Below are 51,751 nucleotides of genomic sequence, written 5' to 3'. Positions count from 1 at the left end.
GATATATATACTGATATGGACTGGGTAATGTGTTAGGAATGAAAGGATGGCACATTTGATGGAAATGAAAATTATCCACCTACAGTGGACTGAATTCAAAGACACCCAGAAAATCAAAGTGAAATAATTATGCAGCAAGGTAGTCCATTTTGCTGAAATTTCATTGCAACAACTCAAAATGGTCCTCAGTAGTTTGTATGGCCCCCAAGTGCTTGTATGCATGCCTGACAACATCAGGGCATGCTCCTAATGAGACGACGGATGGTGTGCTGGGGTATTTCCTTCCAGATCTGGACCAGATCATCACTGAGCTCCTGAGCAGACTGAAGTGCAACCTGGCAGCACCGGATGGACCGAAACATAATGTCTCATGGGTGTTCTTTTGGATTTCGGTCAGCACTGGGGAGCGTGGGGGCCATTCAATGGTATCAATTTCTTCATCCTCCAGGAACTGGCTGCATGCTCTCGCCACATGAGGCCGGGCATTGTCATGCACCAGGAGGAACCCAGGACCCACTGCACCAGCGTAGGGTCTGACAATGGGTCCAAGGATTTCATCCTGATACCTAATGGCAGTCAGGGTGCCATTGTGTAGCCTGTAGAGGTCTGTGTGTCCCTCCATGGATATGCCTCCCCAGACCATCACTGACCCACCACCAAACCGGTCATGCTGAACAATGTTACAGGCAGCATAAAGTTCTCTGCGGCTTCTCCAGACCCTTTTCACATCTGTCACATATGCTCAGGATGAACCTGCTCTCATCTGTGAAAAGCATGAGGCACCAGTGGAGGACCTGCTAATTCTGGTGTTCAATGGAAAATGCCAATCGAGCTCCACAGTGTCCGGCAGTGAGCACAGAGCACACTAGAGGACGTCGGGCCCTCAGGCCACCCCCATGAAGTCTGTTTCTGATTGTTTGGTCAGAGACATTCACACCAGTGGCCTGCTGGAGGTCATTTTGTAGGACTCTGGCAGTGCTCATCCTGTTCCTCCTTGCACAAACCTGCAGATACCGGTCCAGCTGATGTATTAAGGACCTTCTACGGCTCTGTTCAGCTCTCCTAGAGTAACTGCTTGTCTCCTGGAATCTCCTCCATGCTCTTGAGACTGTGCTGGGAGACACGGCAAACCTTCTGGCAATGACACGTATTGATGTGCCATCCTGGAGGAGTTGGACTGCCTGTGCAACCTTTATAGGGTCCAAGTATCGCCTTGTGCTACCAGTAGTGACACTGACCCTAGCCAGATGCAAAACTAGTGAAAAACAGTCAAAGATGAGTAGGGAAAAAAAATGTCAGACACCTCAACCTGAAAAAACATTCCTGTTTTAGAGGTCGTCTCATTGTTGCCCATCTAGTGCACCTGTTGTTAATTTCAATTAACAGCAAAGCAGCTGAAACTGATTGATTAACAACCCCCTCTGTATACACCCCTCCCCCTCTGCTACTTAACTGACCAGATCGATATCCCAGGAGTTCTGATTCAAAAGTGTTCCTTTATTTTTTTTTGAGCAGTATGCAGTATATATATATATATATATATATATATATATATGTGATTCTGCATTTCCAGGTAAGAGGCGCTCGTGCCCAGCTGTGCTGTCACTGGCTTTAGCACATGCTGATCACCAGTTCCAGGCCAATAATTTATGGCTGTAAACCGCCAATCATCGGAGCGTATGTAACACAAAGCTCTCTTCTGTTAGCAGCGATGTACTGTTTTTTGTTCTCCTGAAAAGTAGGGAGTAAAAACCAGCACATTCCTTAGTAGCACCACACTGCACACACTTTAATCCTTTGTTTGCATTAGATGTTAACCACTTCCCAGCCAGTGTCTTTAATACAGTGACAGTGTATAGTATTAGCACTGATCACTGTGTTAGTGTCACTTGAGATGTCAGTGACAGTTAGACAATTCCCACAAAGTGTCAGATTGCCCGCCGTCCCGCTATAAGTCGCTGATCACCACCACTACTAGTAAAGAGAAATAAATAAATAAAAATTTCAGTATACTTTGTATCTCATAGTTTGTAGATGACATAATTTTTCATGCAAATCAATCAATATACACTTGGGATTTTTTATTTTTTCCAAAGACATGTTGCAGAATACATTTTGGCCTAAATGAAGACATTTGATTTTTAACATTTTTTTTTATTGGATATGTTTTTTAACACAAAATAGTAGAAAACTAATTTTGTTTTTGTTTTTTCAAAATGTGTGCTCTTTTTTCATTTATATCGCAAAAAATTAAAATACCAGTGGTGATCAAATACCAAAAGAAAGCTCAATTTCAATTGCATGACCATTGCATCGCCAATTAAAATAGCGTAGTGCCGAATAGCACAAAATGGTCTGGTCGTGAAGGGGGTAAAACCTTCAGGAGCTAAAGTGGTTAAATATTTGACAACAAAGCAAATTAAAGCAATCTTTTGGGCATCAAAAATAGTAAACGGCTACCAGTACTGCATAGGCATACCATTCAAAAGCTTTAGAGAGACACTAAACTCTGGGTAAAAAAAGTGATTCAAGTAGGTCTTCTTAATTCAAAAAGGTACCTTCTATTGCTCCCAGCCTCTTCCAAATTTCCAAATTAATTTTTATTGTTGGTGTGTTCTGACTTTTTGTTAGAAGGTGGCAAAGTTTGTTCTTCATGGTCCCTCTGTATGTAGAAATACGTCCAAAATGGACTAATGACTATGGGTTATGAACAGTCCTCTTTACACCTCCCACGCCTTGCTCTTTAGGCAAAGACACCTTAACCAGCAATGGGCCAATTTTGAGGCACTTTACCCTGGAGGGGGTGGTTCTGAGCAAAGAATGTATTAACAATGATATTTCAATATTCTTTCTTGGCAAGTTTAGCAGTTAGGCTTCATTCAATTTCAAACCTAACATCGTGCTTGTGGTGCCATTCATTGGTAATGGCGCCTCAAACATGGCCAGCAGACACGCAATTTTGCGCATGTCAAAATGCTCAGTAAAAAAAACACGAGAAGTTTAACCCCCAAAAAGGTACATGAGCTTCTTTAGTGTGTTTGTAGTATCTAGGCAGTGCGAAGGTACATTTTGGTGGCAGAAAGTGATAGCCCATGAATAGTTTTCCGGTCTTCCAGTCCTCTTTGTAGAACCAGCAGACCTCCTCCGGCTCTGCTCTGTGCCAATCTCATAGCAGGACCCCTAGGTGCTGAACTGGTTCCTCCTCCAGCTGGGGACAGGTAATCTGTCCAAGTTATCCTCCTCCAGTTATCCAGGCTCCAGGGAGACGGCATTCAGCTCCAGGCTCACCGGCAGTAGGAGCGCCATCTCCAGGCAACAGGAGCACCGGCTTCCGCTCCTTGTCCTCCTCCTCCCGCCACCCTCCTCCTCCCCTTCACAATGCAACCCCCCAAGACAAGTATTTTCCTGCACCTCCCATCCTGGTGCCCTAAGGTGGCTGCCTAGTGTGCCTTGTGCTGGCACTGGCCCTGCATGTATGGCAACTCATTCAAACTTATGGGCTGCCCTATGTGTGTAGTGCCAAAATGTGCAAAACAAAAAACAGGTTCACGCGATACTTATATGTGAATGCAGCCTTTTGGACATGGCAAATACTCTAGATTAAGGGTGTCAAACTCGATTTCATTGTGGGCCGCATCAGCATTATGATTGTCCTTTAAAAGTGCCAGTTGTATCTGTAAGATTAGATGTCCAGCGCATCCCCTCCCCTTTACATTAGATGTCAAGAGCCACCCCACCATCAGAAGTTGAGTCCCCTACTCTCCCTTACATCACAGTGCACCCCCCCCTTTCCTTATGCTGCTGCTGGGAAGAATATAGATGCATTGCTTGAAAACAGAAAGTAGGGGTCTAGAAGAGGACCAGAGGAGGGGTGGAGCTCTCCTGCAGCTGCAGAAGAGGTGCAAGGGCCACATGAAATAGCCTGGAGGGCCGGATTCGGCCCGCGGGCCTTGTGTTTGACACCTGTGCTCTAGATTCTCTTTTAAAGTAAAACTTACACCCTTAAAGTGGAGGTTCACCCTAAAACCTTTTTTCATGTGGCCTTCGCACCTCTTCTGCAGCTGCAGGAGAGCTCCAGCCCTCCTCTGGTCCTCTTCTAGACCCCTACTTTCAAGCAATTTTTTTGGGTGAACTCCCGCTTTAATGACATCTACTCACTATTAATAACACCTACAGCCCCCATTAATGCCCCCAGAATGTAACACCGTGATCCTAAAGATATCTTCTACTTGATCATTGCTTCTGGCTGCAATGATGGGAACGAGAACTTTAAGAACTTTAAGAGAAGAATAGTGAAGAATGGTGTCTTTTCTCAATTATGTAATTACTTTGTCACTGACAGCAGCTGTCATTTGTCTGGGCGTATTGAGAAATTGAGGTGTGATGTTTTTACATTTTGGGTTCCAGACAAAAGCAGAGCTGCTTTTCCCTCATATTTCAGAAACTTGTCACATTTTGTTTTGGTAGCTGATAAATGGAACATTGTTTTCTGCAGGCGTGGTCATACAGATAGAACGTTCGTGGAAAGAAGCTAATCGGCAGCGTGTGATGACAATATACTATGAGCAATCATTGATTACTTTGAACAGTGATTAATAGGAAAAAGTCGAAGATTGTGTTTTGCTGCAATTACCAATGTGTGATGTGTATGAATGCCATAGACACTTACGAGGTACAAGTGCCAGGAAGTATGGGCATTGTTCCCAGACAAATAATACAGTAATGCGTCTTGCTCATGTGATGATTGCCCTTTAGGCTATGGCGGCACGTGGGTTGCTTGACAGCCTCTTTACCTTTAACTATTCTTTGAAATACTTTACCTAGTTTACCCTTTGTTTACAAACAGGATGGGTAATTAGCTATGGAATCAGTAATACATTCATAATTTAAGATTAGGAAATAAAGTACAATTTGCTTACTTAGGGCATTGGATTCTTGTTCGGGGCCCCGTTGTGCCCTGTGAACTAGTAAGTGGTTCTTTGGGCTGTTCAATCAGTTCAATGAGTGAGGCATAACAGTTGGCAAAGGGAATTTGCCCTTTCTGGCAAACTTGGAATGAACACTGAATTTGCTGTCAATATTAATTGCATTGAGAGCCAGACTTTACAAGGAAACTTGGAGACGACTTGAGCGCGACTTCAGCGCTACTTGGAGTGACTTACAACGCGACTTCAAGTCGCCTCCAGGACAGGCGACTTTGCCAGTGGCCAATCACATAATAATCTGCTCTGTGGGAGGGAGGGGTTTGCATTAGAAAACTATTTTAACTTCCTTTAAAGTTGCTTCAGTTAAGACAGGGGATCTGACTTGGAGGCGACTTCCATTGAAATCAATGGCCCGGATTCACATACATTGGCGCATATTTATGCCGGCGTAGCGTATCTTTTTTACGCTACGCCGAACCAGCGCAGAGAGGCAAGCACAGTATTCACAAAGCACTCGCTCCCAAATCTACGCTGGGTTCCCTCGGCGTAAGCCGGCGTAGGTGGAAGTGGGCGTGAGCCATGCTAATGAGGCGTGACCCCATGTAAATGAAGGACTGAGCGTCATAAAGTTACGAATAACGTACGGCGCATGCGCCGTCCCGTGGACGCTTCCCAGTGCGCATGCTCAGAATCACGTCAAAACAACTGCCTAAGGCCTTGTACTCACGGCAGGACATGTCCGATGAAAACGGTCTGCAGACATGTCTGGCCGGGGACTGCCCGGGGACTTCTGTTCGATGGCTATACACACCATCGAACAGAAGCCCGCGCGTAAACATTACGCACGGCGTGTCCGCGGTGTCGCCGCGTCGATGACGCGGTGTCGCCGCGACAATGACGCGGCGACGTGGGCGGGCCGCCTTAAATATGCTTCCACGCATGCGTCGAAGTCATTCGACGCATGCGAGGGATGCGGGCGGCAGGACATGTACGGTAGGTCTGTACAGACGACCGTACATGTCCGGGCGGACAGGTTTCCAGCGGACTGTTTTAAAACAAGTCCGGGAAACAGTTGTCCGCTGGAAACCTGTCCGATCCGTCCCAAAATGGTCCGCTCGGGCCAACACACGGCCAAACATGTCTGCTGAAACTGGTCTGCGGACCAGTTTCAGCAGACATGTTTGGTCGTGAGTACGGGGCCTAAGATACGTTGAATCACTGCCTACGACGTGAACGTAACCTACGCCTAGCCCTATTCACGTACTACGTAAACGACGTAAAATACGACGGCTGTGTTCCCTGGTCCATACCTTTGCATGTCTTGCGCCTCCTATATGGGGAATAACTTTACGCCGGACGTACGACTTACGCAAAACGCGTATATTATGCGCCGGGCACAAGTACGTTCGCGAATCGACGTATCTCCCTCATTTACATATTCAAATCGGAAATCAATGGGAGCGCCCCTTGCGGCCACCGTAAATATGCGCCTAAGATACAACGGCGTAGGAAAGTTACGTCGGTCGGATGAAGCCTATTTTCAGGCGTATCTAGTTCTGTGGGCACGGCGCACAGATACAACGGCGCATATTTACACTTACGCGGCGTATCTCGAGATACGTCGGCGTGAGTGCTTCGTGAATCCGGGCCAATGGGTACAAGTTGCCTAGAAGTCGCTTGAAGTAGTACAAGAACCCTTTCTGAAGTCGGAGCAACTTCAGTAGTGTGCATTAAGACGGATCTCATTCACTTCCATGTAATTTGTCATGTCGTGCGACTTGGTGCGACACCAGTCGCCCCCCAGGTCGCAGTAGTGTGAACCGGCTCTAACTGATTTGTTTATCTTCAACAATTCACATTTTTCTTTCTTTAAGAACTTATCTACCATTTAAACACCAGCCTGTAATACTCTTTTAATACATGCCATTTTTCAGTGTTGCGATAGTTTGAGTGGCAATTACTCTGTCATGCAACACTGTACTAAAATTAACTTTATGGATTTTTTTTGTCAGATAAAGCTATTTTTTGATGGTATTTATTAACTATTTGGGGTTTTATTTTTTTATAAAGAAAAAAAAGAGCAAAAAATAAATAGTTTTTCTTACATTTGCCTTCATATTTACCTTAAAAAACACTCTCACAATCATTGGTGGTTTGTGGAGCTTTAAAAAAAAATACAAAAATCATTAATAGGCAGTGGGCCGGTAGAAACCCCACCATAAGAAAAACTATCCTGCAATTATTGGTGGTCAAGGTCGCTTGAGCCCCTTCCTCCCCAATCCCCTGTGCCTCTGATCACCAATGATTGTGAAATCACTTTTGTTTAGCAATCCCACAATCATTGGTGGTCAGTTTCACTTTAAAACATTCCTACCCGCCCCCTTCACCTTCGATTGCTTCCTGCATTTTTTTTGCCCCCCTGCTTCCCCTTCCTCTGTTGTGAATGGACTGAATGTTTATAAACAATGGTTCACAGCAATCACAAGGTACAGAGCCACTCTAAATTGCTCTGTACATTGTGACAGTGATCTGAGCTGCCCAATGGTTAAAACCCAACTGAAATTTTATTTTACAAAGTCAAAGGGCCAAATCACACTTTTGCGTTGTGGGTCCAAACAAAAGTAAAAGGGCCTTAAAAGGTTGCTTTCTTTATAAAGCAGTCAAGAGATCTAGTTCTACAATGAAGTGGGTCACCCCTTGGGGGGACCAGAAACAGGATTGCTAATGAACTACAAGTTGATGGAAACTTACATACAATAAGTGAAAATGTATGAGACACTAGAGCACAGCCTCAAAGATACAGCCCTAATGCCCCGACGGAATTCCTCTCAAGCCTGCCTTGCATACACACGGTTATACAAAAGTTCGGTGAACTTTTGACTGCCAAGAACGCGGTGACATACAACACTACGACAAGCCAAGAATATTAAGTTCAATGCTTCTGAGCATGCGTCGACTTGATTCTGAGCATGCACGTTTTTTTTTCCTGTCTGAAAAGCATACAGACGAACTGTTTTCCCGCTAGGATTTTTTCCAGTAGAGAAGATATCCAGATGTCTGTGTCCCTCCCTCATGTCACACCATTGGTTCTCCTTCTGACTCCCTACATCTCTACTGAGTCCTGTAGTGGAGGTTGTAACCAAAGCAATTGACGCTCCTAGAAGTGCTGAATGCCGTAATGTTGTATGAATGCTGCAAAGCGGGCACCAAGGGAAAGTAGGAGACATGTCCTGCCGGAAAATAAAATAAAAAACCTCTTCTATTACCTGAATCTTTTATCTGAATTTTTTTTTAACTTCTTCCAACCATATACTGTATGCAACGGCAAGAAGGTTCTCCAAAACATTGTGATAACACTGGTGCGTGGCTTATCGCTGTTTTATGCCCCCCCCCCCCCCGAGCCCCGAATCTCTGTGGGCACGATCCCGCGTCCCACTCTCTGCTTCTCGGCTCTTCATTGAATAGATTGATAGCAGCGCAGCCATTGGCTCCCATCAGTGCCGGTTGGTGGGGCCGAGTCATACACTCTGCGTCCATGGATCAACTGTTCAACTGGATCAACTGTTTTTTTTGTACTTCTTGAACAGATATAACACAACATGTTCAGCCCTGGTTCACACTGACTGCAGGAATGAAATTTCATTCCCGCATGTCAGTCCCGACTTCGGGGGCGATATAAGAGACATCTGTGCGATGTCAATGGAAATCGGACCCTGAAATTGGCGAAAGTAGTACAGAAACTACTTTGGCGCCGCACAGATGCCATTGCTGGCAATTGCCGCCGATTTGGCATACAATTTGACACATCAAATTGCATGCCAAATCGCATCAATGTGAACCAGAGCTTAATTTTATATTTAACAGACCAAAGGGGATCAAATAATAGTTGATTGAATGGGTTTACAGAGGCACGGGTTTGCAATATGCTGGTGCTTCCTCGTTTCTGCTTAGTAGATTGCATAGTGCGCCGGTCCTTCCTTACAGAATATTTTTGAAATACAAATATCATATGAATCGGCAGTGTCCCTGTACGCCCAGTGAGGTGTGTTTTACGGTTGTTAGAGATGGGCTTGTTGACTGATAAATGTTTACACATCCTTTTTTTTACAACAGTCATATATTTTACAAGTTACATTAGAGCCCATAGTCATTCTTCATCAATCTTTCAACCCTTGGCTATAATTCTAGCTTGTTACTGCAACTAAACCTTTCATGGGAGTAACTTGCCATTGCTGCGATCTCATTCTGCAGATACTAGTTGACTGGTTCTCATACCAATCCTCCTGATTCAATACCTATTTGCCCATTCATCTTTGTAAAAACACTCCAAATCTGTCAGATTGCGATGACATCTCCTGTGCACAGCCCTCTTCAGTTCACCCCACAGTTTTTCAATTGGATTCAGGTCTGGGCTCTGGCTGGGCCATTCCAAAACTTTAATCTTCTTCTGGTGAAGCCATTCCTTTGTTGATTTGGATATATGCTTTGGGTCGTTGTCATGCTGAAAGATGAAGGTCCTCTTTATGTTCAGCTTTCTAGCAGAAGCCTGAAGGTTTTGTGCCAATATTGACTGGTATTCGGAACTGTTCGTAATTCTCTCTACCTTGACTAAGGCCCCTGTTCCAGCTGAAGAAAAACAACCCCAAAGCATGATGCTGCCACCACCATGCTTCACGGTGGGTATGGTGTTCTTTTGGTGATGTGCAGTGTTGTTTTTGCTCCAAACTAGGGTTGCCAACTCATCCCTTTAAAACAGAACACATATTAATTACACAGGTTCTGAGGCTAATTTAATGCAAATAAGGCACCAAGTGAGTTTAATTACCTCCTTAATCAGCCACAGAACCTGTGTAATTAATATGTGTTCTGTTTTAAAGGGATGAGTTGGCAACCCTACTCCAAACCTATCTTTCGGAATTATGGCCAAAAAGTTAAACCTTGGTTTCATCAGACCATAGCACATTTTCCCACATGCTTTTAGGAGACTTCAGATGTGTTTTTGCAAAATCGAGCCGGGCTTGGATGTTTTCCTTTATAAGAAAAGGCTTCCGCCTTGCCACTCTACCACAAAGCCCAGACATATGAAGAATACGGGAGATTTTTGGCACATGTACCACACAGCCAGTACTTGCCAGATATTCCTGTAGTTCCTTTAATGTTGCTGTAGTCCTCTTGGCAGCCTCCCTATCCGGTTTTCTACTTGTCTTTTCATCAATTTTGGAGAGATGTCCAGTTCTTGGTAATGTCACTGTTGTGCCATATTTTCTCCACTTGATGATGACTGTCTTCACTGTGTTCTATGGTATATCTAATGCCTTGGAAATTCTTTTGTACCCTTCTCCTGACTGATACCTTTTAACAATGAGATCCCTCTGATGCTTTGGAAGCTCTCTGCGGACCATGGCTTTTGCTGTAGGATGCAACTAAGAAAATGTCTGGAAAGACCTACTAGAACAGCTGAACTTTATTTGGGATTAATCAGAGGCACTTAAAATGATGACAGGTGTGTACTGACTCCTATTTAACATGAGTTTAAATGTGATTGCTTGAGGCTGGGTTCACACTTGTCCGACAAACGGTCCTACATTGGGAGCTCATGTAGCATGACGTGCGAAAATCAATGTTTCCCTATGAGAGCTGTCTTAACTGGTCCTACACAAGTCGGTCCGACTTTGAAAATGCTACCTGTACTACTTTGGTCCTACATTGATCCTACTTCAGCCCATTGAATATCATTGAAGTCGGACCAAAGTAGGAGCCTTGTCCTAACCATCCGACTTTTGAAATCTGACATGTGATTACAGCAGCAGTAAAAGGAATTTATCTCACTCTGGGATTGTTTTGATTGGTCAAAGAACAAGTCAGACTATCACAAAGTCGGATCAAAGTAGTATCCTGTTCATGAAAGTAGGATGGATGTAGGACCAATGTAGGATCAATGTAGGACCGATGTAGCAGCGCAAAGTAGGATGAAAGCCTTAGGCTGGGTTCACACTAGTCCGACAAACGGTCCTACATTAGGAGCTCATGTCGCATGACGTGTGAAAATCAATGTTTCCCTATGAGAGCCATCTTAACTGGTCCAACACAAGTCGGTCCGACTTTGAAAATGCTCCCTGTACTACGACATTAATCCTACTTCAGCCCTGTTCATGAAAGTCGGATGGATGTAGGACCAATGTAGGATCAATGTAGGACCAATGTAGCACCGATGTCGCAGAGCAAAGTAGGATGTAGTCGTACTGCTGTCATGTAGTATAGTGTGAACCCAGCCTAATTCTGAACACGGCTACAACCCCAGATATAAGAGTGTGTGCATACTTATGCAACCGCATTATTTTAGTTTTTTACTTTTACATCCCCCCTCCAAAAGATTTCAGTTTGTTTTTCAATTGAGTTGTACAGTTTATCAGTCACATTAAAGGTGGAAAAAGTTTTGAAATTATTTATCTGTCTCATTTTTTTTGCATCACAGAAACTTGACATTTTAACAGGTGTGGGTAGACTTTTTATATCCATTGTATACTTGCAAAAGAGGCCAGCCTGAAGTCATCTAGCAGGGTTTAATTTTCTGGCCTAGTTCCACTTTATGCCCTCATTCATCTTGAATGCGACTTTGAAATTGTGCGACTTCATCTGAAATCGGACAATTTCAAAGTCGCATGTCAGCATGACCTTAGGTGTGAGTTTGAAGATATCTGAGCTGCTTCATACATAGATGTCTATGCAAGTTGCACCCGAAATTGCCAAAAGCAGTGCAGAAAGTCGCTCCAATGTTAACAAGGGCTAAAGGATATGTATACTAAAGTATAATTATCCTACAAAGTAATAAATCTAATATAATCCTGTGTATAGGGAAGTGCAGTAATGTAACACTGACCCATATACGTGTCTGTATTTAGATGAATTGTAATATCTGCATTGATAAGTGTGTAGTTCATGCAATCTTATCAATTCTTACCTGTACTGGACTTTGTCAGACATTGATAATTCACATTATTGATCAGTGCACTAGGGAGTTGTTGTCGGCATTCTCTCTGCGAGTGGCCTATCTTTCTCCCAATGTGAACAGACTCGTGCCGCAGAGGTACAGAAGACTTAAGTGAAGTGAACCCAAGGAGTCAGTGCTAGGTGCATGGCGTAACCCAATACCGTTATTGGGAGTGTGGTAGTGAAAAAAGACCAAGAGAAAAAAAAAAGGTAAATAAAGCAGACGTAGAAGGAGAAGAGGGTCAACCAAAGCCTCGTTAGGGGACAGAAAAGGATTGAATCCATGGGTCCCAGGTTTCATCAAATTTCCACGTGTTTTTATTAAGGATGCTGGTAAGTTTGTCAATAAGCATGATCCAGTTTAACTGATTTTTAATGCAGTCGAGTGGCACCACCAGTCGCTTCCAGTGTTTAGCAACAGTGATCCTCGCTGCCAGGTGCATATCGAGAAATACAACTTTGTTGATTTTTTTGGACCCTCAGTAGACCAAATAGGAGTTTATATAACACTTTAATATGTAAAAGCTTAGATGAGATTTTAGCCATTAAATTTAGATCTTTATTGGTCTATCCCTATTTTAGAAAAGCATTTAGAGCTGTACAGTACAGGTGTGATGTACAGGAGATAAAGTCATTCTGGGAGGAGCAGCATTGCTGAAGGTTAGATCACCTGCCGTCATGTGGGAGGACCTGTTGTATTTAACCTGCTGTCAAGGAATTCCTACTATACCTATAGGAAAGTTATCAGCTGGCTAACACAAAAGAGGAACAGCCCAGGTACCAGGCTCAGCTGTCACCAAGCAGTGAGTATACAGAGCCTACTGGCTTAAATATTATTATCATGGATTTTACTGATGCTTTCCATCTGTCTTTATTATATATGTATTAATGCAAAGGACCAAAGTTTATCTTTATAATCTTAAAAATGAATTTGAGGATAATTGATTACACATAATGACCAACGAAAACAATTTAGAACATTTGCTGTTGATCTCGTTGACAACTATCTACTTTTATCTATTAAATGTTCATGTAGACACAGCATTACATTGTGTCTGAAGTTCCCATACAATAAGAAAAACTGGTAAATTTCCAATTGGGTACAAAAAAAGGCAAAATATTAATTTACAAAGAAGATCGTTTTGATGCCCTCACTTTAATGATTATCACCATTGTCAGAAAAAGGGAGTGATACCCTTTAAGCAGTATTGTCTTTATATATATATATATATATATATATATATATATATATATATATATATATATATATTTAGAGATCTTTCTAATAGGCTAAATTAAAACCAAAATACTGTATTTTTTTTAAATTAGTTAAGATGCTCAGAGGATAATAAAAAATAATAAACAACTTAATTAAACATGTAAAATTTTGCATTTGGTCTGTGTTGAGAAATCAGGCACATCTCCAGGGATAGAAATTTCAAGGGATTGTCCCCGGAAATCCGGGACAGCTGGTCGTTATATATGTGTACTTTGGCTTGGTGCCTGCTGCATGACAAATATTTTTAATGGTTATTTTATTTTCACTGTCATACCCTCTATTATTACCAGTAATAACCATAGGTGTGCACAGCCTATTGTATTAGGGTGTGCACCCCAAAGCTCAACACACATTTGCGTGTATACAGTATATACTGACGGAGTCAGCAGAGCAATGGTCAGTGTCAGTAGAGCAGAGACTGTTGTCGGTAGGGCAGTGGGCAGTGTCAGTCGTATTTATTTTTATTATTTTATGTTTTTATTCTTTTTTTACAATATGATTTTGTGGGAGCCCCATTAGGTGGCTTTGGTGAAATATCAGGGGGAATTTGCACCACACTGGGTGATTAGGGTGTGCCAAGGCACACCTGGCACACCCTGTGCGCACGCCTATGATAATAAAAATGTTGCTGCTGTAGTTAAAATTAAACTAAATTCAAAGATTTTTCGTTTTGGATATAATACAGAAGATCACTTTGGCCAGGTTTTTATTGCTGATTGTTGTGTCCCCATTAAAGATATGTCCCTTTTTCTTCCTATGCCTAGAATTCCATTATATAAAATGAGGGTGGGGGTGTCAACAGGGCAGGAGACAAAATTGAAAAAGCTGTAGGGAACACTCAACTCCACATAGAAGTGTCTAACCTCAAAATAAAATGGTGAACAAATTGGTCTAGGTCATAGTTGCTGTATTTACTGTATATGTGGGAATATATAGTCAATGGGGCAGATCCACAAAAAAAGTACGCCGGCGTACTTTCAAATTTCCCGCGTCGTATCATTGTTTTGAATCCTCAAAACAAGATACAACGGCATCTGGGTTAGATCCGACAGGCGTACGTCTTTGTACGCCTTCGGATCTTAGATGCAATTCTTCGGCGTCCGCTGGGTGGCGTTCCCGTCGTATTCCGCGTCGAGTATGCAAATTAGCTATTTCCGACGATCCACGAACATACGAGCGGCCGTCGCATTCTTTTACGTCGTTTCCGTTCAGCTTTTTTCGGCGTATAGTTAAAGCTGCTATTTGGTGGCGTACGCAATGTTAAGTATGGCCGTCGTTCCCGCGTCGAATTTGAAAATATTTTAATTTGTTTGCGTAAGTCGTCCGTGAATGGGGCTGGACGTAATTTACGTCCACGTCAAAACAATGACATCCTTGCGACGTCATTCAGCGCAATGCACAGTGGGAAATTTAGGGTCGGGGCATGCGCAGTTCGTTAGGCGCGGGGACGCGCTTCATTTAAATGAAACACGCCTCCTACTCGCTTATTTGAATTACACGCCGTTACGCCGCGAGAGATACACTACGCCGCCGTACCTTACAGCGCAAATTCTTTGTGGATTCAAAGCTTGGAAAAGTAGGTTACAGCGGCGTAGCGTATCTCACATACGCTGCGCCCATGCAATTGTACGAGGATCTGCCCCAATGCGTTTTGGAGCAATAATAGTGTCCCCTTTATCACAGCTGTTTGCATAGTGAAGGGTCACAACTGTGCCTCATTTGGAGGACTGTCCCTAGTTTGGAACTTTGTCAATCTCTTCTCTCATTTCTGATATAATGCACTGTATAGTGATGGGCAAATGAGCCCAGTTTTGATTTGCTAAGCGTTTGGTGAATCTTGTTGGATAGTTGGCAAACCCAAACTTAGAGGCGAATCCTATTGAAGTCTATGGGGGTGAATTTTGATGTTAAATTCTGGCCATTTTGTTTTACATTCTTTATTTATATATAGCATTGATATAATTAAAAATTTGCATCAAATAATAGGGGTCATATACCTCAAAACAAATTGCCAATTTAATCAACTGCTTATGGCAGGAGTATTTTGCAATTTATAAACAAACTAATAAGAAAATCAACCTCTTGGTGACGGCACCCGTGACATAGTTTGTTCAGAATACAGATATTACAATTGTTACTATTGAGGTAAAGAAGGGTGAAGAGAAAGAGAGAGGATCAATAGGAATTCACTTGGGTAAACCTCCTTGGAGTAATTAATGTGAAGAAAATAATTTAAGTGCATTGATATGAAATTAGATGATGGGAAGGAGGACCTGGGGTTATTCACCAGACAGGGGTGGCTGGATTACCCCCTTTATAGTATAGGGGCCATTGGAAAGGGCAGAGAGCTGTTGGAAGTGAGAAATATTTTGGCCAGGTGGGTACACGACTACCAGTGGCAGTGCGTCCATAAGGGCACACGGCGCCGCCCCGTCTCTCCAGCCACCCCCCTCTATGACCAATGGATAGGTTCATGCATAGCAGTGGCGGCATTCGATTGGCACAGTGGCAGGATTTGATGGGCACAGTGGCTGCGTTTGAGGGGCACAGTGGCTGAGTTTGTTGAGCACAGTGTTGGCATTTGATGGGCACAGTGGCGGCATTTGATGGGCACAGTGGCTGCAATTGATGGGCACAGTGGCTGTGTTTGATGGCACAGTGGCTGCAATTGATGGGCACAGTGGCTGTGTTTGATGGCACAGTGGCTGCGTTTTATGGGCACAGTGGCTGCATTTGATGGGCACAGTGGCTGCGTTTGATGGCACAGTGGCTGCCTTTGATGGGCACAGTAGCTGCGTTTGATGGGCATAGTGGCTGCGTTTGATGGCACCATGGCTGCCTTTGATGGGCACAGTAGCTGCGTTTGATGGGCACAGTGGCTGCGTTTGATGGCACAGTGGCTGCGTTTGATGGACACAGTGGCTGCGTTTGATGGGCACAGTGGCTGCTATTGATGAGCACAGTGGCTGCGTTTGATGCGCACAGTGGCGGCGTTTGATGGGCACAGTGTCGGCGTTTGATGGGCACAGTGGCTGCAATGGATGGGCACAGTGGCTGCTATATTGATGGGCACAGTGGCTGCGTTTATTGGGCACAGTGGCTCCGTTTGATGGCACAGTGGCGGCGTTTGATGGGCACAGTGGCTGCAATTGATGGGCACTGTGGCTGCAATTGATGGGCACAGTGGCTGCGTTTGATAAGCACAGTGGCTGCGTTTGATGGGCACAGTGGCTGCGTTTGATGGGCACAGTGGCTGCGTTTGATAGGCACAGTGGCGGCTTTTGATGGGCACAGTGGCTGCAATTGATGGGAACAGTGACTGCATTTGATGGGCACAGAGGCTGCGTTTGATGGACACAGTGGCAGCGTTTGATGGACACAGTGGCAGCGTTTGATGGGCACAGTGGCGGCGTTCGATGGGCACAGTGGCAGCTTTCGATGGGCACAGTGGCTGCGTTTAAACAGTGGCTGCGTTTGATGGCACAGTGGCTGTGTTTGAACAGTGGCTACGTTTGATGGACACAGTGGCTACGTTTGATGGCACAGTGGCTGCATTTGATGGAACAGTGGCTGCGTTTGATGAACACAGTGAGGCTGCAATTGATGGGGTTTTTTTCTGAATTTTTCAGTTTGTTTGCCCCCCCCTAAAAATTTTGAGCACCAGCCGGAACTGACGACTACACAAGCAGAAGGATGAGTTAGTAGAAATCTTGGTGGTCGTAGGTCTAGTGTGGCATTTCATGTAGCTGTTCACTCAATATTGAAGGCAGAAAACTCCTGGTAGGGATTAACATGGGCTAATCCCAAAAGCAGTTGTTTATATTCTCTGTAAAGATGTACAATTCTGGATATTTTTTATAGATAATAGGCAAACTACTGTCCAAAAAATGGGAAATTGGGTGCTGCCATAGGGGACATCACATGTCTCAATGCATGTACAAATCAATTGAAAAAAAAAACTACTTAAAGCGGGGAAAGGGTCTTTTCATACATGTTCAAGGGAAGCATTGAAGATAAAGCAAACCTTTAAATAACATGCTTGGGAATGCCTTATAGCTGTACAGAGTTTTAAGGAACAGTATGATTTTTACCAACAGTCACATCCATAGGCGTGCCCACGGGGTGTGCCAGGTGTGCCCAGGCACACCCTAATCATCCATGTGTGCTCTCACTGCTAGTTGTGATTGCTGCAATGTCTGTGTAGCTCATGTCACCACTGGTGTCGGGTCCGGGCAAGGAAAAACAGCTGTGTGCTGCGAGTGGGGACTAGGGAGTCGGGACCACAGCGAAGGAGTAATCCAGCCGCAGGGTCTTCTATAGTTCTGGCTGCAGGTCCCGCAGGCGACGGCGGAGTGATATACATCTGCACTCCGCCCCCCCGCCCCTGAGGCCTCTCCCTTCCTTGGAAGAAGCAGTGATGCCTCAGCCTGGATAGCGGCAGGCGGGTGGCTGCAAGATCAGTGAGGCGAGCAGTGAGACAGCACTGAGCAGAAGGGGGCCGCGTCGTTTTTAACATTGTTGTTTTTTACGTCGCGTAGCGCCTGGTTACTTCCAAGGTAACCGGTGCTATTGAAATTTATGGGGTAATCAGAGTGTTAGTGACTCTGATTCCAATTGCAACCATTTGATTAGGGCAGTGTTTCTCAACTCCAGTCCTCGAGGTGCACCAACAGGTCATGTTTTCAGGATTTCCCTCAGATGAAATGGCTGTGGTAATTACCAAGGCAGTGAAACTGATCAAATCACCTGTGCAAAATAATGGAAAGCCTGAAAACATGACCTGTTGGGGCGCCTTGAGGACTGGAGTTGAGAAACACTGGATTAGGGTCTCTGTTTCAGCTGGCTGTGCTGTGGGCTCATTCTGTCGTGCTGGGGTGTTTCCCACCCCGGTGCGGTAGGTGGCAGCAGTGGAGCTGAGGTATGGGTGTTCTCTCCCAGTGACCAATCAGGAGGTTTTGGGCCTCGCTGGGCATGCTGGGAAAGGGGAATTATGAAGCAGACGCCATTTTTGTGGTCTTCTTCCGGTTTGGCACCCACCTTTAGGGTGGCCACATCACGGCGCTTCAGCGTTATGGCCTACCTGGCCAGAGTGTTCGTACTATGCGGTGTTCTGTTACGACCCTGATTCTGAGAACACTCTGTCTCAAGTTTAGACTCCAGCTGTAGAGGCCTATCAGAATTAACCACCAGCTCACTCTCACTGAACTATAAGAGTATGGGGTCTATATCATCATATCCTCTGATTGGAGCAAAACATGTAGAAATAGTTTAATACTTGTTAAACTATATAGTAACCTTTGTCTAGAGCAATGACAAGGATAAGTCTTTAGTAAGTGCTTTCTGAATATATAGGTACTGAACTTGAGTCATGTAGGAAATTAGCACTCCTGATATAACATATAGAAGCAAAACCTCAATATATTTAGAGCAAGTATCTCAATAGTTAATATGTATTTCTGAAAGAGAGAGAAGAAGGTAGTCCAGACTATGGGCAACAACACTAACTATATGGCAAAATAGTCTTTAAACACAAGCAGTTAAAGAGGTAGTGTGGACCAGGTCAGTTTGCATAGTAGTAGATGGTAATCCCAATGTGCAATAATATGCTCTATATAATTATGCAGTTTAAGAAGTAGTGTGAACCAGGTCTGTTTGCACAGGAGTAGATGGTAATCCCTTTATGCAGTAATATGCTATATATCCTTATGCAGTTTAAGAAGTAGTGTGAACCAGGTCTGTTTGCACAGGAGTAGATGGTAATCCCTTTATGCATTAATATGCTATATATCCTTATGCAGTTTAAGAAGTAGTGTGGACCAGGTCTGTTTGCACAGGAGTAGATGGTAATCCCATTATGCAGTAATATACTCTATATACTTGCGGTTAGGAGGTAGTCCAGACTGGGAAAATAAGCACAGGTGTAACGCTGGTGGTCCTTCTATCTAGTATAGCAACTAAGATCAGGATCCAAGTATCCCAAAAGTGAAGTTCAAGGTTGGTGTGAGTTGGTGGAGGGTCTCCAGGTGGCGACAGGGTCCAACAGGAATATTCCAACAACCTGTCGCCAGTGCTGGAGGTTTAAATAGCCCGGTCTCCCATGCACGCCGAGCGCCGCACACTGGAACGCACTTCCGCGTTCCAGCGTGGAGCGCAGACGTCCGCGTACCGGAAGTGACGCGGATGTCTTTGTGAATGGAGCGCAGCTGTCATATTAGGTAAAGCTGCGCTCCTAGTACATAAATTAACGCTAATAGCGTTACATACTCCCCTCCTCAAGGGGGCCCATCCGGGGCGCCTAATAGGAGATGGTTTATCAGGATATTTGTGATGGAACTGCTTAATAAGTCTAGGGGCATGAATATCTGATGAGCATTCCCAGGAATCATCTGTGGGAGAATAGCCTTTCCAACGAATCAAGTATTGAATGGAAGAACCTCTCCTCCTAGAATCCAAAATTTTCTCTACTTGATATTCAGTCTCACCAAAAACTTGAACTGGTGGAGGAGGTTGTGGATCTCTGTTTGGAAAAGGGTTTGGTTTGAAAGGTTTAATTAATGAAACATGGAAGGATGGATGAATCTTCCAATCGGAGGGTAGAATTAATCTGACAGCATTATTGTTAATGATGTGGGAAATTGGAAAAGGTCCCGTGTACTGACGGCCAAGTTTCTTAGAAGGAATCTTGAGTCGTAAATTCCTAGTAGATAACCATACCAAATCTCCAATCTTATAAGATGGGGGTTTTGTTCTATGAGAATCGTAGTACTTCTTTTGTCTAATCTGCGCATCTTCAAGATTAGAACGGAGAGTATCTAGAGTATCCTTTATGGTTGATAAAAGATTCTGAACAGCAGGGACATTAGTTGAAGGAAAAGTAGACGGTAAATTATTAGGATGAAAACCATAATTTGCGTAAAAAGGTGAAAACTGGGAGGATGAACTGGAGGCGTTGTTGTAAGCAAATTCTGCATGTGGAAGTAAATGAAACCAGTCGTCTTGGAGGTGGGTGCAGTAACAGCGCAGATATTGTTCCAGTGTTTGATTTACCCGTTCTGTTTGCCCATTAGTTTGGGGGTGATAGGCGGTAGACATGCGATGATCTATTTGTAGCGTTTGACAGAGAGCTTTCCAGAATCTGGAAATGAATTGTGAGCCTCTATCTGAAATGATCTGAGATGGTAAGCCATGAAGTTTAAGAATATTGGATATGAAAGCCTTTGCCGTCTCTTGAGAGGTTGGTAACCTCTTCAAAGGTACAAAATGGGCCATCTTTGTTAAAACATCAACTGTGACCATGATGGTGTTTGTTCCATTTGACCTTGGGAGGTCAACTATGAAATCCATAGAAATAACGTCCCAAGGTCTATTTGGTACTGGGATAGAAGTTAATAGACCATAGGGAGGTTTTCTAGAATGTTTGTTGGTGGCACAGGTCTGACAAGAATTAACATAGTCCTGAACTGTCTTTGTGAGATTTGGCCACCAGTAATTTCTCTTGACTAGATGAAGGGTCTTAGTAATGCCAGGATGTCCTGCAAGTGGAGCATCATGAAGTTGTTTTAGTAACATAAGTTGCAATTTTGGTGGAACATATATCTTGTTGTTAAAAGTTAATAGTCCGTTAGACTCTTGTTGTAAACCCATAGGTAAATGAGATCTCTCTTTAGTGAGGGTTTGAATAAGCAATTTATTGAAGGTCATAGTAGTACCCAGAATCCTATTGGATGGAATAATTGAAAATGGTGGAATCTCCAATGTTTGTTCTTCATGCATACGAGACAAAGAGTCTGCTTTAGTATTTTGAGTGCCAGGAAGGTAGGAAATAACAAAATTGAATCTATCGAAAAATAGACTCCATCTGACTTGACGGGCAGAGAGAGTTTTGCAAGATTTTAAGTGTTGTAAATTTCGATGATCAGTGAGGATGGTGATAGTATGTGTTGAACCCTCCAGCAAATGTCTCCAGTTAGAGAGAGCATCTCTTATTGCTAGTAATTCTTTCTCGCCAATAGGATAATTTTTTTCCGCTGAGGAGAGTGTCCTGGAAAAAAAGGCAACTGGATGTAGTGGTTCCGATAATGTAGGTTGTTGGGAGAGTACAGCGCCAAGAGCAAAATGCGAAGCATCTACTTCTAATGTAAAATGGTATGATGGATTTGGCAATTGAAGAATAGGAGCAGAAGTGTAACTATTCTTGAGTGTGTCAAAAGATTTCTGTGCATCATCATTCCAAACAAAAGGTATCTTTGAACTGGTTAAGCTGGTTAATGGTCTCACAATAGCTGAAAAGTTCTTTATGAACTTTCTGTAGTAATTTGAAAAACCGAGAAATCTCTGAAGAGCTTTCCTAGTTTGTGGTGCAGGCCAGGACAGAATACAATCTACCTTAGATCGATCCATCTGAACTCCACTAGGAGTAATTTGGTAACCCAAGAAGGAAATAGTAGTTTGACTGAATACACACTTTTCAAGTTTTGCATACAAAGAGTGTGTCCTAAGCCTAGCCAGAACCCAGCGCACATGTTTGTGATGTTCATCCTGATTCTCAGAATAAATTAAGATGTCGTCCAAATAAATTACAACGCAAATATCAAGTAGATCATGAAAAATATCATTAATGAACCACTGAAAAGTTGCTGGAGCGTTACACAAACCAAAAGGCATCACACAATACTCAAAAAGGCCATATCGGGTTTTGAAGGCAGTTTTCCATTCGTCACCCGAACGGATTCTGATCAGATTATATGCACCTCTGAGGTCCAGTTTTGTATAGATCTTGGCGTTCTGTAGACGCTCAATGAGTTCCGGAATGAGTGGTAATGGGTATCTATTTTTTACAGTGATATTATTGAGGGAACGATAATCAATGATTGGTCGGAGTGAACCATCTTTATTCTTTACAAAAAAGAGAGCTGCACTTGCTGAAGAGGTGGAGTTCCTAATAAACCCCTTTTTTAGATTCTCATCGAGGTACTCTTTTAAATGTACAAGCTCTGGTTGAGAGAGGGGGTAGATTCGAGCAGTAGGAATAGGACTGTCGGGAATAAGGTCTATGGGACAGTCGTAAATTCTATGTGGAGGAAGTTTATCTGCATTAGTCTTACTGAATACATCAAGGAAATCATGTAAATATTCAGGTAGGTCATGTGGAATGGCGTCAGAGAAAGAGATGATGCATGGGGAATAACAGAACTGTTTACAATAATCAGACTGTAAAGAAATTGATTTGGTGGACCATAAGAAAATAGGCTGATGAAGAAGTAACCATGGGAGGCCTAGAACAATGGGAAAGACAGGTGAGGAAATAATATCAAATTTGAGGGTCTCAGAATGACCAGTGGCACATGTAACCTTTAGGGGAGATGTCTGAGATATAACAGGACCATGAGTTGAACTGGACCCATCAATAAAAGTGAGTGACACTGGATTTTGCTTAAACACACAGGGAATTTTATTTGATTCTACAATACTTGAATCTATAAAGTTGCCGCAGGCTCCGCTGTCGACCATTGCTTCAATGGAAATCTCTTCTTGATCCCACTGTAGAGTAAGAAGGATAAAGATATATCGATTAGACGTGGAAAGGGATGAGTCTAATTTATTAATGTGGGAAAATTTACCTTCAGAGTTTTTCTTAAGTAGAGGACAGGTAGACACAATGTGGTCTGGAGCTGAACAATAAAGACATAGATTATTGGCTCTACGGCGTTGCTTTTCTGCTGGAGTCAAAGGTCCTCTTATAGTTCCAAGTTCCATTGGAGACTCTTTTGAAGGCGATCTGAATCTCCTGAAGGAAGTGACTGGGTATGTATTTGCACGTTCTGCCTTTCTCTCACGCAGACGGCGATCGATAGTCACTGATAGGTGCATGAGGTCTTCTAGAGTATCAGGGAGCACGACGCGAGCAAGCTCATCCTTCATAGCCTCTGATAAACCCAAACGAAATTGATTTCTAAGAGCAATCTCTGACCATTGGGTCTCCCTGCTCCAGCATTTAAATTCTGAAATAAAGTCCTCCACAGGCCTCTTACCCTGTTTGAGGGTTCTGATTGAATTTTCAGCTGTTAGCTGTTTGTTAGGATCTTCATATAAGAGAGACATCTCATTAATGAAAGTATCAAAAGCTCCCAAAAGATCTCCATGTTCTTCTATGTATGTATCAGCCCACACTCTGGGTTCACCTCTGAGATAGGTAACTAAAGTGAGGATCTTTATTCTATCAGAGTAATAAGTGCGCGGACGTAATTCGTACATCAAACGACATGAACTAATAAATTGTTTATAATTCTTCCTTTCACCAGAAAAAAGTTCTGGTGGGCAGACCTTAGCTTCAGGTCTGTCTCTAGCTTGTGCATGATTGAGATTGCGTAAGGTATCATTCTGAACACGCAATTCATTCATGTTAGCAGTCAGGTTATCCACTCTTTGGGAGAGTGTAACTAAATGATTTGCAAGTTCAGCTGGATCCATCTTGAATGTTTCCCTTTTTTTTTTTTTTTTTTTTTTTTTTTTTTTTTTTTTTTTTCTTTTTAAAGAGGTTGGAATATTATGTTACGACCCTGATTCTGAGAACACTCTGTCTCAAGTTTAGACTCCAGCTGTAGAGGCCTATCAGAATTAACCACCAGCTCACTCTCACTGAACTATAAGAGTATGGGGTCTATATCATCATATCCTCTGATTGGAGCAAAACATGTAGAAATAGTTTAATACTTGTTAAACTATATAGTAACCTTTGTCTAGAGCAATGACAAGGATAAGTCTTTAGTAAGTGCTTTCTGAATATATAGGTACTGAACTTGAGTCATGTAGGAAATTAGCACTCCTGATATAACATATAGAAGCAAAACCTCAATATATTTAGAGCAAGTATCTCAATAGTTAATATGTATTTCTGAAAGAGAGAGAAGAAGGTAGTCCAGACTATGGGCAACAACACTAACTATATGGCAAAATAGTCTTTAAACACAAGCAGTTAAAGAGGTAGTGTGGACCAGGTCAGTTTGCATAGTAGTAGATGGTAATCCCAATGTGCAATAATATGCTCTATATAATTATGCAGTTTAAGAAGTAGTGTGAACCAGGTCTGTTTGCACAGGAGTAGATGGTAATCCCTTTATGCAGTAATATGCTATATATCCTTATGCAGTTTAAGAAGTAGTGTGAACCAGGTCTGTTTGCACAGGAGTAGATGGTAATCCCTTTATGCATTAATATGCTATATATCCTTATGCAGTTTAAGAAGTAGTGTGGACCAGGTCTGTTTGCACAGGAGTAGATGGTAATCCCATTATGCAGTAATATACTCTATATACTTGCGGTTAGGAGGTAGTCCAGACTGGGAAAATAAGCACAGGTGTAACGCTGGTGGTCCTTCTATCTAGTATAGCAACTAAGATCAGGATCCAAGTATCCCAAAAGTGAAGTTCAAGGTTGGTGTGAGTTGGTGGAGGGTCTCCAGGTGGCGACAGGGTCCAACAGGAATATTCCAACAACCTGTCGCCAGTGCTGGAGGTTTAAATAGCCCGGTCTCCCATGCACGCCGAGCGCCGCACACTGGAACGCACTTCCGCGTTCCAGCGTGGAGCGCAGACGTCCGCGTACCGGAAGTGACGCGGATGTCTTTGTGAATGGAGCGCAGCTGTCATATTAGGTAAAGCTGCGCTCCTAGTACATAAATTAACGCTAATAGCGTTACATGTTCCTGGTTTCGAGCCTATGTTGGTCCGGAGCATTTGAGCAGGACGGGGACCCAGTGGTCGACTGGGTTCCCACTTTGAAGATCCCAAGCGAGTTTAGCTGTTTGGTGGGGAGTCCATCTGAGGAGCGCCAATGAGAGGCTGGTGGTCCAACAGGATTCTGACAAACCACCAGGGATCGAGGTGACCGGACACTGAAGGATTGACTCCTCTTTCAGTCGGTACCTGTGGCGACGTTAAGAAAAGAAGATCCAGGCGTAACTTTACCTAGGAGGGTTATCTCCGCATTCTGACATTCATCTAAAAGGGCCTGTGGCAGAGGCTTTGTTCTAAAGAGATTCGAGCGGGGTTTTGGCTGCTAGGTCAGTGAGAGAGGCCCGTCCGGACACGCTAGGCCCACTCAGGCAGGAGTGGTGTAAGGAAAGTCGCTAAGCATAGAAACTGGTCTGTTCCAGATAGTACGCCTGAATCTGCTGTTCTCCTTTTCATCTCTATCCCTTCCATCACCTGTTTACTGTTTTTACCAGGCTGGGTAATAAAGTAGGGTGACCAGACATCCCCGGTTTCAGGGGACAGTCCCTGGATTGAGGACAGTGGGCCATATTCTGAGTAAGGATACGATGGAATATCTCAGGATACTCCATCGTATCTCTCTTTTTTGGCCCGTGTATCTATGCGACTGATTCTTAGAATCATTTTCGCATAGATACACTTAAGATCCGCCATGTGTAAGTCACTTACACTGTCGGATCTTAAATGTAATTACTCCGCCCGCCGCTAGATGGCGTTTACGTTCAGGTCTCATTTGTTTATGCAAATGAGCCCGATACGCCGATTCCTGAACGAATTCGCGTTGCGTAACCGTCGCTAACGTCGTTTGCGTAAGCGTAAACGTACCCCTGCTATATGAGGGGTAAGTTTACGCAAGTCCCACGTAGGCCATGTTAAGTATGGCGTCGGGTCCGCGTCGTGTTTTTCCATCGGCTACTTCGTTTCCCTAAGTCGTTCTTGAATACGACTTTACGTCAATGACGCACACGTCGGCGTCATTGACGTTTTACGCCGAAAACTGGAGCATGCGCACTGGGCTATTTTAAGCCCGGCGCATGCGCAGTTCGTTAGAATCGGGTGCGCGCTTAATTTAAATAGAAGCCGCCCCCTTGAAGATACGCGTGGCTACGCCGGGCCATTTACACTCCGCCGCCCCAAACTACGGAGCAAGTATTTAGGGAATACAGCACTTGCTCCTGTAGGTTGGGGCGGCGGAGTGTAAATGGCTTACGCACCGCCCGCGGGAAATCTAGGAGAATATGGCCCAGTGTCCCTAGACCAAGTCTGTCCCCAGTTTTGTCCCCGGATTGGATTTGAACAGGGGGCAGGGGCAATTTCACAGACAGTCAGTGCAGAATTAAAAAAAAAAAATCGGAATTACACCCCCCACTCCGCCGCACCTACTAGCTTAGGGGGTGTATTTTTTTCCATTATCTGTGCCCCTTTCTGATGATCATGTACTGGTCGGAGCGGAGGGAATATTTCTTCAGTTTCGGGTGCATGCCCATTCATCTCCGCTCGCATGTTCTTCTGCCTTGGCTCACGTTCCGGCCAGCAGCCTGCCTGTTTATCTCCTTGCCTTCCCTGGCGAAGTGATCTTCCTCCGCTCCCCACCCAGTAGTAGCCGGGGCCCGGAGAGTGAGACTTGACAGGCAGGGCGGTGTGAGGGGGCGTCCCAAAGGGCGGCGTCATCTGCATGGAACTTCGTGTTTATAGTGCCGTCGTACGTGTTGTACGTCACCGCGCTTTGCTAGAGCATTTTTTTGTTTACTATCGTGTGTAGGCAAGGCCGTTTTCATGATCGGTCTGTTTTTTCTAGACCCTTAAAAACGTAATTTTTTACAACCCCGAAAAACGGTCGTGTGTACGCGGCATAAGAAATCCTCACTTCCTGTTCTTCTGTCTGTAACTCCACACAGTAATGCAAGGCTTTCTCCCTGGTGTGGAGTGTCGTGCTCGCCCCCTCCCTTGGACTACAGGTGAGTCAGGACGCTCTCTACGTTGCAGATAGAGAAAGGAGCTGTGTGTTAGGCCCCGTACAGACGACCAAACATGTCTGCTGAAACTGGTCTGCGGGCCAGTTTCAGCAGACATGTTCGGTCGTGTGTAGGCACGAGCGGGCAGGATTCCAGCAAACATTTGCCCGCCGGGCCTTTTCCCAGCGGACAAATATTCCTGGACTTGTTTTAAAACAGTCCGCTGGAATCCTGCCCGCTCGGACATGTTCGGTCGTCTGTACAGACCTACCGTACATGTCCGAGCGCCCGCCATCCCTCGCATGCGTCGAATGACTTCGACGCATGCGTGGAAGCATTTAACTGGCAGGCCCGCCCACGTCGCCGCGTCATTGTCGCGGCGACACCGCGTCATTGTCGCGGCGACACCGCGTCATCGACGCGGAGACACCGCGGACACGCCCCGCGTATTGTTTACGCGCGGCTTTCTGTACGATGGTTAGTACAGCCATCGTACAGAAAGCCCCGGGCAGACATGTACGGTGAAAACGGTCCGGCGGACCGGTTTCATCGTACATGTTTGCTGGTGTGTACACGGCCTCAGTGGGCGTCCTGACTCTCCTGTAGTCCAAGGGAGGGGGCGAGCATGACACTCCACACCAGGGAGAAAGCCTTGTATTACTGTGTGGAGTTACAGAGAGAAGAACAGGAAGTGAAGATTTCTCAGAAGAAATAAGGACATTTAAAAGCAAAATGGAAGGATGAGGTAAGTGAAGGAGGACTGCACTAAGGGAAAGTAAGCTATTTAGGGGGGAAACATTGTACCTTTACAACCCCTTTAAGTAGCGCTTACAGGTCTTTTCCCTTCCCCAGCCCATGACTGGACCTTGAAAGGAAAGCAGCAATAATCATTAGCTCATCTCTTTGTCACTCTGCTCTTTCCTTATATCAGCATACCCTATGCACTGCAGCACAACTGTGCTTCTCCCACTTCCCCTGAGCTCTACTATACACAGATTATAAACGGCTGCTAAAAAGTCAAATATGGGTACTAACATAGCTTGCATAAAAAATACACCTAATAATGTATTAAAGAATACAGAGCTGCCCTAATGTCTTTTAGCATTTCATTGAATGTCCTTGTGTTTTTCCTTAACTAAAAATGTAGGAGGGGGAAAAAAAATAAAAATCAGTTCACCATATCCTCCCTTAAAGCCCAATTCCACTCAAAATAGTTTGGAGTGATCTGGGTAAAGTATATCGTTTTGTCAAGTTTTATTGTTCTCCATGACCCCATTAAAGTGATTTTAAGTCACCATCGGTCCCGGTGTCAGTATGTCAAGAAATGAAGAGAGTAGTTGTCATAGGACAAAACAGAGAGTAATAATAACCTGATAGAAGATCTAATTTTTCTCCATACTGAAAAATGGTTTTTGTTGCAGTCTGTGGGCTAGATTCAGATTGTGTATCTATGTGCCGGCGTAACGTATCTCAGATACGTTACACCGCCGTAAATTAGGGCGCAAGTTCCGTATTCAGAAAGAACTTGCGCCCTTAGTTGCGGCGGCGTAACGTATTTGGTCCGGCGTAAGCCCGCCTAATTCAAATGGGGATGATGTGGGCGTGTTTTATGTATATTAACTGTGACCCCGCGTATTTGACGTTTTTTACGAACGGCGCATGCTCGAAATTACGCCGCAAATCGTCAATGCTTTAGATGTGAACGTAACTTACGTACAGCCCTATTCGCGAACGACTTACGCAAACGACGTAACATTTTCAAAACTCGACGTGGGAACGACGTCCATACTTAACATTAGATACGCCTCATATAGCAGGGGTAACTTTACGCCGGAAAAAGCCTAACGTAAACGACGTAAAAAAATGCGCTGGGCGGACGCACTTTTCTGAATCGGCGTAAATACCTAATTAGCATATTCCTTGCGTAAATATTCAGAAGCGCCACCTAGCGGCCAGCCTAAATATGCAGCCTAAGATACGACGGTGTAAGACACTTACACCGGTCGGATCTTAGGGAAATCTATGCGTAACTGATTCTATGAATCAGGCGCAAAGATACGACAGCCCGCACTCAGAGATACGACGGTGTATCAGGAGATACGCCGTTGTATCTCCTTTCTGAATCCGGGCCAGTGTCTCTCCACTATAGAGATTTCCCATCACAGTGTGTCCTGAGTGGAGGTAAAGTGGAATCTTCCTATGGCAACACACATAGCAATAAAAACCTGACAGGGGCTGTATTCCTTCCCCACTCTATCCAAAGCTAAAAGTAGCTAAAAGTATTAGGGATGTAACCTACTTAAAAAAAATAATAATAATAATTTCAAGGCTGAATTTTTTTAAATTCTTTGGTATCCTGAAACAGTTATCTGTAATTAGCTCTCACGTTTCTTAAATAAAAATGTGACCATAGTATTTATCTAACATTCATACCATGTTAATTACTTATATTAATTGAGGCCGTGTGCCATATGATATTTACATAAGCCATGGTATGCTAACATTCCATGCAGTGAATCCGCACACATTCCATGCTGTGTATCCGCTGGTTGGGTTTATATTAGACACATAGGAGTGCACAGCCTATTGCATTACTGTGTGCAGCTCAAACCAAAGCTCAAACACACGTGCGTCTATGTGTGTATATATTATATATATATATATATATATATATATATATATATATATATACTAGGGTTGTCCCGATACCACTTTTTTAGGACTGAGTACAAGTACCGATACTTTTTTTCAAGTAGTCGCCGATACCGAATACCGATACTTTTTTTTAATGTGTCCCCAAATGCAGCCATGTCTCCCCACAAATGCAGCCATGTCCCCCCACAGATGCAGCCATGTCCCCCTCATATCCAGCCATGTCCCCCCCATATATGCAGCCATGTCCCCCCCATATCCAGCCATGTCCCCCCATTATCCAGCCATCTGTCTCCCCCCCATCCAGCCATCTGTCTCCCCCCATCCAGCCATGTGTCTCCCCCCATCCAGACATGTGTCTCCCCCCATCCAGCCATGTGTCTCCCCCCCATCCAGCCTTGTGTCTCCCCCCCATCCAGCCTTGTGTCTCCCCCCCATCCAGCCTTGTGTCTCCCCCCCATCCAGCCATCTGTCTCCCCCACTCCAGCCATGTGTCTCCCCCCCATCCAGCCTTGTGTCTCCCCCCCATCCAGCCATCTGTCTCCCCCCCATCCAGCCATCTGTCTCCCCCCCATCCAGCCATCTGTCTCCCCCCCATCCAGCCATCTGTCTCCCCCCCATCCAGCCATCTGTCTCCCCCCATCCAGCCATGTGTCTCCCCCCCATCCAGCCATGTGTCTCCCCCCCATCCAGCCTTGTGTCTCCCCCCCATCCAGCCATGTGTCTCCCCCCCCATCCAGCCATGTGTCTCCCCCCCATCCAGCCATGTGTCTCCCCCCCCCATCCAGCCATCTGTCTCCCCCCCATCCAGCCATCTGTCTCCCCCCCATCCAGCCATCGGCGGTCGGCGGCGGCGGCGACGGCGGCGGCGGCGGCGGGGGGGTTAAGTATTCTATTTGTGTATCGGGGCAGGGTATCGGCGTCTGAGTACCGCCGAAAAAACTCGGAATCGGTCCCGATACCGATACTAGTATCGGTATCGGGACAACCCTAATATATACATATATATATATATATATAAAATATATATATATATATATATATATAATATATTTTATATAAATATATATATATATTGATGTAAACAGACTTGTAATAAACGGTCCGTTCGTCCGCCCGTGTGAAAGGGCCTTTACACTCAGCTTCTTTAGCAAGGCAGTGGTCATCTTGGAGGTGTGTTTGGGGTCATTATCATGTTGGAATACTGCCCTGTGGCCCAGTCTCTGAAGGGAGGGGATCATGCTCTGCTTCAGTATGTCACAGTACATGTTGGCATTCACGGTTCCCTCAATGAACTGTAGCTCCCCAGTGTCGGCACCACTCATGCAGCCCCAGACCATGAGACTCCCACCACCATGCTTGGCTGTAGGCAAGACACATTTGTCTTTGTACTCCTCACGTGATTGCTGAGACACTTGCTTGACACCCTCTGAACCAAATAAGTTTATCTTGGTCTCATCAGACCACAGGACATGGTTCCAATAGTCCATGTCCTTAGTCTGCTTGTCTTTATCAAACTGTTTGCGGGCTTTCTTGTGCATCATCTTTAGAAGAGGCTTTCTTCTTAGATGACCATTTTGATGCAGTGTACGGCGTATGGTCTGAGCACTGACAGGCTGACCCCTTCAACCTCTGCAGCAATGCTGGCAGCACTCATACGTCTATTTCCCAAAGACATCCTCTGGATATGACGCTGAGCACGTGCACTCAACTTCTTTGGTCGACCATGACGAGGACTGTTCTGAGTGGAACCCGTCCTGTTAAACCGCTGTATGGTTTTGGCCACTGTGCTGCAGCTCAGTTTCAGGGTCTTGGCAATCTTCTTATAGCCTAGGGCCTAGGCCATCTTTATGTAGAGCAACAATTCTTTTTTTCAGATCCTCAGAGAGTTATTTGCCATGAGGTGCCATGTTGAACTTCCAGTGACCAGTATGAGAGAGTGAGAGCGATAACACCAAATTTAACACACCTGCTCCCCATTCGCACCTTTTTTGGTCCATCATGTGCCTGGCTGCCTGCCCTGCTCAGTGCTGTCTCACTTCTCGCCTCACTGATCTTGCAGCCACCCGCCTGCCGCTATCCAGGCTGAGGCTCCGCTGCTTCTTCCAAGGGAGAGAGAGGCCGGAGGGGAGGAGGGGGCGGAGTGCAGATGATTATCACACCGCCGCCTGCGGGACCTGCAGCCGGAACTATAAAAGACCATCGGCAAACGCGACTGTATTACTCCACAAGTGTGGTCCCGACTCCCTAGTCCCTGCTTAATCACCTCCCACTCGCAGACCACAGCTGTTTTTGCTTGCCTGGACCCGACACCAGTGGTGACATGAGCTACACAGACATGTTGCTGCAGTCACAACTAGGGATGATTAGGGTGTGTCTGGGCACACCCGGCACGCCTATAATTAGACATGTGTATTATAACTACAGACTCTAGAAATTATGTAAATTTCATTGAGTGTAATGAGGAAGTTGTTTAATTTGTATTCTAATTCTTTAATCAGCTTTTTTGGCCCTTTAACTTTGACTAATGTAGAACAATCTTATAATAATGTTTTGCCAAATGCTTTTTCTGCCTGGATACATACTGTAGCTCAAAAATAGCAGTGTTTAACTTTTTTACGCTGTATCCAGGCGCCCCTGTTGTGCCAAACTACTCATTCTACAATTTTTTTTAAATATTAATATCAGGAATATTCAGAGAAACCAAATTAGAGAGCGACACAGAATAGGCTTTTCCTCACTAATAAAAGCAACAGCATGGTCCGGGAGTACTAGTCCTTCCACTGACGCCAGTGATGGGGCACTATTCCTCCCACTTACACCAACAATGGTGCTCTATTCCTCCCACTGACACCAATGATGGGGGCCCTAGTCCTCCCACTGACACCAATGATGGGGAACTATTCTTCCCACTGACACCAATAATAAGGCTCTATTCCTCCAATTGATATCAATGATGGGGGCCCTAGTCCTCCCACTGACACCAATGATGGGTGGAGTAATAGGGGTAGATTCAGATACAATGGAGTATCTTTGTGCGGGGCGTAACGTATCTCAGATACGTTACACCGCCGTAAATTAGGGCGCAAGTTCCGTATTCAGAAAGAACTTGCTCCCTACGTTACGGCGGCGTAACGTATATGGTCCGGCGTAAGCCCGCCTAATTCAAATGTGGATGATGTGGGCGTGTTTTATTTAAATGTAGTGTGACCCCACGTATTTGACGTTTTTTACGAACGGCGCATGCTCCGTTCGTGAAAGAATCCCAGTGGGCATGCTCGAAATTACACCGCAAATCGTCATTGCTTTCGACATGAACGTAAATTACGTCCAGCCCTACTCGCGAACGACTTACGCAAACAACGTAAAATTTTAAACATTCGACGCGGGAACGACGTCCATACTTAACATATCATCAACAATAAACAAAAACCCCCCAGGAATGCCCAGGTAGTAATGCACTCACATGAACAATATAACATCCCCTGATGAAGTCACATGTTGACGATACGCGTCGGGATTGGAGGGCTTGACACACTCCAGCATCCGACCACTGGATATACGAGTTCGCCACTCGTCGGATTGATGCAGCAATTTCGATTTTAAATGTGAGTTTTTAAGTGCTTTTAAAATAAACTTTTCACGTCTGACTGGGCTACGCTGTGGTTGTTTATTCCACTTCCCCCCATGTATGACTGCCACATCCGAGTGTCCGGACTGAGCCACAGATAGAGGGGAAGTGTTGGAGGCACAGATTTATTGCGAGTCCGCACTCGTGGAGGAAGGTCTTTTATGTTATATTGTTCATGTGAGTGCATTACTACCTGGGCATTCCTGGGGGGTTTTTGTTTATTGTTGATGATATCACACGATCAGGCTTGTCCTTCTCTCTTACCCCACATACACCACCGAGATCCTCATACATAACAAGAGTCGACTCGTGAACCATTGGGGACACGGGACTCCTAACCCTGGAGAATCAGTAAGGGAGAGGAAGGAGGGACTGACGAGCTCGGCGTTCGTGGATAAGAGCCCCAGTTTTTTCACCCACATGTGAGTGCATCTCCACTGGTTTAAATCAGAAGACATTGCTATCCCTCCCTGTGACGTTATCACACCATTTGGTTTCTACCCTTTTTACTTTTTCATGTAATACACTTTATGGAGACCCGTATGTGATATTCAACAACGGACCACACCCATCAGGATCAGGCTGATTTAATCCAGCTTGCCAGATTAGAGGTGAGCTGCTGGGATCACTAGAGGTGCATATATGAGATCTTGGTTACGGCTCACTCTCTATCTTTCACCCTTTTTGGATACAAGGCCTCCTTCTTCTGAAATACTTTGACCCTTATTCTTATATTTATTTTTATTTCTATTTTTATTTTTATTTTTTTTATTGTTGTGTTTTTCAACATTTTTCACTTCACAACGTTATTGATTGGATAAAGTATTGATGAACTGCACCCCTACATGGTTGGATTTTGTTGTACCTGGACCTCTTCAGCACTGTGCCCTCGATTAATGACTATTCAACAATATTGTTTACTGGTATATTAGTGTCACTCCCCCTTTTTTGGACTTTCCCCACCCATTTTTTGTACTTGTATATGTATGTGGTTATATGCACACACACATTAATTTGTATAACACTTGACAGCGCAAATATTTCACTTGTTACAATTATCACTTTTTGTCTATCGAGGTAGACCTCTTTTTTATTTGCAGCAGTATCCCCACTTTTCACTTGTCCCCTCACTCTAGACAGCGCAGGAGTTCACTTCACTCATACTTAACATAGGATACGCCTCATATAGCAGGGGTAACTATACGCCGGAAAAAGCCTAACGTAAACAACGTAAAAAAATGCGCCGGGCAAACGTATGTTTCTGAATCGGCGTATCTACCTAATTTGCATATTCGACGCGTAAATATACGGAAGCTCCACCTAGCGGCAAGCCTAAAATTGCAAATAAGATTCGACGACGTAAGAGACTTACGCCAGTCGGATCTTAGTCAAATCTATGCGTAACTGATTCTATGAATCAGGCGCATAGATACGACGCCGCACACTCAGAGATACGACGGCGTATCTGGAGATACGCCGTCGTATCTCCTACATGAATCTATCCCTTAATATATATTTTTTCAAATACAATAAAAACATTCTGAATTATGTGTGTGTTTTTTCCTGTGTGTTATATGCCTGTTTTGATCCCATTGCAGACATGATTCGTATAATTATTGGACTAACGCTTGCCCTGAGTTCTGTTTCGGCTTTGAAGATCGGAGCATTTAACATCCAGGCTTTTGGGGACTCTAAGATGTCAAATCCTGAAGTGACATCAATCATTATGAAGGTGAGGATTCATTTCACTTTAAAATAAAGTGAATGTAAAGCCATAGCATGTTGTTTTTTGTTTTGAATAGAACAGGGAAGGGTTAGAGCGCCTGCCAGGTTATATTTTACACTTTGGGTGTAGCACTGGAGAAATTTCCATTCACTTCCCCTCTTGGACAGGTGTCCCCATTGGACAATTTCCCCTCACCTTGAACTGAAGGCAAGTCTTAGGCCGTGTACACACCAGCAAACATGTACGATGAAACCGGTCCGCCGGACCGTTTTCACCGTACATGTCTGCACGGGGCTTTCTGTATGATGGCTGTACTAACCATCGTACAGAAATCCGCGCGTAAACAATACGCGGGGCGTGTCCGCGGTGTCGACGCGGCGACGTGGGCGGGCCTGCCAGTTAAATGCTTCCACGCATGCGTCAAAGTCATTCGACGCATGCGAGGGATGGCGGGCGCTCGGACATGTACGGTAGGTCTGTACAGACGACTGAACTTTGTCCGCTGGGAAAAGGCCCGGCAGGCAAATGTTTGCTGGAATCCTGCACGCTCGGGCCTACACACGACCGAACATGTCTGCTGAAACTGGCCCGCAGACCAGTTTCAGCAGACATGTTTGGTCGTCTGTACGGGGCCTCACAAACATGTCAGAGTGTATACAATTATGACTTTACCTTGCATGGGGAAAAAACACCAAAAACTTACAGCAGTATAGATTTAATACCTGCTTTAAAGATATATTAAATCCCCAAACAAAAATGTAATATATTGCAGCCTACCAATTCTTAAACTTGATAGCTGCAGTTGTTTTCTCTCTTTTAGACTTTGTTTTTCTTTATTTTTACCTGGTGATCCAACAAGTAACACACTTCCTGTCTTGGGGTGTCTCCACTCTATGAAGGAGTAATGGAGACACCCTTGAAGCGCAGCATTGTCCATCTAGGGAGAGGGTAGAGGTCTTCACGATTAAGCCCACAGGGGTGAAATGCGTTGCAGTGGAACAGGGTGGTATGACAGATAGAAGTCAATGACTGAGAGAGAGAGTATAACGTGATTTTAAAGTGGAGATCCCATGAAATTTTTTTTATTAAAAGCCAGCAGCTACAAATACAGCAGCTATTGACTTGATTGTCTTGATTGTTCCTTCTTGCATTCACAGATATTGCCTCGCTATGATATTGTGCTGATACAGGAGGTCAGGGACACTGATCTCAGTGCTGTTGAAACAATGATGAGTGAATTGAACAGGTAAGAATGTACTTGTCACCATTAAGCTCTTCTTTTGACACCACTACATTTTCCATTCTACATAAAGCTTCTTCTAAAATTACAAAATTGTACTACCAGGACAGACATCATGCTAGCTAAGTGTACCTCCCTTCCAATTAGTGTTGACTCTTTTACCTTGGGAACAGCCATGCATTTAGCAGGGCATTAATCCAAAATGCCAGCCACAACACCCACACAAGAAGCCTATTTAAGGGTCCGTACAGCACCTGGGGAGCAACAGGTGGTAGGCTACAAGTTTAATGCAGCTAGGTAAGGGGAGGTGCTTGGTCCTACGAGGTGAGGAAGAAAAGCAAGAAATGCCGGCCTGGGAGAGTCAAATTTATGAGTTAGGTTTCTGCAGGTGGGGTACACACTACTAGTACTCACTACTAGCAGGCTGAATGGAAAAAAAAACTGACAGTTCGGGAGGCACTCACTGTACTAACTATCCAATGTTAGTACAGCGGTCTCCCCTGCTGTGCTATTGTGTTCTGACAGGGGGGCGGGGAGGGCGCTGGTGGGGAGCAGACAGGCAGAATTTTTTTTTGGTCATGGCCTTTCAACAGAAGCCCGCTTCTGTTGGACAGGCTGCAGCACACATGGGCCGAATGTCGACCGGTTTCTATTGAACCAGCCCCAATGCCACCCGACATTCAGTCCCTGTGTACTAGGCTTTAATGTTTGAATGGTTTGCTCTAAATATAAGATAATCATGATTATGTGGTTGTAAAGCCACTTTGTCATTGTGACGGTATTGGTATGATATCCCCGTCAACGTTCCCTTCTTCCCATAACGAAAATCACACCAATATTCCACGAGGAGGGATATCCCTGGAATCGCCCAGAAAGCCACACATGCCAAGCTTACTGCTAGAACAAGACACTTTAATGACACAAAAACTCCGCTTATATGTGGTTACAGCCTGTTAGGAACGCCCCCCTCACACAGTGGGGTTTCCCATACAGATTATAGGAGACAAGTCGGAGCCGACCATGCAGACACGTTTCTTTAGATAAAGACATCAGTGGAGTTAATTAATACACTGAAGCAATCAGAATAATTAACATACTACTTCTCTAATCATTTAGCCTGATGATACAATACACATCTTTTAAGGGTAAACACAGATCTTCTTCACACAACACAATAGATCAATTAACGTTTAGAATAGTGAGGGGACATTAGCACGTCAATAACCTGTCAGAGGAATGAATCACACATGAAATTCCTTTCTACCTCTACCCATATGGCTAGCAGGGAGCAGTAAACTGAGACATATAGGCAAATGTATCACAGTCATGATAATACATTCCCATCTGTTAAATAATGATATGTGCCCCACTGTATGCGCTGTATAACAAATATGCAGATTTCTACCTTATTTCAGAGTGCTGCTCGGCCCTCGTGTGACTGGGGCCAAGAAATCCCGCTGCCGTCAACCGAGAGGAGGGGAGGAGAGCGGTCACATTAGCAGAGGCATATAAACTGACTACGCTGTCAGGGCTCAGCAGCCATGATAAACCATGGTCAGTTTACAGGGGGAGGGCAGGATCAGCCAGGTATTTTAGATTATAGAAAGAGACAAATTACACAGACCAATCTCTGTGCTGTTTTGCATGCTTTAAGGGAACAGGATTATATATATATATATATATATATATATATATATATATATATATATATATATATATATATATATATATATATATATATTTTAGGGTTACAAACACTTTAAGACACTTTATGCAGTATCGTGTGTGTATGTTTTACTGTTATATTAAAAATTATTTATTTTAATTGCAGCCATTGTAAAAAACCTCAGTATTCCTATGTGGTCAGTGATTCTTTGGGACGGGATGCTTACAAGGAACGCTACCTGTTTGTCTATAGGTGAGATTTACCTTTGAGAAGCCTGTAACCAAGTATCGTCTTTTTACATTTTACCAAGGACACAGTCTACCATTAAACAGGTCTATGTATTATTTTGGCTGCTCACACTAAAATGCTATGGATGCTAGTTCACTTATTACTATACTGTATGACTGGAGGAGCATGTGACTATCTTTTTTTTTGCCATGTGACAGCCCCGGTGCTTTGGCGATAGGATTAGGGCTGTCCTTCATCTCTGTATAAATAATAGATATAGCGAATCGGAGCGAATTAGAGTTTTCACAGAGGATAATTTTCTCATTTCCAGGAGGCTGACTGTAGTGGTGAGGGCAAAAAGAAAGTAATATTGTCCTGCTGGGGTGGATTGCATTAAGGTGATCTTGCTGCTTTGGCACGCATGGGTAAAGCACAAGTTCCCTTTAAGAAAGGTCACAAGCAACGGGGTAACTCTAAACATCACAGACTTTGGGGGTTATTTACGAAAGGCAAATCCACCTTGCACTACAAGTGCAAACTACAAGTGCAAAGTGCACTTAAAATTGCACTTAAAGTGCACATGGAAGTGCAATTGCTGTAAATCTGAGGGGTAGACCTGAAATGAGGGGAAGCTCTGCTGATTTTATCATCCAATCATGTGCAAGCTAAAATGCTGTTTTTTATTTTCCTTGCATGTCCCCCTCGGATCTACAACGACTGCACTTCCAAGTGCTCTTTCAGTGCACTTTCAAGTGCACTTTGCACTTGTAGTTTGCACTTGCAGTGCAAAGTGGATTTTGCTTTTGTAAATAACCCCCTATGTATTTGCTGTAGGGTGTTGTGGTGTGAATGGCCCTTAAAGTAATGGCCTACCATATGGAGATTGGAGAAATTGGGGTCCCCAGGATTTGCACTGCAGGGCTCAAACATAGTTAAAAACCCTGGTTCAGGGAATATTTTATTTTTATTATTTTATAATGGCACTCTGCTACTTTTGAGTAGTTATTACTCAATCTGCATTATGTCTAGGTTAGACATGTGCAGAATGAAAAAATTAGTTTGGATTAGTTAATTAACTAATTTTGTTTAGTTAAATGAGTTAAATTCACTTTCAGAATTCATTTAGTTTAATTTTGATTATTTGCTTTCTAATACAATTTGAATTTTCCGAATTCGACCGAATTTGAATTCAATTCAACCTGAATTTGGAAAATTCGAATTCAATTTTTTTTCAATTCGAATTACCCTGCTGAATTTTTGGAAAAGCTGCAATATTTATTATTCCTTTTCAAATTGGAATCGAAGTAGACTTTCGTTATTTTTGGAAGCGGGATTAGTTTACATTCATTACTATTGTGGTTTGGAATTCATATACACCCGAATTTCCAAATAATGAAAAATGTGTCCAAATTTAGATTTAAATTAAACAAATTGCACATGTCTAGTTTAGGTCAATGATTCAAAAAGTGATGAGGATAGCAGCCAGATAACTAGAATTTTCAGAAGGTCAGCAATGGCAGGGTACATATTTCCTTAGTACATATGCTATAAACCTATTGACATAAGTGGATGCTTTATTCCATGCTGAAGGTGCTTATAATTTGATATCACACTGGGTACAGAACTCTAGGAGAAGCAGTGAACCATTTACTGGAAAGGGTAGGGGAGGATTTTTGGGAAATGGTACTCACTAGTTGAAAACTGCAGTCATGGCTAAAAGGAAACAATTTTTTAGGATAATTGCAATGTTAGTGCAATGTTTATTAGCTCATATAGATTTTATATGTGTTTTTATCTAGAGTTGCACTTTAATTCTTGGAATGTTACATCATCTTTTAGGAATGACAAGGTCACTGCAGAGAACTCCTACCATTACCACGATCATAACCTCTACACTGGAGAAGACACATTCAGTAGGGAACCATTTGTGGTCCACTTCAATTGCCCAAATACAGGTTAGAGTGATGTTCTTAATTTCACTACCCAATAAACTGTATGGTACAGGAAGCAGGTTTATCTAGAGATGCACACAAAGTGAAAATGTGTTTTGTTTTGGTTTAGTTAATAAGTTAAAGGGGTTGTAAAGGTAAAAGAAAATGTCCCTAAATAGCTTCCTTTTACCTTAGTGCAGGTGGACAGATGGAGCATGGGACAAAGAGGTAGACGCATTTCACGCAAATATCAGCGCTTAGTCATTACCTATTGGAGCTAGTCACCACAATCACCTATATACTGCTCTAATATGTTATCATTAGGTTCCAGATGAAATAACCCATACAAATTAGTACTCGGCTGGTGTTACAAAGAAAATCCGGCTAGAATACACGGTACTTACACTCAAATCTGATATAAAGAGTTCGGTCCAAATCCACTGCCAGAAAAAAATCTGATACACCAATTGAACTCGGAGCAAACTCGACACATCAGTAATCATGACTCTGTCCCTACTATTACCCTACTTGTGTTTTTGGCCACCTTGGTGTGTTACAATGACTTGTGTTCTCTGTAACATTATTATTATTATACAGGATTTATATAGCGCCAACAGTTTGCACAGAGCTTTACAACATGAGGGCAGACATTACAGTTACGATACAATTCAATACAGGAGGAATCAGAGGGCCCTGCTCGTTAGAGATTACAATCTAATATAAAGTTAATTAGAAATCTAACGGGTAGAGTGGAATCTACTTGGAATGGCCATTGTAGGTGTGCATAACTGAATTTAAAGCAAGTAAGTTGGAACCATGTGACCTAACCTCATAAATCTACAATAGTTGCCTCTTGATTCAGCTAGGTAGCAGTAATTTGCCCATCAGAGCAAAACAAGAGGTTCACTTTAACCACTTCCCGACCACCGCATGTATATGTACGTCCACAGAATGGCACGTACAGGCAAATGGGCGTACATGTACGTCCTTGCCTTTCCGCGGGTCGGGGGTCCGATCGGGACCCCCCCCTGCGCTACATGCGGCGGTCGGGTTCCCTCGGGGAGCGATCCGGGACGACGGCGCTGCTATTCGTTTATAGCCGCTCCGTCGCGATCGCTCCCCGGAGCTGAAGAACGGGGAGAGCTGTGTGTAAACACGGCTTCCCCGTGCTTCACTATGGCGCTGCATCGACCGTGTCATCCCCTTTATAGGGGAGACACGATCGATGACGTCAGTCCTCCAGCCACACCCCCCTACAGTTGTAAACACACACTAGGTGTACACTAACTCCTACAGCGCCACCTGTGGTTAACTCCCAAACTGCAACTGTCATTTTCACAACAATGCAATTTAAATGCATTTTTTGCTGTGAAAATGACAATGGTCCCAAAAATGTGTCAAAATTGTCCGAAGTGTCCGCCATAATGTCGCAGTCACGAAAAAAATCGCTGATCGCCGCCATTAGTAGTAAAAAAAAAAAAAAATTAATAAAAATGCAATAAAACTATCCCCTATTTTGTAAACGCTATACATTTTTCGCAAACCAATCGATAAACGCTTATTGCGATTTTTTTTTACTAAAAATAGGTAGAAGAATACGTATCGGCCTAAACTGAGGAAAAAAAAATTTTTTATATATGTTTTCGGGGGATATTTATTATAGCAAAATGTAAAAAATATTGAATTTTTTTCAAAATTGTCGCTCTATTTTTGTTTATAGCGCAAAAAATAAAAACCGCAGAGGTGATCAAATACCACCAAAAGAAAACTTTATTTGTGGGGAAAAAAGGACGCCAATTTTGTTTGGGAGCCACATCGCACGACTGCGCAATTGTCTGTTAAAGCGACGCAGTGCCGAATCGCAAAACCTGGCCTGGGCATTTAGCTGCCTAAAGGTCCGGGGCTTAAGTGGTTAATAGTGGAACCACAAGGAGCACATGCTAAATTTCCCATCACCATCATTTATGGGTTAGGGGGATTAGGTGACTCCCACATGACAGTAATTGAGCTACAACAACAAAATGTTAACATAGTTACTAGTCTTTCCCTGCCCTACTAAAAGTGAGTGTAATAATCACCTTTCCAATTTCTCTAGGAGATTTACCCCAATGTCCTGGTCACACACCATCACACATGAGGGAAAATCTGAAGGATACGGGAAGATGTAAAAGTTGACAGATGTTTTAGTCTGAACCTTAATTTAAAAAATTTAAGTTATAGACATGGTTTCATTTACAGGGCTAAAACTTAGCTTTGGGCAAATTAAGTGATGATTGTGACTGATATAAGAAACTGTTTTGTGGACTGTCTCTGTGGTATCTCCTAGAAAAAAAAAACGACATATTATTTTCAATGGATTAAATCTTTAAGTAAGCCAGAAGCCACAAATACATACCAATACAGGGCCATATATGTCATGATATCATTTTCTTCCCCCAGCAATTCAAGATTTTGTGCTGGTTCCTCTACATTCTGCACCTAAGGATGCTGTTCGTGAGATAGATGCCTTGTATGATGTTTACCGTGATGTGTTGGATAAATGGCAAACTGATGTAAGCACGGTGACCCTGCATGTATAATGATTTTTTTTTTTGTTATATAAAACAATATTCCACATTTTATAGTATGTACTATAAAAAATGTTGACATGTACCTTCCATGGAAATTCCACATGTACATCTAGAAGAGAAATCCACATGGTTGATTATAGTGCTGTATTGTAAATGGCGGTGTTGCCCATAGAGCACCAATCTCATTGGCTGCTTTCTAAGAAAGTATAGAAAATGGGTGTTATGGTTTGTTTTTTGTAAAGGAATGATTGTGCTGCTACTAGCCACCAGTCTGAATCTCTCTTTCATGACCTAGATACATACAGTGCCATGAAAAAAGTATTCCTGATTTTTTATTTATTTTTTGCATATTTGTTACATCTAAATGATTTAGATTAAACAAATTGTAATATAACACAAAGATAACCAGAGTAAATACAAAATACATTTTTTAAATTGTGATTTTGTTTATTAAGGGAAAAAAGCTGCCCAAATCTGCTTGGCCCTATATGAGAAACAAATTGCTCAAATTACTTTATTCAAATCATGAATGAACTGTGATTAACCAATTTTTTTGGAAACGTTAGTTAAATTTCACTTGCCACACCCAAGCCTGCTTACTGCCAGACCTGTTGAATCAAGAAATCACTTAAATAGAACCTGTCTGACAAAGTGAAGCATGCTAAAGGATCTCAAAAAGCAACACATCATGCCACAATCTAAAGAAATTCAGGAACAGATAACAAACAACGTAATTGAAATGTATCAGTCTGGAAAGGGTTACAAAGCCATTTCTTTGGGACTCCAGCAATTAAACGGTGAGCGCCATTATCCGCAAATGTAAAAAAACTTGGAATGGTGATGAACCTTCCCAGGAGAGGCTGGCCTACCAAAATTACTCCAAGAGCACAATGATAACTCATCCAGGAGGTCAAAAAAAAAAACAGAACAACATCTAAAGAACTGCAGGCCTCAGGTAAGGTCAGTGTTCAGGATTCAACAATAAGAAAGAGACTGGGAAAAAATGGCATCCATGGGAGAGTTCCAAGGCCAAAACCACTGCTGACCAAAAAGAACACAAAGGCTCATCTCGCATTTGTCAAAAAACATCCTGATTATCCCCAAGACTTTTGGGCAAATATTCTGTGGGCCAATGAGACAAAAGTTGAACGTTTTGAAGGAGCATTAGAGGTGGTCTCCTTGGTGAGATGGTGTCAAACTCCTGGCTCTCTGGATGGACATTCCTTGTTGCCCTTCTCTTCCTGCTTTTGCTCTTTTGAGACTTTCTTTCTAAAAAATGTTGATAACAATGTTGGGTCCTGTATCCTGACTTCTGCTCCTATTGGAGGTTTATCACAGTATGGAACCTGTTATATCTTTGAATTTATATTAATAATGTTGATGGGTTCACTTTGGGGTTGTACCCCTGGACTAGTCCCTTGCTTCTAGTAGTCTAAAGGTTGCGAGTACTACCTGATTGAGGTATGAGACTATACTGGCATCCCTTGATTTTGATAATACTGTATTGCCTTTAGCCTAGGTTCACACTGCTGCGAATTCAAAATCGCGGTAAAATGCGCGATTTTACCGCGATTTCGCCGCGATTTCGGCCGCAATTTAATGTAAATCGCGGCCCGAAATCGCAAAAAGTAGTACAGGAACTACTTTTTGAAATCGCAGATGCGGCGTCGCACTGATTAGGACAGTGCCATTGCCGACAATTGCCGCCGATTTGAGATGCGATTTGACATGTCAAATCGCATCTCAAATCGTTCCAAATCGTACCCAGTGTGAACCAGGGCTCAATGTTCTTCATAGCCTCAGCAATGTAAAAATGTCTACTAAATTGTATTACTCTATTTTGTGAAAATAATACAAATAATTACATCTGTAATGCCCCGTACACATGATCGGATTTTTCGTCGGAAAAACCTTGGATGGTCATCCAAGGTTTTTCCGACGGAATTCCACTTAAGCTTGGCTTGCATACACACGGTCACACAAAAATTCTCGGAACTTTCGACCGTCAAGAACAAAATGACGTACAACATTATGACGAGCCGAGAAAATTATGTTCAATGCTTCTGAGCATGCGTCGAATTGTTTCTGAGTAGGCAACGGAATTTTGCGCGTCGGAATAGCTACAGAGACAAACGGATTTTCCGATAGGAATTTTTTCCGTCTGAAAAATTGAGAACCAGCTCTCAATCTTTTGCTGGCGGAAATTCCACCAGCAAAAGTCAGATGGAGCCTACACACGCTCGGAATTTCCATTCAAAAGTTCACATTGGACTTTTGCTGTCAGAAAATCCGATCGTGTGTACGGAGCATAAAACTAACACAGCATTTCAGAAAAAGAACATCATACCAGCAGTCACATATGGTGATGGTAATGTGATGGTCTAGGGCTGCTTTGCAGCTTCAGGACCTGAAGGAGAATGTCCAGTCATCAGTTGGTGACCTCAAGCTAAAGCGCACTTGGGTTATGCAGCAAGACAATGATCAGAAACACACCAGCAAGTCCACCTCTGAATGGCTTAAAAAATTAAGGTTTTGGAGTGGCCTAGTCAAAGTCCAGACTTAAATCCGATAGGGATGCTGTGGCATGACCTGGTTCATGGTCAAAAACCCAGCTTTTTTCCCTTAATAAATGAAATCATCATTTAAAAACTGCATTTTTACTCGGGTTATCTTTGTGTAATATTAAAATTTGTTTGATGATCTAAATCAATTAAGTGTGACAAATATGCAAAAAAAAAAATCAGGAAGTGGGCATATACACTTTTACAACACTGTACAATAAGAATGTGACTGGTTCCTACAGTTCCTAATATAGCACTGGAGCAACTTTGTATCGGTATTAATGATGGACAGTGGCAATATAAGAAATAGGAGATAAGGCAAAAGAGTAACCAGAGAAACTAGAAAAGGGGAGGGCAGACATGAAATGAAATATAAGAAGCGAGCAAGTGTAAAAAGATAAAAATTAGGAAAATTATTTTATAGAAAGGCTACCTAGCATATTCAGAAAGAGAAAGAACATAGAAGGTGAAAATGAGAGAAAATCAGTATATTACACAGTCATCATTACAGGAGTCACAAAATCTATGAAAAATGGGCAAAAATATATTGTAAAGAGAAGACAGCATCAAGGATTCTTTAATAGTAAAGTGATCAATAAAAATTATATTTTAATATTCAGTAGGTAAGATGCACAGGAATAGTTAAAGTGGATGTAAACCTGATTCATGAAATTTGAGCTGGGCACATATATCTGCAATTTATTTGTTATCTCTCTTCAAAGAGCTAAGTCCCAGCTCTCTCATGAACTGTTCCTCTGTTATCAGCCTGATAACTCAGACTTTTTAGACAAAAGCAGCCTGAATCTTCTGTCCGGGGAGGTTGCCAAAATAGATTAGCAGAGAGCAGGTCCTATTACAAAACACCTGAGAGTCTCTGCCTATGAGGAGAGGGGGGTGTGCCTTTCCTCCAATCAGCAATTTTAGCTATCTTGGCTGTATGCCCAGACATCACACTCTGTTTTAACCAGGAAAAGAAAATCTCCCAATACGATCTGAACTTTCTAAACAGTATATAAATGTGAAGACAGCAGATATAAATGTAAAACCTGTGTAGGGAGATTGGTTTAATTCCTGTGTTTACTTCACTGGGTGTATGGAGGGTTTACATCCACGTTAAGCTCATCAATTTCTGTACATTCTGCTCTTTAGTTATTTCCACAGGAGACAGAATAAAAAATATAATTACAGGGCAATGGGTTATATGCTCTATACCAGGGGACTCCAAACTTTTAGACTTTAGGAGGGCCGTATTGTGTCCCGGGCCCAGCATCAGTGAAAATAAATATGGCTTCAGGGGTTGGTAGTCAGTAGGAGGAGGAGTCGTGCCCCTATTAGTAGGAGGAATATTATCCCATCATTGGTATCAGAGGAAGAAATAGTGCCCTCTTGGTGGCTGTCAGTGGGAGGAATAGTGCCCCAAGAGCCGGTAAAGGCAAGCAAAAGGCCACATCTGGCCCTCGGGCCGCAGTTTGGAGACCCCTGCTCTATAATGTAGGAAATAATTGTGGTATTTTTACTCTTTGTTTTCTAGAATATTATTTTCCTGGGAGACTTCAATGCTGGCTGCAACTACGTCAAAGAATCTGACTGGGACAGCATACGTCTGTACACCTGTGAGGACTTTCTTTGGCTTATTCCTCATGATATGGACACCACTGCCGGGAAAACGCATTGTGCATATGACAGGTAAGTGGAAGAAAAAAGGCAGTTTAGTTTCTATTCTCCTGAAATGAAAGCAGCTGGTCTGGGTACTAGTAACATTGTGCGTTTAGGTACACGCACCCACACCTGCTCAGCTATCATATTGGGACCAGAATCTGTGTCTATGCAGCAATAGACATGAATGGGACTGTTTGCATGTGGATGCATGGAACCCCTGTGCAGGCAAAGACAGCCTTTCACAAGTGCGCCCATACAAATGATGCCTAAAAGCTGCTGCAGCTAAACAATGCACTAAGCGGTACTTACATTCAGGACAGTATGCGTCCAGGGACGAATGGCCGCAACACAGTCTGCTCCAAGCCTGTTAAATCGCAAGTTTCTGTGCACAGCCTGCCATTCTAAAGGATTGCTGTACGCAGATTAGGGTGACGGACCGCATTTCCAAACTTCTATTTTTTCCTAATTCACTAGTTTGGGAGGGGGTGTAGCCTGAACTCTGAGAGGTTAATGATGGGACTTGCAGTCCTTCACTTTTGGGAGGGTCACATCCCCAAAAGTGATGGACTACAAGTTCCAGCATAAAACCCTGATATCTAAAGATATGACTCACCCCAAAAATTGATGAACAACAAGTCCCAGCATGAACCGCTTATATCCAAGGATGTGACTCCCCCCCAAAATTGATGGACTACAAGTCCCAGCATTAACCCCTGATATCCAAGGATGTGACCCCCCCCCCCAAAAAAATTGAAGGACTACAAGTCCCAGCATGAACCCCTCTCTGCAGTCAGCGCCTCATTACCAGTGTTGTCAGTAACGGCGTTAAAATAAACGCTGTTACCTAACGATGCTCCTTTTGAGGGTAACGAGTAATCTACCTGATTACTCTTCCCCTCACGGTAACGCCGTTCCCATTACTTGGGCGGCGTTACCGCAATTACATCTATCTGTGTGTCAGCCATCGGCCATTCAATATTAAAAAGACGCGCCTCCTCCTCTGACTGTTCCGTGATAGGCGGAACACTAATTTTCCCAGCAGAGCCTCTGTTTAGTGTTCAGCCTATCACGGATGCCTTCTCATCCTCAGCCTTGGCCTCGCATGAGAGGACATACGTGATAGGCGGAACACTGAACAGAGGCTCTGCTGTAAAAATTACTGTTCCGCCTATCATGGTACAGCCTGAGGAGGAGCGCGGCTTTTGAATGGATGGCCGCCGTCTGACATCTCTGCAAACAGGAGAAGGTAGGGAGATTGTCAAGGCATGTTTACAGATGGCACAGTGAGGCATGTTGTAGAATATTAAAAAAAAAAGTCAGTTACTTTGCTGAGTAACTAATTACTTTTTCAATGTAGTAACTGAGTCACTAACGCAATTACTTTTTCGGAGAAGTAATTTGTAACTGTAACTAATTACTCTTTTAAAGTAAGATGAGCAACACTGCTCATGACACACATGGTGTTCCATCCACCCCCGGCGCCCAGCCTCACCTTGGAGTATTGAGAGTTGCTCTCAATTCCTGGTAGTTCCCTTCTCTCTGAGCATGCCGCCAGGGAAGATTGAGGAGGAGGTAGGTGGAGCTAAAGCACTAGGCGTGGCGAAGGAAGAAGTTAAATCCTGCTCCACTCTGAATGCTGGGGCCTTGGCCTCGCTCTGTGGTAACATGATGTCACTGGTTGCTAGACACCAGGTGGCCCTAGCAACCAGTTTGGGCAGTGTAGAGCCAGCGATGGAACAAGGTAAAGCGGGTCTTGGCCGGCCAGGACCAAGTACTGTCAGTGAGTAAAGTGACAACCTTTTTTGGGAGCATCAGATCAGCCTGGGGGGGAGGGGGGCTGTGCCAGTTCCATGCTGGGACACTGTATTGTCCTGCAATAAAGGTGCCCGGGACAGACCTGCAAATTGTGGGACTGTCCCGGCCAATCCGGGACACGTGGTCACCTTAACGCAGATGTACTAGTTTGGGAAATACATCTTCTGCACAGGAAGCATCACCGTTTACATGAGTAAATCCACATACAGCCATTCTCAGGGCACTGGGCACTTACGGAAGGCATAGAAAATGCCTATAAACGTTTATGTGAATGAACCCTAAAACTTTTTTGTTGTTGTTCCCAGATGACTTCTCCTGCATTTAGATAAGCTAAATCCAGGAGTGCCAGTGTGAATGAGGCCTAAGTGTGTTTATTGATCCTGATCAGTAAATGTAAGCATCACATCAAAAATTGACCTTTATTTTGTCCTTCAGAATAGTTGTCAGCGGTGCAGAGCTGCAGAATGCCATAGTAGAAGACTCAGCTCAAATTTTCAACTTTCATAAACAGTACAAGCTGACATTAGAACAGGTAAGTCAGTGGAAAAAAATGTTAACATGACATATATATAGTGTTTAAACCCCTTTCACACTGAGGCAGTTGTCGGGGTGTTTTAGCGCTAGAAATATCGACATGTAAAGCGCCTCCCATGCCGCCTGAGTGTAAAAGCCTGAGTGCTTTAACAGTGTGGCACTGCACTTGCGGGACGTTAGAAATAGTCCTGAAAGCTGTTAATGTATATCCCTATTGAGTAGGGAAAATGTTTTACTTCTTTGTGTATGATAAATTTTGATAAAATAAAGAATAAAAAAAATAATGAAATAGTCCTGCAAGCAGCATCTTTGGGCAGTTTGGGAGCGCTGTATACAGCGTTTATAAAACACCCCTGCCCATTGCAATGAATGGGCAGCCCTCCTGAAGCACCTAAAAAGCGTTTCAGAAATGCTGCAACACAGGCATTTTTTTACCCCTTCTTTGGGGTTAAAAGTGGCCTGCTAGTGGGCAAAATCCACCGCTTAAACAGTGGTAAAGTGCCACTAAAATGCTTGGTGCTTTACCGTTAACACACAGGCAGCCCCAGTGAGAAATGGGTCTTATGGAAAAATGTTTTTAGTCTTTTTTTTATGTTTCTGTGCTGACTTGTGTCATATTTCTTTTGTAACTTGCAAAGTGTTCTACGGAAGCTATTGCTTAAACTTACAACTAAAACCTGGAAGCTGATTGGTTTCTCTGCAGAAAGACCCACTTTCATACTGGAGCGTATTGCAGGCATTATAGCGTTAAAAATATTGCCTATAATACACCCTTAAAAATCTGTCCCCGTTCACTCCAGTGTGAAAGCCTGAGGGGCTTTCACACTGAAGCGGTGCGCTAGCAGGACAGTAAAAAAAAGTCCTGCTAGCCGCATCTTTGGAGCGGAGAAGGAGCGGTGTGTTTACCGCTCCTCCTCCGCTGCTGCCCATTGAAATCAATGGGACAGTGCGCCTATACCGGCTGCAATGCGCTGCTTCAGCAACGCATTGCGGACAGTTTGAACCCTTTCTCAGCCGATAGCGGGGGGTAAATGCACCCCGCTAGCGGCCGAAATGCGCCACAAATCCGCCCATAGTGTCGGCGGTAAAAATATCAGCATTTTACCGCCGACGCTATGGGCGTCACAATGTGAAAGGGCTCAAAGGGTGACTGATGTTGCTACCTCTAGCTTTAGTAAATAAACCCCATTGCCTGAGAGCACTGATTCATTCATGCAAATATATTTTTAAATACAAAATGTTATGGTTTCGCTACAGAATCTTCCTTGCAGATCTTTGGTTCCTTTGGCAGATTTTGTTTTTAAATTTAGCAACCCATAGGGGTGTCTGTTTCCAGAACAGAAGCAAATAAGATTTAGCCATACTTTGATTTAAAAAAAAAAATGCAATATATGTAGAATAATTTGGGGTGGGGCATTGACATTTTTATACTGTCTGTTGCAACAATGAACATCATAAAATATTTACCATTAATCATTAATGATTCATGGATTCTCATTTAACTCTCTGCAGGCTTTAGCTGTGAGTGACCACTACCCTGTGGAGCTGGAACTAATGCTAGCTTAAAAGGAAAACAGAAAAGGACGTCATGCTTCGTCATCTGCGTGGGCACGGAGACCCTTGAATGATCCAAGCAACTTACCAAGGAGCAATCACATCCTATCCTATCATGGAAGAAAAAGAATATACTGTATGTTGCATATGTATCGAAGCAGAGACTCTGTCGCCAGACCATTTATTTCAACAACAATCTTCCTTCTAGATTATATATTAGTTTTATTTATTTTTTTGCATGATATTTACATGTGAAACTCTCCCTTGTGTAGACATCCAAAAACTGAGACTGCTGCTGGGCCTTGCCCCCATCTTTGATGGGATTTTAGCAGCCCCAGCAGGCTCAAGTAGAAGGAGGTGAATGGTGGAGAAGCTGGGCCAACACAGAATAATTAGATACTCCCTGAAGAGGAGATGGCTATAATGTGCAAGGAGGGAGGGGGCTGTGCAAGGGAATTGACTCTTCATGAAGTAGTCACATTTTCTAACAAGTTCAAAGACACTTTGCAATTAATCATTGAAAGTGATTCTAAAGCAAATATTTTTATTTCAAATATCTAACACAGGGGTCTCCAAACTGCGGCCCGAGGGCCAGATGTGGCCCTTTGCTAGCCTTTATCCGGCTAGGCCGCGTACACACGGTCAGTCCAAACCGATGAAAACGGACTGAAGTCCAGTTTCATCGGTCCAAACCGACCGTGTGTACGGTCCGTTGTCCTTCGGTCAAAAATGTTAGAACTTGCTTTAAAATCGAACCAATGGACCGCTGCCCGATAGGTCCAAACTATGGTTAGTACACAAAAGCATCGGTTCAAAACCCGCGCATGCTCAGAATCAAGTCGACGCATGCTTGGAAGCATTGAACTTTGTTTTTTTCAGTACGTCGTGTGTTTTACGTCACCGCGTTCTGACCCAATCGGTTTTTGAACCGATGGTGTGTACGCACATCAGACCATCAGGCCACTTCAGCGGTGAACCGATGAAAACGGTCCGTCGGACCATTCTCATCGGTTTGGATCAACCGTGTGTACGCGGCCTCAGTTTTTTTCTGCCTAGCAGAGAAG

At 43.5% G+C, this 51,751-nt stretch overlaps 1 protein-coding gene across 1 annotated transcript; it reads left to right on the top strand.

Annotated features, from left to right (window-relative positions):
• Positions 1-12,616: 12,616 nt before the first annotated feature.
• Positions 12,617-50,707, top strand: LOC120943343 (deoxyribonuclease-1-like). Its single transcript, XM_040356584.1, has 9 exons — positions 12,617-12,718; positions 34,802-34,935; positions 36,087-36,175; positions 38,001-38,087; positions 39,903-40,018; positions 42,434-42,546; positions 46,657-46,811; positions 49,035-49,131; positions 50,646-50,707. The coding sequence occupies exons 2-9, from the start codon at positions 34,804-34,806 to the stop codon at positions 50,697-50,699; spliced, it is 843 nt and encodes a 280-aa protein (XP_040212518.1). The 5' UTR covers positions 12,617-12,718; positions 34,802-34,803; the 3' UTR covers positions 50,700-50,707.
• The last annotated feature ends 1,044 nt before the right edge of the window (positions 50,708-51,751 follow it).

This window comes from Rana temporaria, chromosome 6 (genome assembly GCF_905171775.1).
Source record: "Rana temporaria chromosome 6, aRanTem1.1, whole genome shotgun sequence".
In the NCBI taxonomy this organism is placed as follows: domain Eukaryota; kingdom Metazoa; phylum Chordata; class Amphibia; order Anura; family Ranidae; genus Rana; species Rana temporaria.
The sequence above is the reverse complement of the archived record's forward strand: the minus strand, read 5'-3'. Positions and strand labels throughout refer to the sequence as shown.

Coding starts and splice junctions, on each gene's coding strand:
- LOC120943343 (XM_040356584.1), top strand. CDS start 34,804: ATGATTCGTATAATTATTGGACTAACGCTTGCCCTGAGTTCTGTTTCG. Junction 38,088..39,902: donor CGCTACCTGTTTGTCTATAG/GTGAGATTTACC, acceptor ATCATCTTTTAG/GAATGACAAGGTCACTGCAG. Junction 40,019..42,433: donor CTTCAATTGCCCAAATACAG/GTTAGAGTGATG, acceptor TTCTTCCCCCAG/CAATTCAAGATTTTGTGCTG.